This window comes from Opisthocomus hoazin, chromosome 21, assembly GCF_030867145.1.
Source record: "Opisthocomus hoazin isolate bOpiHoa1 chromosome 21, bOpiHoa1.hap1, whole genome shotgun sequence".
NCBI classification, from domain to species: Eukaryota; Metazoa; Chordata; class Aves; order Opisthocomiformes; family Opisthocomidae; genus Opisthocomus; species Opisthocomus hoazin.
In genome coordinates, this window is record NC_134434.1 from 7050174 (window position 1) to 7122262 (window position 72089).

Below are 72089 nucleotides of genomic sequence, written 5' to 3' on the forward strand. Positions count from 1 at the left end.
GCAAAGAAGGGAAAAATACAGCTTGGGGTAGGGACAGGAGTTAGAAATAGTTTAGAGGACCCTTTGGTAATAGATGCTGGGCTTTAATTCATGTCAGAAGAGACCTAGCTATCACACACCACTTGTCACAGATTTATGGATCATCTGTTTTGTTAATGCTTATGGATCTCATGCTGAACATATCTTTTCTTGATTTTTTTTTTCCCAATCAAAGACTGTTGAAGTTATAAATGTTCCTGTGATATCTTTAGGTTTTCCTAAGAAGAAGGTGCATTGATTAGGGTACTCGTGAACTAATATATTTTACGTGTATATCTTAACAAGTTTCTGAAGTGCACTTCCATTTTATATATATGGAACAATCTGTGCTTTAAAATAACCAGCTGATGAGTTTGTCTGCTGAATACAACCACATAGAATGAGGCTGTTTGTTTGTCATCAGCATTACCTGAAATGCATGGAACAGTCACTTTAACATATTTACAACATTTTTTCTTGAATTCACTCACAAGTAAAGTTTTGTAGAGTTATACCTGTATGCCTGCAGATGTAGAAGATTTGGGCTTATATGTAAACAAAGGACAGCAAGTTTTTAATCATCGCATGTATGCTACAATGTGACAACCAGCTCTTCACTACTCCTTCCTGTTAAAATATTTTTTCCAGTCTGAAGTTACTATCTTAATGACAGTAAAGACTGCAAATGCGCATGGATCAGCAGCTGCCAGGCAGATGCGCGTCCTGTGCCACACATCTTGTCTCTGCCCTTCCTGAAACTGCCTCGGCGGGTTCAGGTGTGTTGCCTCCTGCACCCCGATCAAGCAGCAGCCTCTTGCCTGGGTCAGACAGTGGAGGGGATTTGTGTCTCTTGGAGAAAATAGTGAATTTCTGAGTGCTGTGATTAACTGTACTCTCTTTTGTAAATATGGCTTGCAAAATGAAGGATTTTCATTATTACTGTAAAATTCCATGTGTAATATCGTATTTCTGCATTCTTAGGCTGGACAAAGCCCTGAGGTGTCTGGAGCTGAAGGCTTGCCAAAAGCATCTCAATTACAAATTTGGTGTCTCAGTTTTGTCTGAGCCATTGAAGCGTCATCCATGGAAGGAAATGCCAGTAGATCGATTTTTATTTTAGGACACGTCTGAATTGTTTTAACTTAGCCACTGCTGGTAGAGAGATCTAAAATTCTTGATGTTTCATTCAGCTTTTGGATATGAACTTTGCCAAGGGTGGAGCAAGGCAGGAAACTTTGTGTCTCTTTGGTGATTAATTAGGCACCTTCCCATAAGGAACATCGCTTGTTCTGTAGCCTAGGGATATTTGCTACAAGATTGAGAGAGTTCCCTGTTGGAATGGCTGGGGAGGGAGATAAAACAAAGTGAAAAGCTGGCGCTTGGAAGAGCTTTCAGAAGGGTCATCACATTGGTTGGCTCAACAGTACCGCAGGTGGGCCTCCCTGTTGTTTCCCTAGGACTACGCACGACACACAAAGCAATGAGCATCTGAAAACAAGTGCATCCACAGAGAAGATAGATGTGAAGGGAGTATAGATGGTGCCCAAACCACAAAGTGTACCACTTGATCAGGCTCCAGACCTCAAACATCCCTAATTTAAGGGTTATCCAGATACAGGTTTTTAGGTTTGCTCATTATAGAAATTAGAGACTAACTACAGCATTCAGATCCTGGTTTGAATACTAGTAAAGACCACAGCATTCAGAGATATTTGGACCGAGGGTGTTAATTTTAATCCATTTTTAGAAAGGCATGATTATTGCTGGCATAACTTTTATTTTAAATGTTTTAATTACTTGAGAACAAACTGTTTTATACAATTCCCATAGCAGCTGAACTGCACTTTGGAAGCCAAATATTCTGGCAAGAGACAAGATTACTTTTTTTGTGAAAGCAGGAAAATGTATACGTACAGAACAGTTCATGAAATGCTAAAATCATGGTCTATTGTCCATTCTGTCAGTCACTAGGAATTCATGTAGAATTTCATTTGAAGATCTATATTTTAGGTACAAATTTGGAGGTTTTATTGTCACTTTAAAGTGCTTGCAGGTTATTTTACTGTAATTCCAAGACACATTATACCCAGCCAAGTTTAGTGTCATTTTACAGACATGAAAACATAGAAACTCTTTTCCCTAGTTCCTTATTATAGGACTGAGTCTGTTGTTTATTGATGGTGGTTTTCCTTTATTTTACTGAAAGTAGCAATGGAGATGAATGCATTGCATGAGCAATTTTTACAGTTTATGTTACTCCTTCAGTGTTTTTCTACTGTGAAGTTAGATAAAGAACTCTGTACCATATGATTTGAGTGAATTGATAGATGAGAAAAGAGAAAATAGCTGTAGCATCTAAGCTAATAATTCATAATTAATAGGCTTTTCATATTTCTGAGTCTGGCAATATTCTCGGGGCAGTTGAAAATTTTCATCCTCATTTTCTTTTTTCAAAATAATAGGATTTTTTTTTTTATTTTATATTGAATTTGATTAGACCTTAAGAAAATTTCACACAGTTATGTTAAGATGAGCCTACAAATTTAATGGTGTCAGAATGACAAAGTGAATCAATTAAAATATGTGTAAGGATGAATGATATTTGGATTCCTTTTTATCTTCTGAATTTTTCATAATGTTATCTGTAAAGCTTGGAGCACAGCATTTTAATCATTTGTAGTAAATCAAGAAGCACAAGGAACATCACTTGCTCAGAGCACAGGTGGACTTTTCAACCAACAGCAAGAAAGTTTTCAATGCTAAATGATAGCATACTGTATGCAGAAATCAGTGACTGTAAAAACACTCAGTCCAATAATATTGTCAGAGATAGCCAACATTTCCAATATTTATCTGAAAAAATGAAAAAAGAATGAATGCTAAGGTGTGAATTTAAGGTGGGCTATTGCTTTCCTTTTCAAAGAGAAACATGAGGAAAAAGGAAACCGAAGAAATGTGGAAATTTATAAGTAACATAAGAAACAAAGACAGCAAACTTGTAAGTTTGTTACTCTTACAGTGAAAAACAGCACGCTTTTATGTCTGTTTCAGACTACCTGACAATCAAATTTTCAGGATTTTTCATGGAAATTTTCCAGCCTGGAACTACAGAGGGAGTACGTACATATAGAAAAGGATGGAAAAGGAGTGATAAACTCCCTAATAAATCTATCAGTAGGAAAGACCCTTGAAAATAACATGGTTCTTAGCTTTCTCCAACTACCGCGTCTCATCTGTTAACAGTATAAATAGCTGGGTTTAAAACTAGATTTTTCAACTGAAAATGTTAAATTTTCTGGCATAAGATGCCAGCTTTTGGCATTAGAATATAGGACCATTCCATTAGATTTATAGTCTTGGAGTCCATATTCCCTTGAAGATTAGACCTTCTTTAAGTTCCCCCTTTTTTTCCCTTTATTTCCTGCCTTTTGCTCACATCACACTAGAACTTTCATAAGCGCTCTTGGTTTTAGTGCTTTAATAAAAACAGCTTTGGTGGAGGTTTAAAGGCACTTCAGATTCTCTCAGAACCTTTTGGAAATTCACCCCTAAATCGGTAATTCAACCTTCCTTCCCCATCCCCTTGTCTCCCACCATACGTCTTCATTAAGGTGCATCTAAAAGAAGGTAGTCTGTAATTTAAACAATTGCATCAAGGGTTTGATTTTCTTTTTCTCTCCTTCTTTTTTTTTTCCACCATTGTTATGACTAGACAGAGGATCATACTGAGTACATTAGCCAGGCAGTGACTCAGGACACCTACTGCTTGGAATGCCATTGCACTCTGAAAGGAAAGGGATAAAACCGTCTATCCTCCAGCCCTGAACCCCACTACATAGTAATATTTCTGCCACAAAAATACTTTGCTGTCAGCTCCAGCAAGGCAGCATTGGATAGCTGCGGTAGTTTGTTGTCAAAATGAAAAATGGTTCAGTGCAAAAGGTCTCATTGCTGGGATGCTAACAATCAAGGAACACTAAGTCAAGCATTTGACAAGGAACTTTGGTCTTGCTGTTAAATACCACTTAATATTGTCCTGCCCGATAATCCCTGCTGTTTAACAACTGTGCAATCATGGCTCAGTGATGGCATTATGCCTTTTCTGGAGGGAAAAACTAGGCCATATGTCATGCATTTGCCTGCAAAAGAAACTACATGTCTTTTAATATCCAAGGAAAATACAGATGTTTCAAAAAGACAGTTGCAAACACATTATAGACTTGATTTTTCTTTGGAGTTTGTGTCTGGAATAGGGAGGAGTGTTGCAGTCCCAGCTGAGGCTAGCTGTAGGTGAAAAGCAGAGTAGCTTCCAGTCCTATGCTGTTGGAAGCTTGTGCGTACTGCATGCACCTAGGAGCAAATAAATGCATCCCAGCCTTCATTGAACAAAGCAGAGCTGGAAAGCTGTGCTGTTGTCACCTGGGTCTCTACAGCCTCTACCTTAAAAAGGGCTCCCTCACAGTATGGGTTATTTTTTCCAGTTAAGATTTATTGCCTTCAGGCCATGACCTTTCATGTATCCATTCTTTAACTGGTTCTCCTCAGATAAACCTCTGAGCTCTTTCTGTCATTTTTGTCATTGCTTTTCAATGCCTGATCTCTCCAGTCATCCAGCCACGTAAGAGTCCTTTCTCTATTTTGATGTACCTTTTTGATGGTGGAGTTCTTTGTGCCAATAATACCCTTTGCTTTTGTGGTTTTAGTCGTGTTTAATTCTGAACATATAATTCTGTATTATGAACTGGGGAATGTATGATATGAAGAGATGCTTCACAAAGGTGATAGAAGGTGTTGCAGCAGAAGATGAATACACTAGTGGCCTGAAAGTCAGTAGGACATTTCTTCATTTTAGTTTGGCTACAAATCCAAGCTGGAGCCAGGAATAATGATATTCACACAGGAGGGGGGCTCGGGGGGAGGCTCAGGGGGAAAGGCGCAAACCATGGAAAAGTTAAATGGGCAAAACTAAGCAATGTTATCGGTCATTTATTTCCAACAGGTAATTGTGTAGGCTAAGAAACTGTTTAAACAATTTGCAGTAACAACATAGAAAGTAGTGATAATTATTTTCAGGGAGTGAATCACTAGAAGGGCAAGAGGCATAAGCAATTAAGGAAGAGTCTGAAGGCAGCCTTTGGGGAAAAGAGTAGAGACCTGAAACAACTCGGCCTCTCCTTAGTGATGCTTCTGGGACAGTTCCCTCCTGCTGAAGGGAGAGAACCAAAAGCTGAGCCTGGCAGTTTTTCTAATTGCTTGCTGTTTCCCCATCAATGTGCTGTCAGGGTAGGCCTACATTATGTAGCATTTTGTTTACATATAGACCCAAATGAACTAAATAACCGTGTAAAAAGGCAAAGAAATTCTGGAAGAGATGGCTGATGGCAAATATTTTTCTATGCTTGATGTGTCAGCAGGGTTCTGGCAGGTGCCCTTAGAAAAATACAGCACACATTTCTGTGCATTCAACACCCCCTTTGGGAGACACCGTTTCCTCAGACTGCCCTTTGGGTTATGTTCAACGCCTGAGGTGTTCAAAGGAAAATACAACAACTGTTTGATGGTACAGAAGGTACAAAGGTTTGTGTAGATGACATTTTGATCTGGGAAAACCAGTCAAGGAACTAGTCAGTGGTTCCTAGCAGCCTTGGAATAACCAGGAGTTAGGCTAAAAGCTAAACCAACAGTAGAAGTAAATTCTGTGAAATGGAAATAACATACCTGGGACAGAAGTGTGCATAGCAAGGGTAAGTGTAGATCACAACAAGCTTGACGCTTGTGTTGGCCCCAGTAGGTGAAGAAGAAGTTTTCTGAAGTGTAGAAATATCTGTGCCTTACCTGACTGTGTAGGAGTGGGAGACTTCTGCCTGACCCTCCAGCTCGGTGTGAAAACTGCCCACCATCCTGGGGCGAGAAGGAGTGCATAGGTATAGACTCTGGCTTGTTATCACCAGATCGATATTTCAGAGTGCTGCCAATTGATAAATATTTTAAAGAGACAGAGTGAAATTACACTTACATCACAGAATGTGCATTTTATATGTGCAGTTCCTGCATTAGGAATTAGCAAATCCCTTGCCCAGATCAGCCGAGTATATATATCAATATTTGACTGCTGTGACCTGTTGTAGAAGATACTTGCTTTGAATCTGGGAACTGATACAGAGATGACAGGAGAGATTGTTCAGTTTTGTTTGTTTCTCAGCATTTATTTTGGTAAAGGCTTTATTGGGGGAGAAAAAAATTCAGAGCGCTCTTCAAATCTGTAAAGTCTCAGTCTAGAGAAGCAGCTATTTTAAAAATTACTGAAATACTGGGCAAGATTAAGGTCTCATATAGTCCCCTCTGGCTTTGTGAGGTCACTGCCATGTTTAAAAAAGAAATGGGAGACCTCTATCATCATCGTCATCATTATTATTAGTAGTAGTATTATTTGAAATTATTGCACCTCTAAAGGCACTACCTGTTGTCATGATTTCAGATACATGCCCTAAACCTATGTTAAAGAAAAGCACGTGAAAACTCCCTATAAATGGAAAACTAGGCTTTTTGGACCCAGTTCTGCCACAGTAAAACTCCATTTGTTCTTTTAATCTAAACTTTTACCAAAGCAGTCCTTGTGTCTGCAATAGATGAGAACAGGACTTACATATAAATAAAGCAAGTTAAAATAGATTTCTTTTTGGAATTTGTCATGCTAGAGTATTAGATATCTCAGTTCTGGGAACAAAGCAAGCAGTGAATCACTGATGATTTTGCCATAAAAATAAGTAAATCATTGAATGAATTTACAAGACTGAAGGAACTGACAAAACTTGTGGTTTCGCTGTAATCTCTCTTGAAAATTGTTAGGTCTCTAGGTGCACGAGTATCGTATTTAGAGTGAAGAAAAGGCTAGTCTTTATCAAACAGCTATTCCTCTGCAATGTATACACAATTTTCTGTAGAGCAAGGGATTTTGTTTGTTTGTTTTTGTCTTTACAGTGATGCAGTTCAAATCCTTTGGCTCCACAGGAGCTCAGTTCTGTTTCAAGTATCCTTAACTTTATGAGAAAGGCACCGCTTTCCTTGTTCAATAGCCCCTGAGGGACAGCTTTAAATGGCCTTGTAAATTTATTACTGAAACTCTGCAAGGAAATGATAGTCTGCCAGACTGAACAAAAGAGCAGATATTGTGTCAGATATGTCATATCTTGTCAAATGGCAAGTACATGGCTACTGGGATTGTGTTTCTGTTTGCTGTGGATATAAGCTGGTCTCAATTCTTAGGAAGGATTATTCACCCTCTTTACATTCAAGAGATGAAATGGAAAAGAAAATTGTTTTGAGATTTCCAGTGCTAGAAGCTGGCTTTATGTGTTGGAAGCATCTAGGTCAAGTGACAAAAATGGAGGAATTGCCCCCAGGGTCTCACCTGAAAAAGGGTTGTGTCCAGTTTTGGCTTTTTGGCATGTGTGTAAGTGGGAAGAAGAGAATGAGAAAAGATGGAAACAGCGTTTCACTTGAAACTGGGGCTAGAGCTGGAAATACTCTGTATCAGCTGAATTTGGAACTGGGCAGTACTTCGTGCATGAGTAGAAGGGTTTTTCACACAGCCTGACTCTTCAGGTGAAACTCCTTCATGCCTGGGAACTGAGTGAGTGATGGGATGAGGTGTCACAGCTTTAGCCGCTACAAGTATTTCTGGTAAATCAGACAGGGCTGCCTGTCCTTTGCAGATCTGGATTCACCAGCTTTCCAATTACAGAGGAGCTGAAAGGCAGTAGTACAAGCAATACCAGTGGCATTTATAGTACTTTTTAGGTAGTAATTCCATAAATAGTCACTTTCAAAACACAGGGAAGAAAAAAAAGCTCCATAAACTGCAGAATTTAAGGCTGCAAAATTACCTGTGTGCCTACAGCTTACCTTGAAGCACTAATCGTTGAAGAGCCCTGCTTTTAGAAGTAAGTCTGTTATTAAAAAGGCACAATGATGTTCTAGGAATACATAACCATTAACATTTTTACCATTTCTTCTCTAGAATGGATGTTACATTAGCTGATCTAGATTTATTAATGGGGCATAGTTATAAGCCAGTTGAAATGTCTCACTCTGGATTAAAAAATGAAGTTTCCAGGATCACTCTGGACCTAAGCCAAAAGCTTTGCCTTTTGGGTTGTCGAGCCGAAGGCAGTTATGAGCTGGTCTGTTGTTTCCCTCTCGTTTATGTCATTAGCTGTGGTAACTGATGTTCCTTTAGGATGTCAGACCGGTGGCCAGCCAGGATGCAACAGAAATTTTTCCTCAATTCTCCTTCATCAGTCTCTAATCTTATATAGCTTGCACTTGAGGAATGCTTTGCAAAATTCTTGTGGTATAAGAATAAGACTAAAAAATAGTTAGTAAATCAGAGATCTGGGCTCCTGCACTTAATTCTTTTATCTCCAACTATTACATCTTCTAAATTTTCTACAAAGAAACAGAAACATACCTTATCATTTACTCCCTCGATAAAAAAAAAAAAAAAACACAAACTGATTTCTAGACCCTTGCGAATTCTTTTTCTTTGTCTGGGAAGTTCACTCTACTTCTTTACCATCTGGCCAAATGACTTAAGAAAAAACATTCAGCTCATTTTTAGTAGTCAGTTTTTCAACTGAAAGTAAAGTGATTGGATCTTTCTCAAAAATGATAGGAAAACCCAGACGTTAGCCGGAATCAAATTCATAGTAATGTGGTTGGAAGGGAATAACTTTGTCCCATCTTCTTTTCAAAGTTATGGCACTCTAATGGTTGCTCCAGATTCTATACCCTGAATATCTATTTTTGACCAGATATTCAGGACTACATATGGATGGAAACACAATGGCTTGGGCCCATTGCAGTTATGGCAGATTGTAAGCAGGTTGAGTCACCCAAATCACTCTGCACCTTGGGGTTTTCCTTTACTTCACCAACAAATATAAACCTTATTATCCCAAGCTGCTTCCTAAACTGGCTCCTTTCCAGGGTTTTTCCTTGCTAAAATATTTGGCTGACTGTGGAGACGTTCTCCATATTTTAACTTCCTGAATTGAAATTAATGGGACCCACCTGGTCTGGTTTGAAGATGAGTCAGCAGAAGAGTCCAGCATATTTAGAAAGAGTCCTTGAAAGTCATATATAATAGAGACTTAAACCCAATGAAGCCAGGAAGCCAGGATTTACATCACTGAGGCCTGAAATGGCATTTGCTGCAGTGCTGTGGTAGTAACTGCTTTTCAGTATTTTTTCCTGGCTTTTTATTAAAGTATTTGTCCAGAAATGTAATATTTCAAATATCAGTTGCATTTGTGGTTGCAACAATTTGAGTGAGCAGTTTTGTGTAATCTTTCATGCTTCACCTCCCAAGCAAAACTTACCTCTATGAGTAAAGACCCTGAGATCAAGGCATGTCTTTGCTGGTCATCTCACATGCTGGTCTGAGCTGCAATGGAAATACACGTTATAATTTCTTTCTGTTCTCATCAAATGAATCTTCATCAAATGAAATTGCTGCTGCTGGCAGCGGTTCTTCAAGATTAGTTTTAACACCTCTTTGTTGGATTTCAGAGCTTATTCTAGGCTGAGGAGAAGCCAAGCTAGTATTACCTAAACCTTGCAGATGCTTTTTTCTGCAGTCAGGGCATTCATCCCTCTCCATCTTTCTGTTCCACTGATAACAAGGTTATTCCCATGCAGAGCTGTAGGAAAGGCATGTAGCTGGAATTTTTTTTTGATTGATCGGATTGGCTTCGCATACAGAGGCAAATTTCTGATGGGGAGCCTGAAAATATTTCTGAGTGTAACTTAATTGTGTATGTGCACCAGAGTAGTCAAAGAGAATACAGGCAATGTCTTCTCAGAAATCTTCCCATGAATATCACAGTCATGTTTCAAGAGAAGGCATTTTAGCTAAAGAACTGACTGCAAACAGAGCTGAAAGAGGAAAGCAAGCTTGTTGGTCTTACAAAAACTCCTGCCTTGCAAAAGTGCCTCTGCTCCAACCTTCAGCAGAATTCAAAACTCTCAGCATCGCAGAGTCACTTTCCCAGGCAGAACACTCGAGCACACACTGAGGAACAGAAGAGGGAGAGACAGGGTCTGATAATTTACAATACTTGTAGCTTATTGTGCTTGTGCCTATTATGGAATAAATGCAAAACAAAAACAACTTGCATTTCTTAGCTGACGTTGTTATCACTTCTTTGTCTCTTCACGCAGAAACTGATCTAACTCTTTTCAGTACAGATCAGTCATTCTACTAAGTAGCAAGATCCTAAGTGGCAATCTTTCATTCATGCTCCTTCTTTTCTTCTCGCTGGTAATTGAAATGCTAAGACTGAGCCAAGACTAGATGAAACTCTGCAAATGTATATTTGTGGTTTTCAGAGAATTCCCTACATCAACGTTCAATGTTTTTAAGGAAGGAAAAAAAAAGTTAGTAGTAAGATGTTCCCTTGGAGGTAGTGGTAGTTTCACCCCCAGATGAACTTCCCTAAGACTATGAATTAAAAGCCCTATAAAGTGATTGATAACGGTATGAAGGAATTGTGTATTCTACTCTAAAGCCAGTTCCAAAAACTAGACAGCTCATCAGGTAAATGCAAACATCTAGCAAGAGGCCAGTATGGTACGGGGCTTCCCCGTCTGACAAGCAGGTTAATCTCTGAGCACGCTTGCTAGGGGCTGCCTCTGCCGTGAAGCTCAAGTCCTGAATTCTCTCATCTGTCTCAAACTTTTAAACAGCTCTGAAGCTGTGCCTTTAGAATTGGTTGCGCAGGGTTGTGGGCATCTCTCTTGGGCCTTACAAGCAGGGTAAAGAAATCCTAAAGCACAAAGGGGGACAGAGAGAAGCAGTGAGTAAGAGGTGGCACACCTAACCCAGGCATCTGAGGAAGAGTGGTCTTCTGCGGATTTTCTAAGTCTTTAGAGCAGCTAAGCAATCCGTCTCATTATAGAACAACTGCGGTAACTAAGACCAGAGAGTAGCAATAGCTTTTGTCTCATGGCTAGTAATGCATGCATCAATATCCTAAACCTCAGAAGCACGAGCATGTACAAACACTTGACTGTGAACTCAGAGTAGAGTACTACTTTTATTTTTTTCTTGATTATGTCTGTCAAATTAGCAGAGGAATCCTGTTAAATTTATAGCAATGGCTGTACGCTTATATCCTGGAGGTAACTGGCCATGAATGAATTTGAGTTATTAAACGTATGTGTAATGAGGCTGATCTTCAGTTTTATCTTAACTGGAGATTTTCTGGTCTTTTTTCAGATCTGTGCTGAAATGAAAGGTACTTTTGTGACCTTAATTTCAAGCTAGCAACATTTTCATTTTCACCTGGGAATATTGCAGAAATCCAGTCACAGCATGGTTATTGAAGCTAGCGTTGCATACGTATTTCCAGACAAATCCTTGTTTGTAATTAAAATAAACAATGGATTCCTCAGAGCTATGAGATCTTCAACAAACCGAAGTAAAAAAAAAAAAAAAAAAAAAAAGAGTGAGAGAAGATAATAGTTTAATTAATAGAAGCTGGCAGCCTTCCAAAGTACACTATGTCAGTTGAAGTATGTGAGGTGGGGAAACTCAGGGTGGCTGGCATGTGAAAAACATCTCTCATGATGAGTCTTGCAAGTAAATGCCAGTCACGCTTCAGCGAACAACGTCAGGTGTCTGGTCTCTGCCGCCGAGCAGGCTTTACCTTCTGTTTACGTGCAACGTACTGTATGTCATTCTCTTCGAAGTGTAGCTGCATGTGCACTAGATGCTAAGCTGAAGAGTCAAATCAATCGCTCTGTGCTGTCTGGCTGACAGGGATGGGGACAGAACTCCTGGGACCAGGTCAGGGGAGCTGGAGGGATTGTGGTGGGCCATCACCGCTGCCACTGGTTGGGGCATGTTGGGCTGAGCACAAAAACAGGAAGGAAATGCGATTGCCAAGAGGCTCAAAGCAAAAGGTGTCAGATCTACTTCCACCTTGCTTAGGTATCAACTGATGACTTCCAATGAAAATATTTTCCCTTTAGACCACTTTCCAGATTTCCAGAGGCAAGAGAGGTGTGCATTGTGCCAACAGTGCCAGTATTACAGGTAGCCAAGATTTTTCCTTGGGAGAAGCAGACATGGGTCAAGTGTGAAAATGTCCAAAATGCTCCCCTCTCCCTGCTCCCCCCTCCTTCCTTTGCTCCATATAGATCATTAGATTTATGAGAGAGAATTATTTCTCTGTCTTTTTTCACCACCCACCCTGGTGTAACTGTTGTTGCTTCAAGACTGCTGCTTATGGTCTGCAGACCTTGTTTGCTAGAAAACCCTTGTTATTCCTTTCTTCGCTGTCCGTACCAGGAAGTCAAGTCAGTCCAGTTTTATTTCAGCCAAAGTCATGGCTCAGCTGGGAACTATAATTGCATTGGTCTGGTTTTCATTTTTGGCCAATAATAGCATTCACATTACAGAACCCTAAATTTAAACGTGGAAGGATCACAATGCAAAATTTCAGCCAGGGAGAGGCTGTCACTCCCATCTCCTGCTTCAGGGCAACACTTGTATTTCGAGCATAGGTTGCAAACTGCAGACATCTGACACACTGGTGGGTCCACCCAAAACGGTAGAAGTTTGAATCATATTGGAAAGCAGAAGATCGTGTCTGCTTCTTATTACTCTAAACTCTGGTTTAAATAAGCTGCTCGTGAAGAAGCATTTTGTTGGTCAAGCAAATGTGAATGAGCTTGTGACTTCCCATGCAACTCCCCAAATACCGTTTTTTATGGATGACTATCACTTGTGCAGTGAAGGGCAATATGACAGGGAATCAGAGGACAGTTCGCTTTTGCACGAGAGTCTGGGGGTGGAAGAGGTGCGTGGCTTCTGGAGTTAATAATTCTTCAAGGGCACAACAAGGCACAGCAGAGCCAGGTGCGTCGGATTTCCCCAGGGCCTGATTATCTCATGATAACCACATCCTCTGAAGTTGATTTTCTGCTGTGTTTTCCAGGGAGTTTGTACAGAGGAATGATTTAGTTAAACTGAATTGACCAGAAAATTTACCAGGTGAATTCCCCCCCACCCCCTTTTTTGAGAACATAAAGTAGTCAGTCTGCTCAGGGAGAGAGGTTTGCAAAATGAAATAAACCCATTTATATTTTTTAATTTCAAACATGGGTGTCATCTCCACTGACGCTTTATGAATGTGCAACTCTGGGATCAGCCTTGGGCTTGTTGAGATCGAGCAGAGGTTAAGGAGTTGGGGAGGGTCATAAAGAAAATGTCAGAATAAAAATTACAGTCTGTACATTCTTAGACCGCTGACACCTGTGCCACTGACGTGTTTTAAGGTAGCTCAGCATTCCCATCCCAGCACGCTGCTCTGCTCTGCAAGCATCCGCATCCCTGCTCCTTCTGCAGACAGAGCTCTCCAGCGCTGTGTGCCCAGTCGTGCTGGGTGGAAGTACCAACTTGTGCTTTATCCAGCCAGCCAGGTGTGCTCAGTTACCTAAAAGCTATCCCTTCATACAGAAAGAACACTGCAGCATCTGTAAGATTAGACTTTTCTCAGGTTAAAAATGCGTCATGTTGGAGGAAGTGATAGTGGAAACTAAATATTGGATTAAGAGGAAATCAGAATGAATCAGATACACCATGGGGCTGAGGCATTTATATTCCACCTGCATCCCAGACTGGCATCGTAAAAAGCATTGCTTCTCTGCCCGTGAGTGCACAGGGTGCCTGAACGCCGTGGGTACTAGAGCTACCCAGGCACTAAATTTTTGCCTCTGCTCAGACACTGTCTTGGCTGTGCTTAGCAGCTTGGCACTGTGTTCATCCATGTGCCTTGTTGCTATTTGGGATGCAAGCATTCCCCTGCCCCTGTCACCTTGTTCTGGAAGGGTTCCCAGGGCACAGGGTGGCAATGCTCCATGTCAAATACTGCAAGAGCCACAGCTTTCCTTCATGACCCAAGCACCAGCTGGCTGGGTTGGATCCTGTCCTAAGCAGCTGTTCTGCCTTCAGACATTAAGGAGTCAATGCAGCTTCTAGATCCCATGCCAGTAGCCAGGCAAATATGAGAGTTAGTTAAGCATCACAGGCTTCAGCATTGTAGCATGGGAAGTCCTTCTGACTGTAGCCTCAAAAACTCCTGAGTCGCATTTCCAGCTTTGCTACTAGCTCGTACAATGAGGCTGGACAAGGCACTTCTTTGTGTGTTGTTTTTCAACAACAAGAAGAGCAATGACTTAATCTCTAATGGATATGAGAAGAATTCAGTCTTCTTTAGATCACTGATTTAATTCGAACAAAAATCCTGTAGACAATTTAGATATACTATTATTAGTAGTAACACAGTAACACAGTAGTAACACACTAATAGTCAAGATATGGATTCCTTAGCTTATGTAGCCAGCCCTCCCTCTTAATTATTAGTTTTACTTCAAAGCAGGTAGAAAAAAAAAACCCTGTTGACAGCCTCAATGCTAACAGGAGAGCCCAGACTCCTGTGTCTTGTAGTAAATGTGACATTTCAGCTAATGTGTCTAAAAATAAAAGGGAAGCGGTGGAGAAAGTGCCTGTTACCTGCAAATTCAGCCACACCCTGGTGCATTCTTTGCCTGATGTGATCTTTTTGTGACAGAGCCAAACTTCAGATTTCAAAAAGCCAAAGTGTCAGTCAGAAATGGTAATTTCACCTCCAGTTCTTGCTCACCGCCATTAATGTTTCAACCTCTGACAATGGAGCAGTGATAGGAGTTGGACCATTTGCCTTGGAAGGAGATTGACTCAAAGAGGCATACTAATATTTATGAGGTTCTAATTCTACCTGTAGAGATTAATTTAGGGACAGGTTATCACTGCTGTTACCTTGAACCACTTTGGCCACCCTGAGTGCCCATTGGCAGGATCTGCCCCTAGCTGAAAAATTGAGAAGAACCTGTATTTAAGTGAGCTCTCAATTCCTATAAAGTGGTATCAGTTCCCGCCTACGTCAGCCATCTCACCTGCTAAGACCTTTGCTAGGAAAAAATGTGTTTTCTCAACTGGAATACACCTAACAGAGGACTGCAGTCAGCTGATGCTGTCTCTGCCAGGGCTACAAAACCTCTACAAATGGACCAGAGCTCTTAACATCCCACTCTGTAAATCTCTGTTGATGGTAGACACCAAAGATCCTCATCATTTTAGATGGCACAGTCATACTGGCAGCTTGTGTTCCTTATAATATATGAGGCTTTTTATTTAAAGTAGCTAGTTCTATGATGAGTTGAGAATTTCTGGAGGAAACTTTTTCATCATGATTCATCAAACCACAACTTTTTGCAGGAATGTATCCATTTTGACCGAAGCTTCCCAGATCCAGGATAGCTCCTGGCTTTGGACAGTAGGAGACATCTCTAACAGGCAGTGAGAATATTTGAACTGGAATACCCACGGTCCCAAGTGAGAGCTTTCACCACTGGGCTATTATAAGTTCTTGGGTGGGTCTTTTCTCTTTCTCTAAAAAATTTGTTCCTAATGCAAAGCAAAGATGTTTTTGAAATCTCAAGCTTTTGTGGGATGGGAAAACTGTCAGGCAGCTTTGGATTTTATCCAGAACTCTTTTTATTTTTTCTTTTTTTTTCAGGAATATTTCTCTGAAGCATCACTCTTCTTGTTTTAGACGTATTTTTAGCTAAAACTAAAAGCAGATGGAGGAGATTAGGTTTTGTATTTTTCTGAGGGAAATAGTGAAATCATCAAATTTTGCTTAGAATGAAATTTATGGAAATGGCTGCAAGAATTGATAAGAATAAACATTTTTTTTGAAAAACTGTGAAAGGATAACTTTGCATGTTTTCAGTTTTCTAGAACAAAAGCAATGTCTGCACCATCAATCTTTTGTTTCAAATTTTACTTAGATACCTCAACTTTTTCTTGAATAAAACTTTTTTGACTGAAAAATAATTGCAAGACATTTTTCTTCTATCACTCTCCATGCAAAAACCTGATTGTCTGATGCAGGTTGTTGTAACTCAAAGTATTTGAAAAAATAGCAGAAAAAATATTCAGTTAAAATTTTGGAACAGTTGTTTGAAAATCTTAAATGTTTTCCAAAATACTCATATGAATCTTGGACATTTTCACCATTCTGACTTTTATTTTTTCTTTTGCCTGCCCATTATTGGCGTAGCTTCCAGCCAGGAACAAGATGCCATCAATCTCTTGTGTGACTTTGCTCAAACTAAGATGTCCGTTCCTAACAGTGCCAGATTCTGAGGTTGAAGAGTTTGGCTTTCTTTCTCATTAAAACATAATTTCACTTTGTATAGCCAGAAAGATAGTGATATTTTGCTTGCCCAACATTTGTCTTTCCTATTTGAACAAGAACCTTTTAGTTGAAAGTTGATTTTCTCTTGTCAGGTGATGCTGTAAAAGTCAGGCAGACAGTGTTTATACTGATACTGGAGAAGTGAATGCAAGTGACAGCTAACATTTTGGAGCCCTTAGCTACAGATGTCAAGTGGAAGAGGCTGAGGACAGACATGTGCTTGGGATAAACACGGAAGCAGGCTTCAGAACCAGAGTTACCCATTCAGCCCAAGGTTTCTGCAACAGCACAAAGGCATTCAGGTGTTTTTGTTGTGGGGTAACGTGCAAAGCTTTATATGGTATTTTGCAGGTTGCTTCTCCTATCTTTAACTTACAAGCTGCATATCTTCCAGAGTAGATTCAGTATTTTAACAGAATAAAGTGTTGTTTGGGTTGGTATCCAAGCCCTGAAGTTTGTGGATCTGATACAGGGCTTGTGCTGTTGATATTTTGAGAATTATTACGTGGGTGTCAAGGCCTTAGGATACCATGTATCTCATGGTATCCCTCTGCAAGCTCCAGCAAGAGGCCCCTTAGCAACACTGGAAATCCCCACGGTCGCATGAAATGCGCTTTCCTGGCACGCCAGGCACTGAGGTCATGTGGAATGTCTGACTAAAAGGGGTTTCTCTATCTCAAACTGGAAGAAACAGCAGGCAGTTTTATTGTTTTTCCTAAAACCTTTCTCATTGCATGGATGAGTGTGCTGGCACTCAAAATTTCCCCCCTTTCAATAAAACCAATAACCTTATGCTCTGCCTTCAAGGGGCCTACACAGTAGCAGGGGAAGAAGGTCCTTTGCGCTGCCTTCCATTTTGCTTGAGGTGATCATATTCTGCCTTCCCAAAACTCCCCTCAGTGTTTCAGCTGGTTACAGCAATCTGATTTTGTATTTAATAATGATATTAGAGTGACATATATAGATATAGTTTTTTATATATATATTAGATATAGATATCCTTCTCTCTGAGGGGCTGTTTTCTGGATAGACAGCTTCCAAAGTGCAGACCCTGAACCCTGAACCCTGGAAATCCAGATTCTGGACTTGGCCAAACCTGTGTGGCAGCATACCATGGTTGGGAAGGAGTGAAGGGAGATGAAAACCCTGAATCCCCAGAGCAAAAAAAAAGAAAGCTGCAAAAAAAGAGAGATGTCTTTTAAAATTACTCTTTTTTTTGGCATTATGGTATGCCATTTCTCCTCTTACTGTACACAAGCAAAATAAACATGGAGTGTCTATGGATCTCCTTGCACAGGATGCCAACAGATGGCAATATTTTATCATCGTTACATAATGCAGTTCTTTACTCCTGTGCATTGCGGAAAGTTTGCATTTACTTCTTTATTGTGACATAAGGCATTGATGAACCTTGTTCTTGTCTAGTCCTAGAAATGCCTCTCAACTGTGATTTTTTATTTTTATGGATATTGCAACTGTATCTGCTAGTATATGTCACATGTGGGAATTTTACAGAAGTCTATTACAAAAGCACTTACAGAATGTTAAGGGTTACATGTGATGTGGATCTGACAACAGTGCCTAAATAGCACTAATATCTCCCCTAGGAGAGTACAGGCTCCCTGCCTGATGCGGATGTGCTCCCAGGCAGCTCTGGGTATTCCATCCACAGGCACTACCTTTTCACAGTTATCCCCTCTCCTTTCAGGTTGTACGTGTACCCCCAGGCAGCATTTAGTGTTGCTCCCCCAGAGTGCCAGATGAAGTACCGCACAGCGCTGCAGCAGCACAAACTGCAGTCATTGTGCAAATGAAACAACCATTCTTTTCTGTTTAGCAAAGGTTTTATTTCTCCTTTTCAGCCTTCCTTTTTTGGGCTTCATACATTTTACAGTTGGGATACTGCTGATGGGATAGTTTGCTGACTGAGCTGTCTCTAAAGGTTCACATGGTTTGGGAAGGCTGTTTTCACCTCTGTACCCTCTGTTAGGGTTTTTTTTAAGAAAACATACCTTTTTGTGGCACACCTGGGAGATCTTTAAATTTGATTGGCAAGGAAGAAAAAGGGTTTGTCTCCTGTCTCCATATCTTCCTGTCTCATGTCAGACAAACTGTGGAGTGAGATGCTGGCAGTGAATGAAGAGAGAAAGTTAGCAAAGTCTGCATGCTCCAGATTCCCTGAGCTGTTGGGACACTAGTGTGCGGTGAGTACTTCATGCAGTAAGGAACTGGCCAGAAAAGCCACTTCAGGAATCACAAGAAAATTTTTGCAGTGAAACAGTTCTCCAGGTCAGGTGCATAACAGCATATTTGACTTTCTGCCTGACAACCTTTCTCCGTTGAAGAAGATGAGCTCATGGAGATGGCGATATCACTTCTGCACCCACCTCCGCTTGTGTTTGTGTATTTTAACAGCCAGGTCTTTTGGTCATCTTTTGTATCATTTAAACCAGTTTTCTATTTGTATTTTCAGGTTTCTTTTTTTTTTTTCTTCCCCTGGCATATTATTCAGGGAGTAAGAAGCAAAATGTCTTCGTGCAGTGTCGAGTAGTGTAGAATGCAGCAGTGCCCCTTCAGCCCCCATGGCTCAGAAATGTGTTGGTGACAGCAAACAGTCCTATGAGACACAGGACAGGGGGGCTGCTGTTTCAGATAGGCTTTCAGTTGAACATGCCAGTTTTGTCTGAAATGAACCTCCTCAGTTCCTGTTGGTCACTTTTTCCTAGTTGTTGTGAGCAAACATTTGGCAGGGAAAAGAAAACAGATGGTCCTTAGCATATTGTCCTGTTTACTTTTTCTCAGTTCACTTTCTGAAGTAAATTGGTCTTTTCTTCTTTCTCTTTGGGCCAGGAATTCACATGTCTTTACAAAACTATGAAAAGCTTTTCATGAATATGCCTTTTCCCCTCCAATTACTATCACAATAGTTGAAGCAGGTATAAGCCATGTCTTGCATCCTATAAGAATACACATCAGCTTTGACCTCTGCAATGAAGGCGGGACTCCAACAGCAAATCCACAGGCAATAAAAACGAGACCACCAGAAAACCAACTACCATTTATTTCTTTTTAAAAGTGTTTCTTTCTTTCTTTCCCTCAGCAGACTTTCCCTGTGTTGAAAGGGATCCCCTGGTCACAAGTCAGCAGGCGAGGCTGTCGAAAGCTTTGACAGTCAGTGAAGTGGAACATTACAACACATGGTAGCAGCACGCACCAATGGAGAGTCCCTTCACTACATGGACCTCCCTCCAAGACCAACCTCAGATCGTTCTTCATCCAGGCCCCCCTCTAGTCATTCAGCTCCCCTACTTCCACTAGTCCCGACATTGCCTGGGTCCCCAGGTTGCCCTTTTCCACAGGTATTGCTAAAGCAAATAGCACACAGTATTTACTAGGTGCAACACTTTAAATCATATTAATCTAGCCAATAAAGTATTTATGGCCAATAAAAATTACACATTGGCGTAGCTGATTCGTAAGGAGGATGAATGACGGACTGATGCCCTGCCCAGCCAGACTGTCAGAAGCCCTCAGAGGAGCAAGGGAGCAGCCGGAGGAAATGCAGAGTCCAAATGGCCCGCGTGCGAGGGATGGCGGGAGAAGGGGACACGCTAGGGTACTCTGACGTTTCCATTTGCAATTTTTGACTTCTGAGCAGCAAACAATAATAATATATGATAATATATAATGATATAATATGATAATATATAATGATAATTCAGCTATGGTGGCATAATAAGTGCCATCAAACAAACAAAACGTCATCCTAAATTTACTGTTAGCTGAACGCTTGGTTACTTTGATTCAGGGAATGCAAATATCCCTAAATGGGCTGGGTGTTTCTATAGAAAACATCAAGCTATAAATTCCTATAAACTTCATTGGAGAAGAAGTGAAGCTTCTCTCCTGAAAAGAATCACAAAGATTTAGTGATCAGTGTGAAACCTAATAGCAAATCAGACTATGTCTCTGCTGTTAGCAGGGTAAAGTGCGTGGAAGGTTTTTGCACCTTGCTTTTGAAGCATTTAGTCCTTGCCATCGTTGGAGAGCTTGTACTGAGCAAGCCTTGGGAGTTCTGCTTTACCTCCAAAGTCTCTGTTACCACTAAGCCACAGTCTCATTTGCTGCCAAAATCATTAAAACCTTTTACCACTTTATATGGCTGATCTAAGGAATGAAAGCTATTGACCATAATAACAAGGGAATTTCTTCAAATACCAGGTGAGCTTCCAGGTTCTTACTTGAACAGTGAGCAAGCCAAGTACTGCTCTGGTCTAACAATTTAATTCTGAAGCAGAGCTGTATTAGTCGTGCATTATATAACTTTTAATTAAAAGTTATTCATTCACCTATAAATCTCATAAACATTATTAAGATCTGTAGAAACTGCTAAGTCCTCAGCACGTTGCCAAGAGACTACCAGATAAAATGTACACTGGCTGTGTTTCCACGCTGGGGTCTGTTATCACTGTATTTTGTGAAGAATGCATCAGCTACCCAATGATCACTCCTTCTGGTTGCAGATGAGTTGTAAATAACTTTACTCTGATGAGGAAAGGAGATGCCTAAGCTGACATTGTAAAACTAGAACACATCAAAGTGCATCACATAAGCTTCTCAGACTTTGACCTTGGCCACAAGGCTGACAAAATCTCACCATCTCCCTTCCAAAATTTTTTTTAACAGCCCTTCTCCTTGGGTCAGATAGGTGACTCCAGGGAGGATTTATCTCTTTTTGTTGATACTGCAGACCTCATATGGCATCTAATACGATTCATCTTCTATGCATCTGCTAGTGAATATATCAGACTAGGTACCACAGCTAAGACTTGGAGAACTGGAGAATAAGGAAAGCCAGGTTAAAGACTAATTTGGGTGAGACTTTTACCTTCTCAGGCCTAGCATGTTTATACTTTCGATTTTTGATTGATGTCACTATTAAAGTTCTTGTGGCTGTTATATGTAAGTGATTGTCTTACGCTCAAGGAGTGTCTGAGTAGCTTATCGGTTCAGAGATCTCACAGACTTTTCAGCAAATTATGGATGGGTCTGATCTGGGTTTTTTGTTGAAGTCAAAGATAAAGAATGGGACAGTTCCAGTGGAAATCACCTCCTTTTTTACATTAGCTCACTAGAGTAGATAGGAGGAAAATTAGGATACCCAATTGCCTAGGTTGATTGGCATCTGGGAGCCCTGTGAGTCAATGGGTGTTTCTTAGACTCTTTGGAGAGAGCTAGACTTCTGGTATTACTGACAGGTATCTGTTTTGCCACTTCCCAGGGATGTGGATAGGCACTTGCTATTTTTAGATGGAACATAGAGGAAGAGGAGAAGGCAAGAGACATGAGCTCATGGAACAGTTTATGAATTGTCTCTGACATTATGTTGCCTAGTCAAATCTATTTCTTAACCTGTACTAGTTTTGCCAGCATCTTTCCATGTTGCCACCCAAATTAACATTCTCCCTCTTTAGAGGTTAATGAGTTAGTGTTGTTGAATGCCGTTCTACTACAATGACAGCAGAAATGGGAGGAGAGAGGCACTCTTACTGCAAATACAAATATATGAGGTTTTTTGTTTGCTTACTTCTGTTTTTTTCCGTGCTGACTCTTAGGTGACTTTCCATTTGACATCTTATGCAGCCCTGAAAGGAGATTGCTCCAGCAGAAGTTGTGCCTGTAACACCACCACCCTTTAGAACAACAAAACCATCAGTACGTGTAATTCTAAAAACCCTGACATGGCATGACATAAAGATGAACAAGGGCAACACCCAAAGTTAGCAAAGGCAGGCTGTGATAGTGGGGTTCCTGATGATCCATAGGTCCGGTCTCTTAGCTGAATAAGCAACATCACTTTATACCAGCAGATAGATTTGGCCGTTGGGAAGCCTTGAATTCTCACGCTCTTCTGTCATGCAAACCATTTCAAACTGCAGAAAAAACAGCTAGATTGATTGGTCAAATTTCCCTTGAAATGAAATTGTTTCACAGCATGCTGAGAATACATACCACCAGCCCTCAAAAGGAGTGCTATGTCCAGCTTTTGTTCCCATGCTCTTTGGAAGAAAGGAAGCCAGTGGCAAAGGATGATTTTTTGCTTTCTGATAGAATTAGGATTTGTTGTGGTCATTCTTAATTGCCTTGAGGATTTGTGGTTATCTGACACCTCGTCGGACCTGGTCTACAATATGATAGAGACCTCTTTTCTGTCAGCTTATGCAACTGGCTTCCAGCCTGATTTGCAGATCTTTTTTTTATCTTTCCTATACTTCTGTGTAGAAGTGCTAGCAGCTTGTGGCTGAAAGGAAAGAATGAAAACTTTTCATGAACATGAATTATTGCATCAGTTGCTGTATATATATGTAAGTGCGTGCATGCGTATATCAACAGCTGCATATATACTTCATTTTTTTTAGTCATCTCCTATGCAGGCAAAGGATCCTGTAGTCCAAGTCATATGTTCTTGCATTGTATGATGTGATGGAAATTAACACCTTAATATATATATGAAAAACAGCTCCAATTAGATTTTTTTTTTCTTTTACTGTGTTTCCTGCTCCTTATGACTAAGTGTGGGTAATTATCTTGGCTCACTTTTTCCACTCCACCCATGCTTAGAAAAAACCTGTTGCAAGTTTTCTTGATATTTTGCTTTTTTCTCCCTCACTTTTTTTTGCAGTTTTGTTAATTAAAATGTTTGCAAATTGTTTTGTGTGATAATTATTTTTATTCTGGTTTAGCAACATAAAAGCAGAGATTTGAAATGCTTTAAAGGAGAAATCTAGGTGTCTGACATGATTTTTTTTTTTATTTCCTTTATAAATTACAAAAAAATTACTTTTCTGAAAACTTATAAAGAACATCCTCATATAAAAAGGATCAGACCAAATAATAACAGAAAACTCTGTTGTTCACTTCTGAAAGAGCTCCTTTCTTGTAACTTATTTTCTTTCAGTTTGGTCCGATTTCTGTAGCATTCTGGACCTTGTAAGGTTTGTTATGATTGAAACATAAGGCCACATCTACAAATCTACATCATTTTCCCAGAACAGCTATGCCAGAAGGAAAAAAATCTCTCACCAGAGATTTTCCATGTCCCCATTGTATAATGCACCCTAACTGCCGTCTCTGTGACGCCTTCGTGCTTGGGCAGAACTATCCTCAGAAGAGAACTGGTGAGGTATATAATATATATATATTAGGCTTTTTTCTGTTCTTTTCAGGTCAGTGTTTTCCAAAATCTCCCCCCACTCTCCTTGAGGATATGCTAGGAGTGGAAAACATGTTCTGAAGTACTTCAGAGAGACGTTGTTTCCGTGGGCACCCTATGGCATCCTAAGGGGAGACTTCCCAAAGCACCCAGTCTTGGTCCTCCCATCTAGCTAAGATGATTAAAGTGACTGACATTGCAGTTGAAAGCTGATAAAGTTCATGGAGAAGAGTGATTGTTGACTGGCATTTGGAGATAGGCTGCAACTTTTTAAAGGTTATTTTACCTTGTTCCGCAATCAAGATTAATACAGAACGGGGGTTGCCTTTCTAAAAAATAAAAGCCAAGCTTCATTTCTATTTAATTTCTTTTGCTGTTCTTCCTTCCACAAATGTCGTGATCTTTCAAAGCATTGTTGCGATCTTTGCCATTCCTGCTTACCAAACAGTTGCATCAGTAAGGTAAGCAAGGAGGGCAGTCAGTAGATTACAGCTGATTAAACACAGAGCTGGTATCGAATACATTGCTTGGTCCAGCTAGTGGCAAGGTTTGGCCATCACAGAAAGTGTTTTGAAACTGGGAAAGTGTCATCGCCACATACCTCCTCCTCAGTCAGAAAAACATGTTTCTGACATGCTTTCTTTCTTGCTAGCTCCCTTCTTTGTCTTCTTTGTTTTCACCCAGGAAGATGATCAGTAACTCTCAGGAGGAAACCTGGCCACAGAGCAAAAGCTCTTTCAATTGAATTCAATGCCATTTTCTTGTCTGTAGATCCAGACCTTTGGAATATATATTTTCCCACCTTTTGGAGAAAATCAGGCAAAATGCAGCAGTAAATTATCAGATAATACCCTTCATTCATCGAACATTTCACACATAAATAGCAAAAAATATAAACATTGACCTCCATGGATCAAATGAAATGGGTCTCCCAGGCATTTTTGCCTGACCTCCGAAACATCCATAACTTTTTTTTCTCTAATAAATGTATTCTAACTTCTTAAAGGATTTACTGTTTTGGTCTGAAGAGAGTCTTATTCTCTTCTGCTCAATGGCTAAACAGCTCTAATTTTGGCTTCTAGAAGTTTTTGAGATTTTAAATATTTTTCAAAGGGTGACAGTGATGTTAAATGGAAATAGTTTGTTCCATGAATGCTACATACAAGTGATAGGAGACCTTTAATATTTCTATTTTATGACACAATATATTGTGTGTTACACAGTTCCAGACAAACCCAAGTTATTTTAGTTGTTCCTTTATTCTTAATGAAATGATAGTTGCCAGAAGCACCTTTGAAATGCTTCAAGCCTCTTTGAAGGGGAAGCCTCTTTGAAATGCTGCAGAGGGGTCTGTACTGAGGATTAGAAAGAGCATAGCTGGAAGAGATGATGCACCATCTTTGCAGGGCAACCTGACAACAACAGGGGTAGGAAAAGCAGGGAAGCACCTGTCATGCTGCAAATTTGGGTAAGTTGGAAATGGAAAGCAAGGATAAGGTGAACAAAGAGGTGCCTGATGCCTAATAAAGGTTCTGAATGAAGAATGAATCCTAATGGAAACCTGGGGATTAGGACAGAAGTCGGATGTGCTCTGCTCCCCAGACAGGATGATTGCAGGAGCTCTCTGTTCCCATGGCAGACAAGAATGAATAGAGGCTTTTGCAGTGTATATATATGCGCATCTAGACTCATTAAGCGTGCAGAGGATTCAAAATTTGTAAACTGAATTATCACTCTCCTAATAAGAACCATGCAGAGCTGGCAAGACAACTGTCTTCTGCCTGTAAGATAGAACTGGGAGAGTGGAAATACTGTGCTTAAAATGAAATAAGCTAATGAAGAGTGACAGAATATTCAACAAGGTTTTGTTTCATGATTCATTTTAGTTCTGGACATCACGAGAGAAGAAGCGTCTTTATACAATGATTTCTCACTTTTACTGTTTCCAAATGTTTCTTTGAGTTTTCTGTCACAGGCATCGCTAGTGCCTACATATGCGTGCCTTCCTTTCCCTGTACACTTGCCTGTGACCCTGGGGCACAAGTAGGCAACTTATCCAGGGCCGGAATGAAGCACAGCATCCAAACAAAATTATGCAGATCCTCACCATGAGTCATTAACAGATGACATTTTTGACAAGTGCAAATGCATAATTTCCAGGAGGTATAGTCTTATGGTTTTCTGCAATTAATTATCAAGAGCAAGTTATAACAAAACAAAGGGGAAAAATACCACGTCCCAACCACAACTTGGACCTTCATAGAAAGATTTTAAAATTTTTAATGTGTAAATAATGGATGACTGAAGAGGAAATCTGGCATTTACCTTCCTTCTTGTTTATAACTGTGTATGCTCCTCCAAAGCATTTCCCTCTCAATGTCTTTATTTTGCGACCTTGAAATGCTGGGACCTTTCTTAAGTAAAAATTAAAACATGCAAATCTGTTACAGGATTAGCCAGAAAGGAGGAGGCAGTCAGCAGAGTATTGAGCTGCGACTCAGAGGGGTTTCTGTTCTTCTCCACAGCTTTGCTACCTGGGTGGAGAGAACCAGTAGGAAGTCCTCAGCACTTCACAGGATCCGACCCTAATATCCGCAGGCTACGATGCCTGAGTAAGCTTGTGGGTTTTCCTGAATTACGTTTGGCTGTCAGCTTTTCTGCTGCAGTCAGCAGGGACTTGTTTTGTCTTGCCTTCCGCCAAAATAATTCCCACAGACTGAGCAACCAGAAAGGTTCAGGTACAGGTTACAGACTTCCAGTCATCCAGAAAATTGACAATCGCAACAGGAGATGGATTTGACTGTGTCTTTTGTAGAATATTTTTCCTTTTGCATGAGACGTTAGGCAGACATGTTTAAGAAAAATACTAGATCCTTCTGTTCTGCCACTTCCTTTGCTTTGTCAGAGGAATCTGACAGATCCAAGGGAGATTTCATAGCCAGTGTGCTTGGTGCTGCACATGCCACATACACACCGGAGTGTCTGCTCAATAGCAAGTGAGCTTGATGAATCATGTGAGAAGCAAGAAGAAATTGATAGGAAAAATAGAGGCTTAGGGATGAGACGAAAGTGGAAAAAAAAGATAGATGCTAGTTCTGGTGATCACAGACAAAAACCCCTGATATTTTTATCCCCTGATTTCATTTTAATACTTGCTACCACTTCCTGACAATAAAAGGTTCCTAGTGGCCATTCACTGGAGGAAAAAAAAAAAGTGGGGCTAACTGACTGGAATTTAATTGCATAAAAGAACAGTGATGGCATTTGCTGTGCAAAATTGAAGTGCTGTTCTGTTTTAGATTCCTCTTCATCCAAAGCCTGAAGGAAGAAATCACCACCATCGTTTGTTATCATTCATGTCAATTAAAAGTAGTTCTTCTGAAATAGAAATAATCACCTTTGGAGTTCAACCCTTGCTGTTGCTGCCTGTTGCGTACAATGCCCCAGGCCTGTAAAAAATGTGTAACATACTCTAGGCTCTGCCACTCTATGGCTTGACACGGCTTCCGTGTTTTCCTTCCCCTTTGCCCCAAGTTTCTCTGCAATGCAAGGAAAAATACTGGTCATCATGAAGTACAAAAGTGAAACCCAAGTCTATATCTCATTTGACTGTGTTACTGAGAATTTTCTTGGCGCCATAAGGCTACGTCTTTCCCTGAATAAATTCTGGGAATGAGGCTCAGCAAAGAACAGCTTAAAGCATGAGTTGCACCATAAATAATTGTTCAAGCTTTAGTCCTTTGTTGAATCAGGATGTGAAAAGTCAGCTGACAGAGAATAAAAACCGGCTTTGAAACAAAGGTTTGTTGAGTGAGGTTCATTCATGAAGAGCAAACACGATTCTTCTTGAGCATGGAGTATAGTTATTCTAATTCCAATTTTTTTCTAAAATGTCAAAATGCTGAGGAACAATATAACAAACAATGCCTAATCCATGATGGTGGGGTTTTCTAGACTGCAGATACGGAACTGACATTACAGATTCCAGTTTTGGGCATCTTATTTATATGTTAATCTGTGTCATTTGCCCACTGTAAAGTTTCTCCTCTTTTGAACAGCTGTGTTTCCTAAAGAATCTTCACATTTGCCATTCAGCAGCAAGAAGATCAAATGATCCAAGAAAACTGCATGAATACTACCTGTAATTTACATACATATTATGAGAGTGCAGTCAAAAAATAGTCGTAAAAGAAAATAATTCAGGTCAGAGCCTTTTGTAGTTCCATTAAGTTATCGTCAGCTGATGTGAGCAGACTCCATGAAGGAAATGTTATAGTAGCCAGTTCTTGTTCTTTGGTTGTTCTCAGTAGTATTTCAAATCAAATATGGAATATTTAATAATTTAATTTCTTAAATGCTTAATAATTTTCTATCACTACACATCTGATAAAAATTACACTGCTCGGTCAGAGAGGAACAGCATCCTCTTCTGGCAGGAATGTCACTGTCACAGCTGAGCTTGCCGATGGTCACCACCCATATCGTCATTATCAGATCTTTCTTTCTAGCACTTTGTTATCTATTTTACCCTAAAGTATCTCAGTCCTAGGACATATACTTGTAATTTCTGAGTCCCTACTGGTATTCACCTCTCAATCCCTGTAAATTTTTTTTCTTTACTTTGAGTTGTGGTACATTTTATAATATTGGGTATTATTTACTCTATTTCCACCTTGGCTAGAGGCCTTCTGGGTTAGGCCTGAGCAAAATGCTTCTCTTCCCTTGCTTCAGAGGAAGGCTTTATCTCCAAAGTGTGGATATAGTTACTGATGACCTTAGTCAAGTGCCTTGAAAGATGCTTATGACGCCATATCTGCAAAGTGATGCTAGTAGGATTGCCATGTAAGGAGATTTGAAAATAACAAGCCTTAAAACAATATTACAGCAGTATTATCTACCACCATTGCCCAGATTTTCCAGTCCTTCTACTCTGATGCTGGAAAGCCTTTGTCTCAATGCAACACTAAGGTGAATGGGAGTTTTAACCCTTTTCCTCCTACTTGGAAAGAGTAAGCTGTTTCTGCCTCTGTTCTCAGTCACTTACCACCAGCTGAAGTCCAAGATGAAAAATCATCCCCCTGCTCTTTCACTTAGGAGCCAAAGAACATTCTTGCCAAGGGCAGAAAATGCCAATTAGCACTTTTTATAACTGAAGCATTTTATAAGCAGACGGCCTCACCACACCACTGTGAAGTCCTGATCTGCACTTAAAAATATCACTGGTGTGGGTTACAGTTTTCTCAGCCCTCCCACAGCTGCCCAGAGATCCTGTCTGAGTGACCCTGCAGCTGCATAGAATCATAGAATCATACAATCATAGAATGGTTTGGGTGGGAAGGGACCTTTAAAGGCTATCTAGTCCAACCCCCCTGCAGTAAGCAGGGATGTCTTCAACTGGATCAGGGTGCTCAGAGCCCCATCCAACCTGACCACCTTGAATGTTTCCAGTTATAGGGCATCTCCCACCTCTCTGGTGGTGGTGTCTCTGGTGACACCAATGCTGAAATGCTTATAAGTGATTTTTCCTGTGGGGAGGGAACTGGCTGGGGACTGCACTGGGGTGTATTCATTCCTCAGGTCAATGAAAGGGGTTTAGATCAAGAAATCAGCTTAGCTTAGAGGCTGGGAAATAAAGGAATGGCGGCAGCAGAGCATGCCAGCAGCACTGCATGATTGGTGTAGGCCTACAGTCTTTGTCCCAGGGCTTTCTCCCGTCTTTCCAGCATCTTACTTGGGCCTAAAATTTGCCAGCTCTTGCTCAGTGTCTGATGCCCTTTGGCCCAAGGCCGTCAGAGGAAAGCTGTCTCACAACTTCAACAAGGCTGCAGAATTTTCAGACACAAATTTCACCCAATTAACCACTCTGCTATAAAATGGCTAGTATAATTTTCCTTTTTGTTCTATGTGTTTTCTGTCTTTCCTTTTCAGAATATGCATGGGTTATAAGCGCATTTCTAGGCAGCAGCACTTGCTATGCAATGTTCAGAGATCTATTTTTACTGTTCTTCTCAGTTCAGGACACATTCTTTTCTCACTACCTCTTGCTCCATTTGTTTCTATTTATTCTGTATTTACGCTCCAGCTAACAACAGGAAAAATGAGCATCTTTAGTGATAAGTCATCCACAAAGAGCAACACTGAACATGTGGTCTTCACTTCTACTTCCAAGCTGATTGTATAACTCAGAGGAGAGGCCTTATCTACCTGTCTGATCAGTATATAATGCTGCAAGGTAGCAAATGGGGCTCTTTTTCACTCACTCTCCTGTTCAGACCTGCTACTTTTTGCTCTGTGACATCTAATGAATGTCAAGAGAAAATATTTTTCAGGGAAGAGAGTACTTAACCCCAACAATTGATGTTGATGCTGTGAACGACTCAGAATGGGATTCGCCTTCAAACGTTGCCGCTCAGTAGGTGGCCAAGTAAAAGTGCAGTTTGCTGTCAGGCAGAGGAGCAACGCTGAGCTCTTGACTAGAAGGAGAGCCAAGTGCTGTTTCTTCTTTGGAAGCCCTGACATGCCGTTTCTCCATGATACACATGGCATAATTAAGACAGCTCATGCAAGAACTAGAAGACTTGTTCTAAAAGGTCAGGATGCTGCCAGATGGCAAGCACCAAAGCCAGTGTCACCCCAGAGGGCCTTCCTGTAACGTGTAATGTTTTATCTCATATAATGTTTTCACCTCTAAATGCAACCCCAGGTGAAGGCCAGTCCTAGAAGCGTCCATGTGATTTCCCCTTAGCAATTTCAACTGGCTGGAGCATTTGGCAGTTGCTCAGATCCCTGTTGAGTGACTGGGATCACATCATACAGAATACGTTGGGGTTATATTGTCAAGTGGCATGATGAAAAATCAGGATCAAGATTGTTATTAGGACAAATCACTAGAAAATCAGGTTTGCCCTAGTCTGACCAAGATGCCTAGTAGTTCGAAGGACAGCATCGAAATGTCATCCCTGAGCTGACAAAAGTACTAAAATTAGATGGGGGGAAATCTAGTAATTTGTGGCAGTGTAATATCTAAAGTCAATCATAGTAAAGAAGTCCTCTTTCTCTGTTAGTGGTTGTACTCCTTATCAGGGACTGTATGAGATGCTCTCCTCTGGCCTGTGAACCTTAACGTTAGTCAACAGGAGAGATGTCCAATTTTGTGAGGGCACCAGAAGCTGGTAAACAATGAGGGATAAATAAATAATGCTTCCCTAGCCCTCCACCTAATCTGGACCTGTAACTGACAGCACAGTCTATTTTTAATATGGAAATCCCAGAGCAGCTGGGTTTGTTTATCCTTGAAAGGATTCTGCAAGATTGCTTTCATTTTGCAGACTTCCATTTCTCTGTACGATATGGTTTTTGCAGTCAAAATTCAAAGGAGCAGCAAGGGAAAATCCACTATCCAAATAAAGCCGAAGATGAGCAAAAAGAAATACATGCAAAGTCTGTAGCTGGTTTGTTTGTTCAGAATCCTCACTTTGGGTTCTGCTTCTGCTGAAAAAGCAGAGGGAGAAAGGAAATCTATTATAGTCGTGTTGGAAAACTCAGGAATTATTTTCAATGCATCACAATAGTTATAATGTTGGGTCAATTTTTGATTTGTAGGATGGCAACATGAAGTATCACAAATCTGTGGAACAGATCTGGGTGCTAGCATGAAAACCATGGTAGCTGTCTCAAAGACTTGTTTGTTATGACAGGCTACCTTGATTGCAGCAAATCCTTCATACCTATTTGCAGTCATTAAGCTAATCTGTGGCAGGAGAGAGAAGGGAATAGAGAGAGAATGCAACTGCAGAGAGCTAAGGAAATTACGCAGACGCTGTCCACCCCCAGATCTAACTTTTCCCTTCCATGTGGTTTTGGGATACATGTGGGATTTGAGTTGTACTTGGAAAGCATAATGCATGTACCAACATCTGGAAGTATCATAATGGTTGCTGTAAGAATTATTACAGTAGTTGTGGATGAAATTTAGCGCTTTGCAGCACATGCAGCCTAACGGCAGCTTGCTTTAGTTATTGAAAATATTTTAATGTCCTGAACGATGTTTAAACAAAAAGGAAAAAAAAAAAAAAGAAAATATAATCAAGAGAATAGACAAGCAAGATGGACACTCAACTCTTCTGTCCAGGCAGCAGGGTTTTGAGGACTGGAGCTAGGTCATGAAAAAAGTTAAGACCCAGAAATTTTAGCTTGTGAATCAGTTTTTGTAATTGGTTTCCCTCTTAAGGTTGGGTCAAGCCACAGAGGCTAAGCTTTTCAACTATTTCCACTAATTGGGAATGCTTTATATTTTGGGTGCCACCACAGGAACCCACTGGTTCTCTTATTCCAATGGAAATTAGGAGGAAAAAATAGAAAAACTTCAGCACTGAAAACTGGTGGGTGCTTTGAAATACTTCGCCATTTTTGTGTTTTGATTGTCTCATCTGTGAAACGGATACCTGACAATACAACTCTCACAGAGATGTCAGACTTGTTTGCTCTTCATACGTTGATTTTAAATGCTTGGAAAAGAACTACTGAAATTGTGAAGTGAAGCCATTACTTGTTACTTGGTCTGTTTCTCGGAATCAGGGAGGACTGAAGAGTTTCTCACTGACTGTATTCTGACTTACGTGTTCTCTCGAGTGGCTCCTCTGCTGATTGTGGCTGTTTTTACTACAGAATAGAGCTTAATTGCTCATGCACTGAGCGTGATGGAGTGCTTGGCATGGCCGTTGATCTGGTCCTTGGATCAAAGACTCACCTTGATGACATCCATTAACACTTTTTCACATTGAATTACTCGGACTTATTGTATATTAGGCATGGATTGCTTGGTCTGCCCTGAAAGCACCAACATCTGGACTTAAGCTTTCAGAAGGTGGATAGGTTTTGTAAAGATGTGATTTGTAAATAAGGAATAACAATATACTTTGATGTGACATTTAAGGACCCAGTTGGATGTGAGCCCAGCTTTGGTTTTCTCTTCACATCTATGCACTGTCCTGTGGTGCTCTGAACCTTGTGGGCATCTTATCTACACTGAAAAATTGAGAAAGTCTGTTGGATTCCTGGGGAGAGGGGGAGGACGGACTGCAGACTGTCTCTGAAGCGAACCAAGCCCTGCATTAAAAGAACCCAAATTAAACCTGTTGACAAAGCTCATTTCTGGCCACATGCCACTTCAAACAGGCTGCAGGCTGGGGAAGGTGGGTGTTGTTTATCAGAGACACATCTCTTCAAGTTTCATAATAACTGCCTTTCAGGAAGAGGTCTGGTTAAAATAATTCCTTGCTGTATCCCATAGTGCCTTCTTGCACCCTGGGCTCTTAAAACCTGATTCGGGGAGTCAAAAAATAACAAAAAACTCCAAACCTATTCACTCAGGTCAGACTGAGCCAAGAATGGAAAATTGTCCTAGAGGTGCTTTTGGTTCCAGCAATAATAAGACCTGTCATTCGTTACATGTTAATTGCACGTTATTATCTTTTGTAGGTTAAGTCAACCAAAGGTTTCTTGTATAGTTGGAAACAAAATTGTAATCTTTACTATGGTTTGCAATGTCAGGTTAGTTTGGCTTTTTTTTTCTGGTTGTCTTTTGGAAGCTTGCACTTAGACTGGTTCTTTGCAAATATATTAGATACTTGTATCCCCATGGAAATGTACTGCCATTTAAGCTGTCTTCCATACGATAATCTCAAAGCACAGCATTGCAAACTTGGAGTAAGTAAGCCTTATGGTTTCCCATGGGAAATGTATATCATAATCCTCATTTTCGAAAGACTACCAGAGTAAGCCAGTGATGAATCTAGAAAAGGAAACAAGATTTCCAAGCATTGAAGTTGTTCTACCGCCGCAGATAAAACCATATGCTCTTACCAAGTACTCTGTAATAGATTTCTGATAGTTTTATAAAACTTTGCTTTATGAAAGAGACATTAGCTTTCCCGATCTTTCCCCCCACCTCTGTCTCCCTGTCAGTTTGTTCCTTACACGTCTCAAGCAATTCTCCTCCCCCAGTCTGAGGACGGTGTGTAACTTGCTGCTGGCACGGTGGACGTATCAGGATCGGAAATCCCCAGAGCTGATTGACTGTTCCTTGACACTGTTGATCAATCAAATTCTGAGACAAGCAAAGGCAGATACACAGAGACAGAGGGTTTGGCCGGACTGTAACCCAATTCATTCTTGATGGGCTTCTAAATGTTTATGCCTGAATATTATTTGGCTGAACATCTGTGTTGATAGATGGAAGAGGATACTCAGGATTTCTTGCATTCAAAGCTAAGGAAAATTGAGCACAGGGAAATACATAAAACACATTGTCCATTTTTTCTTTCATTTAGGAAGATCCTGGCAAGCTACATCAGGTTGTCTAAATACACCAGCATTTCTACAGGTTACTATATCATGTTGTACAAAAGCAACACCACAGCAATCATCCTCCAGCCACTGCAGTCTCATCCCATATTTTGTCCGTTTCCATCTTTTACTGACTTTTGCTGCACAAATAATGGAGAGTCTGAGATTGCTGCCTGCAGACAGAGAGGGCCGTTTTAAAAACTGAGCTGTACTTTTTCCCCATTGCCCCATGAACGTAATATAATCCTGAAACTGCAGGATTTGCCTTGTTATCACCATATTTTTTTCTCTACAGACCAGTCTGGACATGCTTTTCCAGTCAGAGCTTCCACATTCATCTGTTGGTTTACTTTCTCTCAGGGGAAGAAGAAAAAAAATGAAAAAAAAGAAATCCTGATCCTTTTAAAGTCTTCCCCAAGCAGCATACTGCTACCAACAAGAAAAACAAGACACGGAATTTGAGTGTTCCAGGGAGAGATTTTCTCCGAAGAAGGGAAATGTATGAAGAGAGTAACTGAAGTAATCTTCAGAATTGTTTCTGATTTATTTGCATTTTTTTCTAGAGAAATGAAGGACAGGACTTGCTGCTGATTTTAGCCACGTAGGTGCCTGACCTGAGCTTGTCTCCTGGGCTCCTTCTACAGCCAAAGGGATGGGAGGCAGACAGCTACCAAGAGGGTGTGATTCCTCTTGGCTTCCCTAGTTACCAGTTTGAGGTGAACTCTTTGCAAACGCTGCTTTCTCCACATTGACTTGAGAGGAAGCTGGATGTGAAATCCCAATTAGATGATGAAGTTTCAGAGAGCTAATGCTAGGAGAGATGAATTCTGGCTCTGATTTCTGGTCTATACAAGTCAGTTCTAGGTGCTCTCTGCTCTTCTCTTTGAGCACCTTCTTTTCAAAGGTAATAGAACTGACAGTGACGGTGTGCATGGTGGTTTTGTGAACATACGGAGATAAAATAAAAACCAGTCACTCTGTTACTATTCCTTCTTACCTCACACAAATCTTCTGTATTTTAAAAAACAATTTAATTAACCCACCTGTCCCCTTATCTCCTATCCTTGTACTCACCTGTTTCCCTATCTGTAGCCAGTCTGTTTTCATGTGTGTCTACTTATGTAATCATTAATCCAATTCCTTTAATTTCAGCTCAAAAAGGAACACAGTTTAGCATGTTTCTCATCATGTGTTATGTTCTACACCTGGAGCGGTTTGAGGGTATTTGGGGGCTTAGTTCTGAGGGGGGGTGTTGCTTTGTCTGCATTGCAGTTTGCCTCCAGGCATTTACAGTGTCTGATTAAAGCCTTCCCCCTCCTGAAGGACAGCAAAAAGCTTTGCAAGAAGGAACAAGTGAGATGCATTTTCTGGTCGTGGCAGGCTGAGAACAGACCACCGCACTAGAACAAAAGAAAGTAAACCAGAACCAGCAGCTATAATTACACAGTACGCAGCTGGGGGTAGCACATCCATGCCTGTACAGTATATGTACTATTTATTTTTTAACTCTTCCAGACTCTTTTGAAAAATGAAGCAATAGGTTAAATTTAGCGCAGTCATTGGGAAGTTCACTTCACATCCTCTGAACTGGGTGCCGAGCCCCACCGCCAGCGTGGATGTACAGCTCCAGCTGCCTAGGCTGTCTTCTTCGAGAGAGGCCAGTCGTAGCAGGTGAAATTCATGCTCCCTGTCATTTGGACGGTGTCCAAGCGTGCAGGAGGTAGTCAGAGGTCTGTAATTCAGGAGACTGATTTGGGATAGTGACTATGTCAGAACCCTTTTTGTTTAGACAATGAGCAGTAGTGGATAGTAATAACGCAATTCTATGTCTCTCTTATTTTCCTTTCACGTAAAAGCAAAATCCTCCCCTTATACACAGTTTACCACAGGCAGAATAATTTTCAACCCTATCATTAATGTTTCTTGTGCTTCTCATCTGGAAGAACCAACTGGTCCTAACGTGAGCTGCTGTTGCTCCTGCTGGAATGCTCCACTATAGTAAGATTTCCCATAAAAGGAGGAGGTAGAAGTGTGATAAATACTTACGATTATTTGGTTGTTTTTCTGTGTCATTCATCAACAGGAAATGTGTGCAGCATCCTCATATTGCCTATACTTCTATAATAGCACATCTTCTGTTTTTTTAATAAACTAGATCCATTCTCCCTCTTTTTTTCAAAGCCTATGGCTTAAAATACCACTATAACCAAGAGTCCAATCTAGATGAGCCCAGAAAGGTGGCCAGAGAGAACACATGTTTTATGTTGTGTCGTGGTACATGTGGAATCAGAGCTGCTTCAGCTCAAGTCTGCTTGGGAAACTTCTTCAGTCCCCAAAGGCCCTTGCTTTTCTATGGTTTTTGCTCCATGACTAGTGACAAATAAGGGACAGTTGCACAGCTCCCCTTGCATTTCCCTCCTGGGAAGGAAGAGGTATGGAAATGCATGTTGTGCTGCCCACTGTTTTCAAGATGTATGTATGCTAAATGCTTTATCTATATGTTCGTGGGCCATTGTGTCTTTGGAGAGTCTTGAGCGCCTCTCGGAGAACCTGAAAGAGCTGCTGGAATGAAAGCTGGCAGGTCTGGCCACAGCCTGGCCAGGGAGGTCAGCATGGCAGCAGAGGAGCCACTGCCTTCTCTTTGGGACGCTAGAAGCAGGCATTGGCAATGTCACACAACATTATCTTATCCACAGCATTCCTCTCACCAGGGGGGGAAAACTGCATTCCAGGGAAGTCCTTCAACCCTGATCAATGGAAATAATATTTTACTTGGGGACATCTAGTGGAACAATAATATACTGCAAATGCTGCATAGCCCTTATCTGTGCAGGAGCGGGCTGGGAGACAGCGAGTACACACAGTCTGTAATGGAAAAATCTGCACTGTCAAAATAATCCCACGAGGAGGAAAAGACAGAAATGCAGTGTAAATCTCCTTATTTTAATTTTTAAAGTAATTCTACAAAATGTCTATTTTCTGCTGGTTTCAAACTGGTAAAGACTGAAAAGACAAAGTGAAAGCTTTGAGAAACCTGCCATTTGGGGAAAAAGAATTCTTTTTAAAAAATTGGAAGAACCTAATTTAAAAAAATGAGGTGGAGAATCTTTTTTCTTTTTTTTTCAGCCTCAGTGTCAGTGAGATCTCATTTGCAGACTGAAGTGATAATAAAGTAAATAAAGGAAATGATGGAATTGTTTTGGAAACAAGAGCCTACTTTTTGGCTCACATTTGTGCAGTATTACTAATAGGGGATGCCTGGCATGACTAGGTCTCCTTGGAATTGCCAGTAACGATGGGAAAGTATAATTTTTTAAGTTGTGTCTTGTGTTGCTGTGCCCAAGTGCTCACAATGGCTGCAAGTCCCAGGGAAACCTGAGAAACCTGAAGTACATGCTGTTCTTTAGCAGCAAATTTGTTCGATTTCCAAATGAGCAAATACATTTCTTGCTCTTTGCCATGAAAGAAAAGTAAGGAGGAATATGTGTATCTGACTAGAGACACCTAAAAGGCAAGAGAAAAAGTGGTGGAAGGCAAAGGAATGGTAGAAGCACGGGCTCTGTCACACGCTGCCTGACCTTGCTTTGCCAGCCCACTCAGCCCTAACACAGACAAGGCTATATAGCAAAATTCTTTGCTTGTTTTTAAAAAAAAAATCTTCAAACGTCAAATGTTTCATTTTGCTGTTACCAACTCTGGGATGTCCATTCTTGGATAACTCTCTTGTGCAGCTTACCCATCTCTGTTTAGGTTACAGAAGCCTTCAAGGAAAAGCAATGCAACAATAGCTGAGAAGTTTTTGTTCTTTTTGTGTTCCGCTGCTTTGCTGTAAGCATTTGCTGGGTGCGTGTGTGAGGTTATCTAACACCTCCTCAGTCAGTGGTTTTATATCTGAGGTTCTCTGAAGCCTGCCAGAGAAGTTGTTTCCTTTAATAGATAGATCTGTTTATGGAACAGGTGAAATGGGAGCAATTCCTGTCCACGTTCTTTAATGGGACATTAACAAGTGCCCTTAACTTGGGTAAATGGATTACAAAAGCCCTCCTAGCTCCTTGTAGGTGCTTTCAGAGACAAAACGAAGCTAGAGCTGGAACTGCTGAGGGAGCTGCAGCGAGGCAGAGCTGTTCTGTAACCACAGGGAGATCTGAGGACTGGTTAACCAGAGTGTAGCAAAGGTGGGAGATCTCAGCTTGTGGATTGTGGATCGGCAGTTCTTGTATTGGCTCTAGGGCAGGAGTAGTTGATCTAATAATAATTATTTTCCATCTTGAGCTTGTAGGAGGCTGACTCCTTCCAACTTTTATTTTTCTCCTTTTGGGATAATGAGGTGGATAAAAACCATGAGTGTTCTGTATCAGAATCCTTTCTTGACACTGTCACATGCTCCTAAGTATGTCATCAGTTGCACTCAGAGTATGAAGTCCCTGCTGCCAATACACAAGCAAAGGTTTCGGAAAGAGTTGAATTGGAAAAGAGGTGGGATCAGGCTCGCCCACATAATTTTCTTTTGTGCCAGTGCTAACAGACGTTTCGAGTTAAAGTAAGAAACAGCCAGGAAAAATGTGCAGATGCTTAATTCTCTACAGGATTTATAATATTATACGGTAAGCGTTTGCACCCTATACAATAAAACCAAGTTGGCTTTACTACATATAAAAGAAAACAAAACAAAAAATCACAAGTTTGACAGCAATTAGAGTGAATAGACATTTATTTTATCCTTTTACTAGCAGGACCAATTGTGATTTTATGCTCTGAAAAAGCTCATTTTAAAGTTTTATGTCTGAAGTGGCCTTGCCAAATCTAGCTTAATATTGTTACATTAAATGGATGGTAAAATGTGTTCTTAAAACCCTCCATCCTGTAAAGGACCTGGAACCAGGGAACTACTGCTAATGAGAGGCAGGTCCTGAAATGCAGCCCTTATGCATGTTTGCTAGCAACCCAGCTGAAGGTGTCTGCCAGTCCCTCCCAGTACGCATCGTCCTCACTTCTCAGACTACTTATACCATCCAAGCTCCTGTTGATTTCCAGCCACCCAGAGCACTGGCCGATCCACAGCCACAGCAGGAAACCCAAACTGCCTGGAACCGTGCTGGCACCATGAACAACTTTAAAGGGATTTTTCACATCTTCAAAAGTGAATCTCTGCCCTCCTACACACCCAGCCCTTCTCTTCCTCAGCTCTTCTGGCTTTAAGAAGAAAGCCTGAAATCATTGGTTAGAACCAGTTCCACAAGGGTTAGAGAAATTCTGGTAACATTTTCTTATTTTCTTTTCTTCACACACCCAAAATCTTTATCATTTTGTAAGATGTCTCCAAGTATGGGGGAGCTTCAGGTATGTGGTCCTTAGATCACTCCCATCAATTCCGGTCGCATCACCCTCACAGAAGCCAATATAATCAGGTGATTCAACCCTCACAGCACCACTGATTTACTCATTCCTCCAAGTATTTTCTTTCTCCTCTGCTTGAGTGGTGAGTTGGACAAAACACATGAATATTGTGCACCAGCAACTGTTGTTGGTATGCATATGCTGTTCACTGTGCCACCAGTACAAAGATGGTACAAGAAACTTAAGAAAGAGCTGAACTGGAAAGGAAGTGTCATAATTAGTCACGTTCTAAGCATGAGGAGCTGAGAGACAGGACTGATTAATTAACGTGGCTTCCTCCAGACAAAATGCCCTCCTCGTGCACAGGGCCCTCAAACTAGTTAAGCTGTTCTCCAGGTTTGTGTGGAGGCCAATTACCAGTGCTGCCCTAATACCCTGCAAAGTTCTGCAGCCTCGTGAAGGGTGTGGAGAGCTTCCCATGCACACACAGCGCGTTTGCTTCCCTCCCCAGATGAGACCAGGAAATAACGATGCATGAAGCTAAGAGGAGATAATTACAAGGTAAAATCTGTCCAAACTAAAGGTTAGGTATTGCCTGAAGGTAACACGTGAATGCTGTGAGTACTGAAAGCTGCCACAGAAAAACTTCCCAACTGCCACCGCACTGTTTCCAGTAGAGCAGGTCTCCAGGCAAAGTTCACCGTGTTGTTCCTGTACATGAAGCTGGCTCCCTGGAGATCTGGGTTCGGTTCTGGCTGTTATTTGTACAAGGCCACATAACTCCTCCAAGTCTCTAGTCTTGCTCAATAAAAGGCTGCAATGTAAGTGTTATGCAAGGAGGACAAAGCCAAACAAAAGCTATGTAAAGCAGGCTGGAGATGTACTGCTTACTGTTTGAAGTTCTCCAAGAGCCTGCTGTTGAGTGATACTTTATCGGGAGTGAGAGTTGGATTTGGAAAGATGGCTCACAAATTGATGTTGTGCAGATGACTAGGCCAGGAACTGATATCAAATGATATAGTCTGTAATCTGGTTTTGCTAATCTTAAAGATAGGGCTCCATGCTACAAAAAAACCCCAATATAATCCATATTCTTTGGATTTACCCACCAATCACAGAGTTTTTTACCAATATCCCAACCTACATCCTTCCTTTTCATGAAGAAGTTAATTATCAGATTGAAAAGAAGCAAGAGGAGACGTGTATCTCCCTACAATGGTAGGATTGATGTGGCATTTTCCTGTAGCCTTCCATCTTCCTTCTGCCACTTGTTTCTGGAGCTGCGTTAGCCCACAGTTTGATCAACCTGCCTCCAAGAGATGCTGATCCTGCAGACTGAACACAGCTTGCAAGAGGTGCCTGAGTGACTGACAAAGTAACACACCAATATATCACTGTTTTCTAAAACAACTCCACCATTTTTCTTAGGAGACATTATTCAGCAGCACAGAGAGCTTAGTGTCATAGCATTGCTTTAATTAGAATACAAACAGTTATTTCTGACTGGTATTGGCTAGCCTTTCTTTCTTCAAGTTCTCACTGAAAGCTTTTTTAGCTTTCCTAGGGTGGTGATTTCCATTCTTTTTGTCAATAGCACTTATTAAACAATTCCTTTTGACAGACTTAAATGCAAACAGAAATTCTTCAGTAACCGCAAAATTTAAAATATATTGCTAATACAATAACAAAGGCTGTCTTTTTCCCATGAATGGTTTGACAGCATTTGCTTTTTTAAATGTAACTGTGCTTTAAACAAAGCATTTTTAATACTGACTTGTATCGTAAACCTCAAGTCAATTGTATAGTGACAGGTCTTAAATGTGCATTGAAATTCAATATTTATAACATTATATGTTAACAAATATTTTTAATATTCCTATTGTGTTTATTAGAAGTTAAAGGCAGTCAGTAATGTGGACAGTACCCACGTGTTTCGTAGATGGAATTAAAATATCCCATTAGAGAACAGGACTTCTTTTTCGCTTGCTGTTGGTTACTCCAGGAGATAAATATTTAGCTGATGCAGTGCACTGGGGCCCATTCACTGGGTAGATCATTTCTTCTGTGACTGTTTTCTAGTGTATAGGGGTGATCTGCATTTCTAGAGTATAGGGTGAGCTACATTCTCACTGCAGAATTTAAGTAGAGCTTGTGCCCAACAAGCAAACAGAATAGCTGGTGACAAATCTGCCCTCAAGGCTGCTTCTGATAGCTGCCAAGGCACGGACCTTGGCTTCAAGTGGCATTCACTTGGTGATGCTGCAAGTCACTCCACAGGAGACAAAGTCACACGCTGACCTTGAGGCTTTGAAAACTGAAACGAACTCCATGAAAATTAAGTGGGAATGAAGTGCAGTGCGTGGTCTGTTTTTACCACTCCACCATGGTCGAATCGTAGATTTCCTTGCAATTAATCATCTTTTTTAGTCCGTAAGCATGTTCAGCTGTCTCTTTTACCACTGACACGTGTCTTTGTTTTTAAACATACTTTTCTATTTAAAAAACTTAGCCGTCAACTTTCCCAGGGGAACGCAGGATGGTTGGGCAAGAGGCAACCGCCTGGGATGGCAATGCCTTTCTGCCAGCGTAGGTGGCAACGCGGGAAGCAGCGCCTGGGGAGAGTTGTGCAACAGTTGTGTTCCAGGCAGTTCGGCGGGCGCAGTGTGGGCATTGGAGCGAGGCCAGTTTTCCAGCCTGCCAACTTCAGGGATAAAATTTCTGACGTGTGGGAAGGAGAAAGAAGCCTGGATGATTCAGTGGTATTTCTAAGGCTAATGAGGGAATCCACTTTCTGCAGGTACAATTAACAGGAAAGAAAATAAGTATTAGCCAGTCTGCTCTGGAATGGCTTTCTTTTTCTCACACCTTTGTGACAATCCTTGAACTAAACACCTGCGTGGTGGTTAGGAGCCAATATTTAAAGATCTCCACCTAGAACACTTTTTCTGGAGGGATCTAAGGGCACATTTGGGGATTACAGTTATAGGTGAGCATTGAGTTTAGATCTGATGGCTATTTGCAGATGTTATCAAATTGTAATTTATAAATTGACCTTCTCTCTGAGTATAAAAGTAGAATAAATGTTGAATCGAGGAAATCAGCAGTAAGACTGCAACTACAATTTTCAGCCCATCTGTTAAAATCAAATGTGAAACCTACAGTTTGATTGAGGTGAGAGTGATGATTTCAATGGAGCCATCTTTGTTGCCCAGTCCTTTTAACCACAGTTTCAGAAAGTTAAGAAGTCATTTTAGCAATATATGGGGATATCTTCTCAGCTCATGAAAGCATAAACACATGGAAGTAAACTTGCTAGAGTGTTTCCAAGTGCAGAGATACCAACATGTGCCAACAGAGAAAGATCTAGCCCTAAATAAATCTGAAAGTCTAGAATTTGGATGTTCGTCCTCTCAGCACTGAATACAGAGCTGAGGGTGAATGTGCTTCTAATTTAGGCCATCTCCAGTAGGCGCCTGAAGTTGACTGGGATGAACATGTGCCAGGTATTATTTTGTGCAGACTTGGTGTCACTGGGAGGAGAAGGTACTTCAAGGAGAGTATTAATTTGGGAGGGGCCTAAAATAATTAAATAACTCACTTAATGTCACAGCATTTTAGCTTACACAGGAGGAGAAATTCTGGCAACATGAGTCAGGCTTTCTTCTAAGAATGACTAATATTGCAAACAAATGTTAAGATAGTGGCATTAAATTCACTTTTCTAACTGCAGTTCTTAAAGGTCATAAAACCAATTCACTTTTCCAGTTTCAGCTTTTCCCATCTACTTTGCTGAACAGTAATCAGGTCATTGGGCCATTTCCCTTGGAGACTGACCAATACGTCCTCAGCGTTATTCTAAATATAGCAGTCCTTTTTTTAGCATTTTTAGTTTTCCCACTTTTTTTCACTTTACTCCTTTAAAGTGAATTTCTTGCAGCAGAAAGGTGCCAGATTGACATCACTGGAAAATGACGTTCCAGGGCTGCTGTTTATCCACAGAGAGCAGCCTGTGTTTATCCACAGCGCATTGGCAGTGCAAGCTAACTTTTGCACCACTCCACCAAAGTGCCTTAACCTTGACCTGTGGAAACTGGGCTAGTCTTAGTCTTTATGCCTTGCTATCCAAAACCACCCTGTGTAGGCAGCCAGCAAGATTACCAAATCCTCTTGCCCTGGTTGCTTTGGAACTCAGACAGCAGTCGACAAAGACTGGACTTGCAGATTTAATGGCATCAGTAACATCCTTCTGCACAGTGTTTTTACACAAAAAAACTGGGATTCAGCTTGTCTGTCTACAGCTGTCTAAAGATGAGGCATCTAGTCCAAGGTGGTGTCTCTAGACACCTTCTATAATTACCTGAAGAGGGGCAAGGACCTAAGCTAAGAACCCCTATGTGAGGGAGGTGGCACAACTCCATTTCTAGCACAGCTTTTCTCTCTTCTTTTCTGTTGGCTCTGAAGCAGCCTGGAGAAGCAGCTTAAACCAGACAGGTGACTTAGAGTTGGGTAGAGTTCAGTGAGTTGAATCCCACCCAAAGTGATTGGAGGAAAAATGACATATTGAATAGCCTCGTTCTTCTGCTATGTCAGTTGCTATATATTTTCTTAGGCCCTGGTCCTACAATGAGATTCCTGGAGAGTCAAGCTTCTGCTGTGGCTGATACCATTCACAGAGCAGAGCTTTATATTGCAGACCCTCCAGGGTGCTGTCTGCAGGCAGCTTCGTAGAAGTGAAGGTCTTTTGATACCTTGACATATACAGGTTTGCACGACACCCAAAACAATGGGGGAAATGTGGTCCTGTTGGGAGCCTCTGGTTATGATTGAAACAGCAGTTTCTAAGTAAACAGTACTTGAATTAAATTTTAATAACTTTGCACTGCTGTTTATTGTGTCACTGAGAAGTATTATATATGGTATAATCACTACAATTTGCTCCTGTAATTTCAGCTTCATGTTTTGCAAAATAGACAATGCTTTTCACTTTCAATCCATGAAAAAAATTGCAGATCAACCCTGACAGCTCCCAACTTTTCTTTTTTCCCCTGTGTGCTTTCATTTCTCTTGATGATTCTTGGCTTTCCACTTTGGAAGCTGCAGAGCTGTTTGCAGGCTGCAAGGTGTACATATTAAAAGCCAGCGTAGCAAGATGTCCCCAGAAGTATTTCTATTCATGATGTTTAGCAAATTATATTTCAGTGTAGGAGCCATGCAGTCCAAGGAAATAAAACTGTCTTCATGCTCTAATGCTCTTTATGTTCCAAATTCTAGAAATGGTACAACGTGCTTTCAATGATACAGATGCTCCACAGTACAGTGGACTTTAAGTGCAGCATTATATGTTACACTTTCTCTTACAGTTTAGTCTTTGTTGTTCAATCTAATGTATTTTCTGGCAGAGGGGAGGCTTAAAGAACTGTGGTGAGTTACCTGTTTGGCACAGTTTGGCCTGTTGGCTTACTGGGAAATTCAGTGCTTCAGGAAATACTTTCTCCTCATTTTTGAAGTCAATAGGAGATGAAGGTGGTCAGCAGTAAGCAAACCTGCGAGTCTACCAACGTCAGTGGAACAGCTGCAAGAAGAGTCCCTGTACAAATAGACTTGCAAAAATTTTACAGTTATGACTGGAGACACTTAATTCATATTTGGCTTGAAAACAGAGACAGCAGACTAGCAGAATTCTGGTTGCTGGAGGACACTTATGGGCAATGATTAGTTCAGTATGACAGATAATTGCAATGATCAAACAAAATCAGGGTCCAAAGTATGACTTGCCTGCACCTCTTTTTCTTTTATCCACTGGCTACAGCTGTGCTCACCTGAGCACAAGCAATTTGCCTAAGGCAGCAGGAACTGAAGCTCCCTAGAAAGCCCATCTGGAAAGGACTTGCGAGGTCATCAATCACATGCTGTGTCCATGCGGCAGAGGGTGTACACAGAGATGTGTGTCTAACATAAAGATCTGGATCATGTCCATGTGCTAACGCTAGAAATACAGCCACATTTGCCCAAAAAACACTGGCCTGGGGAACTGGCCTTAAGGACCCTCCTGTTACATGAATTAATGCTGCCATGAGCCCACCCTCCAGTTCACTGTGTAGCTTCTTGACACCCACAGAAACTGTGGGTATCAGTGACTTTCCATTCCCTTGTTGTGGGAGCAGCTTTGGGTTTTGCCAGCAAAGAAGAAATTCTGTTTGATTTTCGTTTGGTTATTTTTGTCAGAGACTGTCTTAGAAGGTGGCTGACCCTGGATTAGGGCAGTAGTTTTAAGAAGTCTTTGAATGTCTAAATGCGGTGGTGTATCACAATCTCCATTCAGTTCTTTCTTCTGCCAAAGGTTTTCTGTAAAGCCTGGATGAATCAAATAGGCAAGTCTCATCATAGCTAACTTCTGTCATCCAGGTGGACACCCAGGTGAGTCCCCATGGACTCCTGACATGCCACTGGGGAGAACTACATATTTACAGGAAGGGATTTATTCCACCTAATTCATCTTCACCACTGAGGCATGGAGTGTTGCCCTTTTAGTTCTGATAGAGAAATAACAGTGATTTCTTCCTTCAGCCCTTGGGCGCTTGTCCATTCAGAAACCACATCAGGCTCTACATCTCTGTGGAGTGCTCAGCGTGAAGAACATGCTGGTATTCAACCATCCTGAGATCCCAACAAACAGTAAAAACAAACCACCACACAGAAAATGTTCTGACTCACTGGCGTAACCTATGAGAAGAAGGAGAAAAGATGTTTTAAAAGTATGGTTTACAATTTATTGTCTTAAAACAAACCCATCTAGTGGGTCTGCCTTCAGATCGACAGATATTTGTCACTCTATTATTGTTTTACAGTGTCAGTTCCAGACACTTAAGTATTGTTGGAATGCAGTAGGGGGAAAAAAAGTCATGTTTTAAATCTCCGATGGGGTAATAAACTGCAGCCAGGAGCTAATTGTCCTGAAACTTGATCCTTTACAATATGTTATGGCTGTAATGGGACTACCCAACTCTACTGCACTGGGGTTTGTTTCACCATTAGTTAGGTAGTACATACACATTGAAAAAAAACCCCAGATCACAGGTTTGTTCCCAGCTGTAGACTTAAGCACAATTCTCAAAGCGATCGATGCATTTTGTACATTAAGCTAGTATGGGAGGGTATTAATCCTCATCAAGTTTAATGGCTCACTGTGGATTTGCTTCCTACCAACTTTCTTCCACCCAAGAAGTCCTGAGAATGTTCTACCCCTCCTGTCAGGAGAAAATGAATCATTACCCAGAGTCTGTAAGGCCAGAGGTGAATTGGAAGCCGCACTATGGAACACTCACACTACAGTATTATTATTTTCTTTTTACACTAACATTAAATAATATTTGAGCTCAGGGTGGCCAGCCCAATGGGTGGTTTAACATGCTGAATGCAACCAAAGAAAGACTACATCCATCATGTACTCATTTTAGTTTTTGTTCAACAAGCTGTTTGTTTTATTTTGTTTTGTCCCAAACTCAGTATTAGCCAACCAGGTCTTAAAAAGCAAAGTCCAACTTCTAAATGTTAACCCCCAGTTTTGATGGAATTTTGACTGGAAAATCTTTTGAAGATCCAAAAAAATGTGATGTTCTTTCTTGATGTTTTTCTCATCTGTGTTCTGGGTAAGGCCAATTAATAGGTGTGCCTAGCTACCAGTGGAAAAGCTGTTCTAAGGATATTTTAGCCAAGTAGAATGAGATTTATTGAAGCTGGTACAATTTTGGGTCACATTTTAATGGAAATTCACTGAATTTTTATTTTCAGAATTCTCCAGCTGTAGAGTTCAGTGAGAGAATCTGTTCTCATAAGATTTTCACCCAGTCCTGGGCTTGGAGAATCATAGAATATCCTGAGTAGGAAGGGACCCATGAGGATCCTGGAGGGTCACTAAGATCATTGTACTTCCTTAGCTGCAAACAGTTAAGTGACACACCAGCTAGCTGTGTGCAGAGTTCACTGGAGATGCGTGCTTCAAAGGGGCAGAGATAAATGTAGGTGCCTCAGAAAGAAAAATGGCTTGAAGTCTAAACACAGAATAAACTGTTGATTTTTCTCAGCTGCCTTCCACTTTTCCTTTCTGATAGTGTCTTTAGGTATATGAGATTTTTATAGTCACTCTTCCATTTTGGAGTGGTGCAATGATTCTTGATATACTTTTGAACCTCTGAATCGTTATGCACTGTTCCTCATTTACAAGGATCAGTGGTATGCCTCTGTAATTCCCCAGCAAATCTACTCAGATTCGTAACAATAGATATGCTTGTGCTATTTTATCATACCTGTGCTTGAAATGCAATAATCTCATTCAGAAAATGGATACTAGATATAACTTAGGCTTGGCAGAGTGTCTCTCTATGTCTGCATCTGAAATGAAGCGAAAAGAGCACTGTTTGTCAATGTTGGTACTGACAGGGGAAAAAGTGTTTTTCTCCCTAAAGCTGAGAAATTTATTATTGTTATATAAGATTCAGGTAACTGAGTAGCCCATTAACACCATGTTGCCATACAGGTAGAGAACAAAGGGAGCTGCTATTTTGCACAAGTGAGGATCTGACAAATAGACAAAATGATTGAAGAGGGTGTGATATGTAACACGCGAGTTAAGAGCTTGGCACTCTCAGGACCCAGGCAAGCAGGGAGCACATGTGAAGTGAGGAAGTGTTTTACACAATCATTTGTCAGACCATAATTGCTCACTAAACAATGGTCAGTCTCTTTCAAAGTAAATTCACTCCCTCCTGCCTAAGGAGAGCTGAGATGTACATGTATATACACCCATAAACTCCTATGGTTTAGACACAGCAATTAGAAACTAATTACACTAAAACACTTAATCCCAATACAGAGGGAGGAAAAAAAAAAGAAAAGTGTTGAAATTTGGAGTTGTTAATCCATCATTCTAAGTGAGCAAGTGCCAAAGTGAAGGAACAGAGCTGAAGCCAAACCGGCTCAAGGAGGTTTTTCTGTTTACTCTTTCTTTAACCATGAGAGTGCATTTTTTTGTCACAGGGTGACTTACTGTGATTATGTTTATATTGAGCTTTCCAGGGCCATTTCAAATGCAACAGTTAAGTTTTACTCTCAACCCTGTCTGTGCATCATAATTTAGTTCAGCCAAAGCAAGTATTAAAGTTAGACTCAGCTTTGGTGTAACTAATAAGAAAAACTTGTCCTAATAAAAAAGGGAGACTTTCACTCACGGATACTTCCAAAAGAGCTGCTGTAGTTTATTGCAGTTGATTTAATTAGTGTGCCTTATATTTTAAGAGGCTCTGTGACAAACAGTACATCTCTACTTGGTTAGGCAGTGCCTTGTGTTGTGCAGTGCTGATAACCGTGAATTCATATAAAGCATGAAGCACGGCTGACAATTTGAGTGATAGCTCAACAGCAATGGTATACAGCTATTCGCAAGGCCAGAAAGCAAACATCCTTGTTTCTTAACAGTCCTGCAGTATGGACAGCAGCAGAACACTCTCTAAAATGTGTGGCGTTTTATACTATTACACACAGAGCTGACATCTGAGTTATCATACGTATATCTCTGCTATCTGCCATGTACATGGCAACTTCTGGACCAAGTGCTCCCAATGCTTTACCATTCAGTTTTACATGTGCGTGGTTGAGGAGGATGTCAAGTTGCTTCTTCATGTGGTGATACAACAGGAATTTTCTAACTAAATAAGGATTTTTTTTCAGTTCTGTGTAGAGCTAACCAAAATCAGGAATTTCCATTCTATGAGGAATTCCCCTTGACAAAATCTAACTTGATTTTTCCTTCTGAGATATGTCATTGTACCATACAGTAAAAGCCAGTGAAGAGAAAGCAAAGTGTTCGTGCTTCCAGAAACCAGAAATTGTGATAATTTTTGACAAAAGTCAGAAAAAATGATACGTATCTTCAAAACATTTGGATTTCACAGTAGAAAGCTATTGCGCTGGAAAAATATCGATCAGCTCTGCATGAAAGATCATGTTGCATTTGTGGAGGAAAAGTTAGGGAAAGGCCTTTGGGTGATTCACGTTCCTCTTGTTTCTCCCCTGACTTTGAGATGGGCCAAAATAAGCTTCAAGGTCACAGTCACATTTTGGGCTGAGTAGTTTGGCAGGTAAAGCATATTCCACAGACATGAGGGGTACACACAGCTGAGTCGAAGTGGAGCCCATGTTCAGCTCTGCACAAGAGAGGTTGATTGTTTTGGCCTCTTTCCTTTGCTCTAGGGTAAAATAGAGGCACCCTTCTTGGGATATTATTGGTGCGAAATCGTAAGTTACAGTTTTATTACCAGTTGCTGTGTGCATGTGTGAGGGAGAGAGAGGAGGAGGTGGTGGGTATAGGAGAATATAACCACTCTTTTGTAACTATGAATCCATTCTTTTTTTTTTTTTTTCCTTTGCAAAACACAGGTTTAATTTTAGGGAGAGAAAAATAGGATTTGCTTTTCCAAACAGTGTCAAACAGACGTAACGTGACAATCATTTTTTTAAGCCTATTTTTCTTGAAACTTGTTGAATTCTTCATTTTGTGTTGATTAAAAAATAATAAAAAAGAAATAGGTGGGCTATATCACAGAATCACAAAATCACAGAATTATGGGGGTTGGAAGGGACCTCTGTGGGTCACCCAGCCCAAATCCCTGCCCAAGCAGGGTCACCCAGAGCAGGCTGCACAGCACCGCGTCCAGGCGGGTCTGGAATATCTCCAGAGAAGGAGACTCCACAGCCTCCCTGGGCAGCCTGTGCCAGTGCTCCATCACCCTCAGAGTGAAAAAGTTCTTCCTCAGTATGGAATTATTCTGTATATATGGATTTGTTCTATCTTCTTGTAATGTCCACATTACATCCTACAAGAAGTTTCAATCACATGTTGCAGTTTTAACATGCAGTGTTTTCAAACACTGCGTAAAACTTCACTGTCAATGGATCAGCTGAGCAACATGAAGTCCTTGCTACCACAGAGAAAATTTTACTTACTAGCGCTTGCTGTGGAGCCCAATGCTACTTGAGATTTCTGTCCAGCTAAGTGAAGAAGGCCACAAGCAAAAGTGCTACCCAAAATGAAAGGGGAGCAGGAGACAGAATTAGAGATGATTTTCCCAAGCACAAAAAAGACTGTTACTAGTCACATGAACAAGCTGTGAATAACTGACTCAACAGTAAAATTTTTGGAGAGGAGAATGACAGAATTTATAATATCCTTCATACACATTTGATATCATATTCAGTGTAGTTTAATGGTGCAATGTTCAGTCACAGTATTTTTGTGACTGAAGGATCTGTGGTGGATCATCTTTCCTGGTGACCTATCTGCACAGTTTTGTAGATGATAAAGATAGTCAGAAATGTAATAAGAACACTTCTAATTTTCGGGCAATGTTAGACCCAGAGCAGGACGGAATGAGGAGCTTTGCCATATAGTCTCTCAAAACACTGGCAAATTATTTTAGCCTGCATCACACATTGCTCTAGAACAACCATGTTTTCCATGTAAAACATCTCCCTGCATTTCGTTACTTCGCAGATTTCAAGGACCCACAGTCTGTGTTGAGTTGTAAAGTTCTGTTCAATGACTTGGTTTGCTTCCAAAAAGCAGGGTGAGAAATTTGGATCTGGAATCAGGGTTGTTGGGGGAAATATTTTATCCCCTGTTAGCTCCAGGATGTTTTCATTAATTGTTTTGCATAAGGTACAGATTTATTGACTTTTCCCAACGTCAGAAGCCTCAGCTGAGATATTTACCAGAGTCCAAAACTGATAGGTTTTCAGCAACTGAAACATTTTTGTGTTCAGCTCAGCAGAATTGGGATGATGTATTCTTTGGGGCAATATCATGAATAGTTTGTCATCATGCCCCTCTCCTTAGCTGTACTGCAGCAACGTTTAGCTGTGTCCCGATATGTGCTCTTTCTGCAGTTCATACCTCAGCCATCTCCGTTCTTTTAACAAACTACGGCTGATTGTCTGCATTTATGGTTGGTGGGAGTCAAGTCCATCAAGATGTGTCCTCTCCCGCTGTGTTTCAAGGAGTGATTATTGATTCGTATTTTAGTTCACTTACAAAAGAGGTTTAACCGCCACGTATGCATTCTTCAAGCACGTTTGGCAAGATACGAGCTCACCTTATGCACCATGGGGTGGTGGGGATGGTTCTTTTTTCACTCATGCATGTTCATGGTCTTCCAGTTGTCTCAATTCTACCAGGGATGGCGTTTGGAAGCAAGAGGCAGGGATGGCAGATGACCTGTGGCAGAGCATATCTTGTGATGATTTCTATCACAGGCAGAGCCTGGGATGACTTCGTTGCTCTTCGAGGAGATACTCTATAATAAAGTTCTAAATTTAGCAAACATTAAAGTTACTTTGGTATTTTTTTTAAATGATTGTTACAGGATTTTGTAACTTCTGTTCCCCTCTGGCTGGGATTCGAGAAACCTCTCCCTCCCACCCCCTCCCCAACTCCGTGACAGCAATCGCTAGTTGTAAAATAATAGACCATCAGCCAGCAATAATTTGCAATCCAAACAGACTTGACGCTCTCTGACATTTATTGAAACCTCAGACCCTGTTCGCTGGTTTCAGTTTTCCTCCCTTTGCTCTGTTTTTACAGACAGACAAGTGCTTAGATTTGGGTTTAATAATGAGGAGAAATTTCGTCTTGGCCCAGCTTTGCTTGTGTTGGCTGCAGCGGGGGCTTGCAGCAGACGGGCGGTTGGAGTTAATTACGCTAAATGGTGAGAACATTATTTGACCCCACTGGTTCGGCACCAGATGTTGTACGTTGCCTCTGAGAAACCAGCACAGACGTAACGCTTTCAAGGCTGGACAGGGAAGGATAACATGCTTACAGCTTAGTCACTTTTTTTTGCAGCATTAACTATCCCAGGACAAGCCCATGACAAACAAAGCATTGCACCTTATTAGGTACAGATGACAACATTCAGCTTTAGCCACTTGGGGCAAATTAGAGTATCATTGTATTTTTGGAAGTGAATGCATCAAAAAACCCCCAAAAAATCATTTTGCTAAACATACAGTTAACATTATGCCAACACAAGGTATCAACTTTGGTAAATCCTTCCTGGAAAGTGAACTTTACATTTATGGGCCAGACATGATGGAATTTAATGTTTGAAAATGATTAAAGGATTTTGTTCTTTCCTAGTAACAACTGCATTTATCAAGGTGGCAGACATGGTGGCCTTAGAAAGAGCTGAAATGTAGCTGAACTGCTGAGCTTACACTGGTTTAGGTCTGCGAATCCCTCTGGTCTTTAAGCATTAGGGTTGGGGAATTACATTCGTAGATAGGGGAGGCAGGGAGTGTAAAGTGTTTATTGACCCCAGTCTGTGTTAGTAATGCATTAGAAGTATTACCTGCTTGGGGATTGTCAGGGCAAAACAAAGTTGTACTGACCTTCGTGGAAAACTGAAACTCCTTTTAGTCTTTGAATAAACTGTTTGGGCTGTGGAAACGACAACACTTCTGCAGACTTATCCATTACAGGAAAGCAAGCTAAAAAGCATTCTTACCACAAAAAATGTATTCCCATTGCCTTTATTTGTTTGCCTGGTAGTGATAAGATTTCTGACATTTCACAATTCGTAGACAAATTTGAGTTATGTTTCCTTTTCCAGTGGATGACATCACTCACATTTTCCTGAACAGTAGCCCTCCTTCACCCCGCTTCCATCTGGATGGAGGGACAGTCGATTCACACGCCTTCCAGGTTCAGTTCTGAACAGTATTTAGTTACCTGTTCTGGGGGTGATATTCTCTACTGGAGCAAAGCCATTGACCAAAGTCAGCAAAATTCAGAATAATTTTAGTAGTGCAAGGTCTCTAGCATTTTTTTTTAAAACATCATCATTTACCTGTAGCATTATTTCAGGAGCTTAACGGTAACAAAATTTTTGGTTCTGCCTTGCTGTTCCTTCCTCATTCTCCCACAGAGGGACTGCAAGAGATGCGCTCCCAAAGACCAGACTATGTGATAAAGTGAGTCAAGTACTGTATTTCTACATCTAGATGAAACACTGTAAATTGGATCACTCAGAAGATTCTGTTAGAACTTTCTTTTTCCTGTTTCACTTTGAGTTTGGCTGCTTTTCAGTGCTTTTCTCCCAACACACAGGCAGCACACAGCTGATGTAATGCAAAACCCAACACAGAATGCTGCAATTTGACTGTTTATTTCCACTGTTTCCTGATTCAGTGAGATATTCTTGGCCATCTTGATCTATCAAAGTCCTACAACTATGCCTTTTCATGAAAAAATTAAGAACAAGTCCTCTGGAATAAGTGGAGCTATTCTGTAATTACTGCAGTACAAGACAGAACAAAACATCCTATCTGTTTTTTGCAGTGAAAAAGCAATATCACCTCCATACAACAGAAAGCTGCCTCCTGAGCCGGTGAACTTCATACAGTGCACCACTTTGGGATTCTTCTACCGGTGCTGTACTTTAGGGCTATAAATTATGTTGAGGACACAGTAAATAGCAAGGAAGTGGCAGTGATGCAAGGCTCAGTTCTGCAGCTCCAAGCTGCAGCGAGCACCCTCCCTCCTGGTTTCACTTAATCCTCTAAGGTAGGTGCAGATGCACACAAGCATGATGCCATGGCCAGACCTCCTCTTCTGAGACTGACAGTAACTATCATCAGATGTAGTATTTTGTACCCATCTACGTGGACCAGCACTGGTAGGACAAGAGAGATGTTACTTGGAGCTTTCTCAGATGTATCTGAACGGCAGAGGAGGAGACACATTTAAATATGCCAGGGTCTAAGTGCTGTCAGGAAGGCACAGATTATTCCAGCATTTTTCCCCTCTTTGGGCACTAAATAGGTAAATTTAGACGAACTATACAATTTGCTGTATATATTTTGTGCAAAATTGTATGCCCAACATGTCCACCTTAAGAGTTCTTTATTAAGCTTAACAGTCACAGCAATCTTTTCTTGGATGGGGAAAGACTGGTTTTGGTGCACTGGTATTTTCTAAGAGATTTGGATTCACTGGCAGACGGCAACATTGTCTATAATTTACTGTGAACCATGAGAGACATTAGCTGAAATTTGCAGGAGCAGATTAGGTTGAAAAAATTTATGACAGCATTTAGAAACATTACACTTAAGACTGCATGCCAGAGCATGACAAAATAGCAGGTAATAACAGATCTCATTAGAACTGTTTATTTAAATTGAACATTATCCTGTCAGGGATGTTTTCACTGCTGTATAGGTCTTATTTTCATCCAGATTAACTTCTACCAAATACAAGCACCCGGAGATGACTTCCTAGGAACAGCTCAGTGTATGTATTCATTCCAATGTTCTCACAAAATTTCATGTTTTCTTATGTTACTTCTGTATTTTAAGGACAGTGCTACTTTCTATTCATCTTTACTCACCATCTCCATATTTAACTATCTTTATGTATCAAAAATTTTCAATGGGGTCTAAGTGTTTCAGACTCCAACATCCTGTTTCAAAATCACAGATAAATCCAGAAACACTTTAAGCACCTCAATCCCATATAAAGGTGCTTAAATGACTTTGTGGCTGTTGGCCATTACTACCTGGAAGCCTTAGTCTTACGTATCAATGGATGTTGCACTGCTAAGCATCTGACCTCTGACAACGTAGGATTCAGGAAGTACAGCTCTTCAGAGATTCAGAAAACATTGTGCCATGGGAGAAGTCTTGGCTCATAGGGTTCAACTGTACATGCAGAAGGGTTCTCCAAAATATAGGTAGCACCCTAAACCCAGACCAGAAGGCTTAGCTCACCCTCCCTGAACAAAAAATGCTGTCTTTCTAACATTTAAGCAATTTCTTTTCTTTTTCTTGGACCATAGTCCTTCTGTCTCTCAGCCTTCACCTTCTTTCTACTACTTACTTGTTGTACTTTAAATACAAAATATATGTACAGAAATTATCCAGACCTGATCTCCTCTCCAGATCATCTAGTCTATGCTTCCTAACCTTAAATAATCTTTCAATATACGGATGTATTCTTGTACATATAATAATAATATGTATATAATAATACAGGTATATATACATGTATATATAATGTAATAATTACATATAATTACATGTATATAATAATACAGATATATCAGCTGTCATCCTTTCCACTGAACTTGAAGATCTTTTGTGAGTCAAACATTTAGACAAGCAACGTATTACCGGGTTGTTTTTACTATGCAGATACATTCTGGATGTGTCTGGACCTGGTGCATTGTTTATCCACAATATCCACAGTAACCAAGCCAGCTGTCTTTGGACAACATCTTTCTGCTGTATTTTCTTAAACAACAAACAGAGGTGGCAGCAGCATACTTATATGTAAATAAATTAGACAAGACTGAGAAATGCAAAATAAAAACCCTCAAATGATCAAACCTTAGAATGATACAGCTGAACTTAGGCGACTTAGCTATGTATGACAGAAATTCTGTGCTGGCCACATCTCCAGCAGACAATGACTGTACTGGTCTTAAAAAAATCAGTGGAGTGATGTCACCACTGCTCAGCTTACGTCTGGGCAATTGTTTGGATTTTGCAAGTGTGGATGTGAGAAGTACTTTTCAATGAGTCTGGTCAAAATAATGTTAAAATCACTTTCTATCTTTTATTTCAACAAATCAAACTGTTTCCTCATATGTTAGTTATAAGAATTTGCAAAGACTCAGTCCTAGAATAACTTCTCAAGACTTTTTAAAAGGATGCTCAGGGCCATAGAAAATGGCTGTTTGGGAAGGCAACACTGGAGGAACCAACATATTTTCCTGGAGGCTGTTCAGCCCTAGGTATCTCCAGCTGAGAAAAGAAAAGATGCTGTCTAAAACACATTGAGAGAGAAGGGGCTATTCCACCACCTTTAGAGAGGCTCCGTGATGTCTCACTACTTTTGATTTCCATTTGCACACCTCTGTGATTTTGATGAAAAGCAGCAAAAACGCTATTAAATTCAGTGGAGCCATTTTAATAGGGCCTTTAATATTCACTTCACATGCTTCACATCCTTACCCTCAAAGCTCCAGTGCCTGTCAGGGTTAAAAAGCATCCTTCTGCCAGAAACCCATCAAATCCATTTACTAATGACGTATATTCAAGACAATATAGTGTTTTTCATTCATGTTTTTTGGAAAGCATTTTGAGTTGACTTCCCTGTAAATCTTGCCACTTTATTAATCCCTGTTGAGTAGCTGGCAGGCAGCTCGCTGCTTTATTTGGCTGATGGCACCGGTTTTGAGATAATGCCCAGCCCTGCCATTCTCATTAGGGCAATAAGCAATTTGAAAAATGCCTTTCAACAGCAGGTGAAATGCCTGCACAGACTCACCTGTTATGGTCCCCAGGATCAGTCAACAGCAGTGGCCATCGTGCCATTAATTACTGAAGTTGTGGGGATGAAGCATACCTTTTGCTTCTCCCTGAAGGTACCATACCTTTTCCAGGGAAGGTCTTTTAGAACAGAACTACAAGTGTGCTTCTGCAAAAATTCTCATGCTGACAGACCTTTGTTTTCCCTGGGGCCAACTTCATGGTCGTCAACACAAAAAGCAGAGTTTGTGTATGGGGCAGAACTTCTGAGTTAAGAGAACTGTGCACTGTTACACAGAAAACCCCTTCACCGAAAATGCTATTAAACCCCATTCTTCTCTCTCTGAGCTAGCTAACTTCTGGACTCTCCTATTACCAGCCATGTTCTGGGCCCTTTGTGATTGTGCTGGGTGAATAATGTGTATGCTTGTCATTTTTCATTACTTTTGTAGTTTGCCCTGGTTTATGACCTTTTCACATTTGTTAATATTTGGTTCACAGTGTTTTAATAACCTTGAGATTCACATACATAGAAAAGAATCTGGATGACTAGATCTAAGTGAGCATAAAGATAACAAGATGGACTTGAAATTAAAGAAATTGAGAGGAATTTTTAAACTTTTTAACAGTAGGCAAACAGCCACTAGCACAATTTATTAACAGAAGCACTGCACTTCACCTCTAAGATCTTTAAATCATTCCTGCTTATGTTTCTAAATGATATTAACTTCAAGCCACTGAGCTCAGTTGTGTCATTTTTGGGTTACAGAGAAGAGAATTTTCCTTGCTTCAGGAAACACAGGGTATAATTCTGTGGCTGACGTTGTGGTAGTGTTCAGGCTGGTTTTTCCTTTCTGGCTAAACTCTATTAAATTATAGTGTATTTTAAACGTGAATTCTCAAGCACCTGAAGGAAACAAACCCATTAGGTACATATGTAGATACAGTAAGGGTAGCTCTTTAGCTGCTTGGACAGCAGCAGGAAAGATTTCTCCATACCTTCCCGGCAGAGTTCCTTCACCCTGCTGTATGGGATGAAGTTTACTGGATTCCCCTCGTTCTTGACGTCTTTGCTGAGCCAGCTAGCCAGATGCCGTTAGTGCTAGTTGTTGTGGTGGGTGATCTACATTTTAAACTAAACAGAATTAATTCTGTGGTCTTGGTGGAAAGTTCACCACCAGCATTTTTGCTAAGTACTCATATTGGAAACAGCAAAAAAATGCAATGGATTTCATCCCAGAACGGTAACGGGCATCAGTCTTCTCTGCCTGCCCTGCCCCCATTGAAGGCAGGGGTATTGTTTTCACTGAGGACAGTGTGGTACCTCCTGACATAAAGCAAATACTTAGACATACTCTCACCTCATAAATTTGCAGTCTTCGGACAATATGTGCTGATTTATAATAAATGGCTTTTCCTCCCCTTCCCCCAGTTAACTTCAAGTCATTGCTAATTCCTCAAATGATGCTGAGTTGTCTTCTCTGATGTGGCAGGCTCAAAGTGCTGGTGGAACAGACCACGACAATCCTCAGCTCTGGTTAGAGCAACACAACGCCACTGCACATGCTCGCCAAGGTTTGAAATGGGGTATGGGAAGTGCACATGAAAAGGAAACGCTGGCTTTATGGTGCCGCTTGAATTCAGAGCTGTGCAGTGGAAAATACCACACCAGCAAAGTCAAATTGTGGTTTTTCTTTCTGGCTAAAACAGATTTTTCTTTTTGGTTTCTGCCATATCTTGCCTGGGGAGAGGGGGGAAGCATCTGTGTTATTGCTTGCTGAACAACTCAGGTGTGCCCAGCCAAGCCACAGGAGCAAATTTTAAACAGGGGAGAAAATTCACAAAGGTGTTTAGGCTCCAAGCCTGGGTTCCACTTCATGCAGCAGCATGTCTTCCCACCTCCTTTCCCCCACCCCAGCTGTCCTTCACCTACAGACAAAACCACTTACTGTTTTTCTGATTCTACTGCAAATTTCAAGGTGTTATTCACCTTACTGACATTTATTCACAAGATCTCTTCGTACCTGGCTTCAGACCAGTCTGTGCCAATGTGTTGCCTTACCGGTCTGGATAAAAGAGAATACCTGTGTCAGTCCTGTCAGGTGAATGCAGGACTGATTGACTGTCCTTCATAGGATTGCAGGGGGCTGTAAACTAAAAGAGGGCAGATTTAGATTAGAGATGAGGAAGAAATTCTTCCCCATGAGGGTGGTGAGGCACTGGAACAGGTTGCCCAGAGAAGCTGTGGCTGCCCCCTCCCTGGCAGGGTTCAAGGCCAGGTTGGATGGAGCTCTGAGCAGCCTGGGCTGGTGGAAGATGTCCCTGCTCATGGCAGGGGGGTTGGAACCAGATGAGCTTTAAGGTCTCTTCCAAGTCTTACCATTCTATGATTCTATGATTCTAAGTAGGGGCATTTATCTGTTTATTGGGTTTTATTTATTAAGTTAGCCAGCTTCAAAGCCAGAGGGTGGAAAAACTGGCATGGGAATGAATTGTGTAAAGCGTGGTAGAAAGGATTATATTCCATTTAAAAAACAAAAGTCAGCTGTAAATGTTTTGATAACTGGTATAACTGAAATTGAATAAATTTGCAAAATAACAAAAAACTGCTAAAAACCAGCTTTTGCTTGCTGTCTTTCATTTTATGCTGTGTACTCTTCAGGAATCATAGTACTTAAAGAAGAGTTTTCAAGCTGCCTGTTATGAATTTAAGTGAAACTTTTACAGGAATAACTTTAATATAAACCAGTAAATAATTGTCCTCTCATAGCCTTAGCTAAAGCAATAAAGCAACTCAGTGCAGAATGTGGAAGATTCAGATCTGCTGTTGACAGAAATATCTGTTACATCGGCTGGCAGAAGATGTTCTCTAAAGTGAAGGTCTATGGAATTCTTCTATTGCACAGTGATTTCTGTGCATCAAAGTGAGAAGAGGGCTCTTTGAGCATTTTCATCAAGTAATGAGAAACTTCAGCTCAGTTCTTTCTCTCTAACAGTACAGTCTGATGGTCAACACAATCCTCCAAAGCAGATTTTGGTTTCATCTGGTCGTAGCTACAGCTGGGACTGGCCCTTCCCAAGTGACGAAGTTGCCAGTTGGCTAAAATTTTGTGTAAGAAACTCTCAGATGTTAGCTCCTCTTTTAATTAATCAATATTGCAGCAGGCAGAAAAAGTACCTGGAATCAAATTGCCCAGTTTTCATCTGGTTTGTTTCCTTCTCTTTGCCCAAAAGGATGTCCTCTAGCCAAAACACACCACTTGGTCTTATTAATTAGTTAGAACTTCTGTGTATTTATCCAGATTTCTCAAGACTGAACACCTCCTTCTACATATTATTTTATGCTGCTGAAATTCAAGCAGAAGAAAGGGGTTAGAATTAATTATAGTCTTTGGCTGGAAGGATTAGCCACACATGTTGGATTATTATTATTGTACTGCATTTGGGAATGACAGAAGGAATCCATGGAGACTGATGGGATCTGTGAAAAGAAACAGGAACAATTAAATCCTAAATTAACTTTAATTCTTCTTTCTTTTTTTTACTTTTCATTAATAACAATATGATAGCTATGCAACCTCCTACTACCTGTGTTCATTACAAGTCGTCTTGGCCATTTAGTTGTGTGGGCCTTTGCTTGAGTGACTCGCAGACTAACACCCCAACAGCACTTCACTTTCATCTACCAGCCAAGTATCTTAGATGGCTCTTAGATCTCTCAGGTGTATCCTGGAGTCTCTCGTTTCTCCCCATCTCTTGCATGACATGCTTCTATCCCTGACACAGGTTGTTACTCCTGTGCTAATCATCCTCAGTATCTGTGTTGGGCCAAGATCGATAATTGTCATTGCCAGAGTGAACGGAAAATGCTGTGTGTTTCATTTTGCTGTATCTCACATGGAACATACCTTTTGGGAAAACATTTGGCGTGCAACAAGTGTGAAGGAACTATTTACCAGCTACTGCAGGCAGCATCCACCCTCCAGATTTTCTAGAGGCAGAAGGGCTCTCTTAAGCCCCCAGAACAAATCCACACACAAATGCACCACCCCACCCTAGAATGCTACCTATAGGTGTAAACATAATGTACTTATTTAGAGGGACCAGTATTCAGGCTCGCACCATCAGCTCATTTTTCTTTTTCGTCACCCTGGAGCAAAGAAAAGGTGTGCTTTCCTGTTTGTAAGGATTTCCCTGGAATATGCCCATACCTGGTGTGTCTTCCAGATGAATTTCACGGCTAACAGCACTCCGTATTTTCTGTATAAACACAGTCCCCTTAAAGATTCAGTTGGTTGAACACTTACAAACCAAAACTGTGCTTGGAGAATCTCTACTGAATTAAAAAAAATCTTGTCCTGTATGTACAAATTATCTTTTCTAAAAGCTAACTCCTTTGGTGGTATAAATTGACATAATCAGCAATAAGACTTGTCACAATTAAGGATATGGCCAGTGTGTTATGAAATTGCATTTCTGCCCAGTGTAATTATGACTAGATTTGACCATGTAACCTTGTTCAGCACCTGGGCATAGTCCATAGCACCATGAACTCAAAGATTATTTTTCTGTTGAATGAGTTCAATTAGTTTTGCATTGAGCTCTGGTAGCGGTTTGCCATTGTTACAACTAGTAAGGATTAAAAGAAAAGAAAAAAAATCCAATGTAGACAAGGCCAAAGTGAATAACATCAGAAGCCTGATCATTTGTCACCTATGGTCACTTGAAACCATTATTTATTTTACACACTGTAATTTAAGATAGACTTATGTAAACAGTGTAAAGATTTATTTTCTCAAAATATCAGAACCACTTAGTGTGAGTCACAAGCTAGATTTCAGGCAGATAATTTTCTTCTAATAGATTTTTGGGTTAACAAGATAAAAATTAACATGAAAATGATTATGTGCTGACTGAAGGAAACCTGGTTTTATTTTGTTCCCTATTTGTTTTACAAGGGAAGTCTTCAAATATCTTGCAGGGGCAAAAATATTTAAAGTGTTTGCACATGTTTCCCATTTCCATTTTATAAGATTCATTCACAGTCAGCCAAACGTATCTCTCTCTCTCTTTCTCTCATTTTTTTTTCTTTTGGTACACTTCTTAATTAGTCTTAAAGGCTCCAAAGGTGATTTTTTCTGTCTGTCTTTTTATTCCAGATGTAAAGAGTGGCAAGCAATGCTAGCAGTTAAGTCATAGGGCTGTAAAACCAATGCTGGATGCGCCTCAAAGGATTGTGGGGTGTCCTGTGATTTGCTCTTTCTACTTGGTATAAAGGAGCAAAGTGGAGATCTAAGGCCCGTGCGTCATTGTGAACTGAAGTGACTGCACTTGGATGATGTAGATTTGGCTTTTACTGCCAAATTCTAGCCCCTGTGAAGGTTTTGCCACTGGGATCAGCGTATAGCTCCATCTTCAAAGGGCTGCAGCCTGAGATGAATGCTGTCATCGCAACAGACTCCAAGCGTGTGGGGAAGCCGAGGTGGTTTCAGTTCCTCTCCTCCGTGGTCAGACCATGCGAGGTCTCTGTTACATGATGGGCAAGAGGACTGGCTCTTTCAGAAACCTTTTCTGTCCCCGGAGAAGCTGTGTCCAGTTCGCTGTGCCGCCAGAGGCAGGGGCACCATGGTGTGAGAGATGCTGTGCGAAGCCATATGGAGGGCACATCCCAGAGGGGCTATTTGCACTTAAGGGCCGGTCGTTAAAAAGCTGTAGGCACATGATTTTTTAAAAATCTGATCCAAAATGGGGAACAGACAAGGGTAATTTAGCAGACCAGAGTGATTGGAAAGTCGTGCACGGAGGAAGGACGGACTATCCTCTGAGCCACCCCGAGACTCCAGGTCCCGCTGCTGTGCCTCAAAGCAGCAGCTCATCCTTGGGCTGTCCACACTGACTGTCCTATGCGAACTTAGTAACCACAAGTTCTCCAGATAGTAAATACAATTTAACATGGCTCAAGGTCTCTTTGCTGATGAATGTGTCTGCAGCAGGACTATCAGGGCAGAACTGAACATTTTTAAGGAGAATCTTATCACAGTGATTAAAGTTGCTTTCTATTTGCAAAGTGATCTTTTTTTCCCATCACCCGATTTTCAGCACCACAGTGAATTCTCTCCTCCCGTTTTAGCAGTAGAAAGAAAAGAAGGATTTAAAGAAGTTAGGGACTGATCAGACTATTCCACCATCTCCCCTTTGCTCATCATTATGATAGCCTCAGAAATCCCTCAGACTGTGAAGAGTCATTTTTTAATCTATTTAATCCCAGGTTAAATCAGCGTCATTTAAGGCTGGTGAATAATTCTTGACTGATGTTGATGCAAATGAGATGGGAATTGCTAGTACATCACCAGGACAGAGCAAATATATATTCTCACCACAAAAAAAAAGGGAAAGATACTGAGTTAGTCCCAAACAGTGAAAGAAGAAAAAAACAAAACAAAACAAAACAAAACAAAACCAAAATAAAATAAAATAAAATACAGTAAAATAAAGTAAAATAAAGTAAAATATAATAATATAAAATACAGCTGTTTGCAGGAGATCTCTGATGTATTAAAACGAATTGGAAAGTTGCCCTTCTCCTGCTGGTATAAATCAGCAGATCTCTTTTGAAAGTGGTCAGGGTTTCAGCAATTTCTGTCCAGAACAAGGGCAGAAGCCCTTATCTTCCTGAAATCTTATCTGGCTTGAGTCTAGCTCATGATTTGCACAAAGTAATTCTGCTGAAGTCCTGTTTGAGTCAATTCAGAAGGGAATCGCACTGTGTGACTGTCAGCAGTGGAATGAATTCAAGCTTAGGGCCATAATTGTTTGCATTAAAGAATACTGAAGAGCACATGGGCATCCTTGTGGTGCCCCATAGCCAAACGTTTCAGTGAAAGACCAGCAAACCCAGCAGTAATCCCCGAGATCGGCAGCAGTCAAACCACAGCAGCCTCACCAGCCCAGCACCAGCTGAGAACCCCGCTCCTTGGTTTGAACCAGTTTCTCCTTGTCGAGTTTGGAGCCTGTCCTACCAACTCCCCAGCAACATTCAGAGGCAACACCTGAATCTTGCGTCTCCTTCTTTCTTCTTCTGGAACATTCTCAGCAGTCGCTGCAGAGGTTTTACTAAACATGTCAGATTAAAGGTATAACCAGACGAATAAATGCAGTCCATCTGAGGGCATGTTTCCTCTCACACGTTCAGTGGCTGTCAGCATTTTGAATAGGATTCAGAAACATGTCCTTGAAGCTGGCTGGAATGTAGCTTAATGTATCAGGGGCAGCATTAGAGAAAGAAGAAAAAAGAATGGGGGAAGCTTTCATGGAAATGTACACACACCCACCTCTGGACTTTCCTCTCTAATACTGCATTTACTGCAAACCAGAAATCAACAAGCTGTATTAGCCAGGAGAATGGTCACATCCAGCCATCTCACTCCGCTTGTGAGATCAGTGGAGCAGTTTGTGAAGCAGTCTCTGTATCTTGGGGTTTTTTCACACTCTCTTCAGTGCTTGTTCTCTTTTTTATCAACAATTTCTTTATAGTGAGAGATAGTTCCCTTCTAGCAGTTCTGTCAGATTTCAGCACTGTACAAAGCTAGTCTTCTCTTAATATTCCTGTTTTAAAGGGAAACTGAGGCGTGGGGTTACAAAGTGACTTCTCCATCAGTTCTTCTCACTGCTTGCCTTTCTTTGCACAACTCATCTCTCTAGGAATAACTTATCTTTCCCTGGTCAAGTTTTCGCCTTGATCTCAATGCAGGGAACAGTACCAGACCAGCAGTATAAACTGGCCCTTTTTCTTGTTATATTTGCATTGAGCTTGCAAGAAACAAGGCTTTCTGCAAAGGAGTGAGGAGAGTTAGTCCCTTCTTGAGCAAACAGATGTGCTTGGCACACAGGAGAGTCGCAGACGGAAGGTGAACTGAGCACAGCGCATCAGCAGCGAAGTAGCAGCGAGTGCAGGTGTCTGCGTGCTCTGCCAGAAAGCATGCCCCAGGACGAGCAGCATTTAACCTACCCCTAAACTGCACATTATCATCACTGTCGACAATCAGTGATTTCACAAGAGGACGAGCTTTCAAACATTGGTTTAAACGTGCAAATATTTGTCTGTGCTTTTGATTGCTGCTTCTTTTCTTTTTTTCACTTAAAATGTCTACTTATTTGTTTGTTTACCCTCAAGTCTTTAATTTAAGGAAAACAGTTAATCTCAAAATCTTTTCAAGGCTGTTGTTAATCCAGAGCTGAACACTTTATAGTTACATTGCACTATCCTTCTCCAAAACCCACCTGGGGTTCACGTGGGTAATACTAGAAGTTGCCCCAGAGAAGCTGAAGTAAATGAGCTATATGGGATACCTAATGAGATACCTAATGACTTCTGCATTTATCTGTTTTCATCCATGTGTGTTTGTAGGAAGACAAAGTGCTGTGTTACAGTGAAAGAAAAAGCATACGGGCTCCTGTGCATTGTAGGGTACTTAAAATATCTCCTTAAAATGTAGATTTTGACTTTCTGCCCAGCACTGCCTTGAAAGTTTTGCCATTAAAACCTAATTGCTAAGTAAATGTTCACTCTATATTTCTCAGTGGAAGACAGAGAGAAAGTGACTCGGTGCTTAGTTTTAGTATCGTTTTTGCTTCTGCTAATCTGTTCCTCTTATTTTTTATGTGACAAGCTACTAATCTCCCATCCTGGAATGGATTGCACCTCTCTGAAACCAAGGGGGGAGTGTCAAATGTGTTAGGTTTCCAAGAGTTATTTACCACTTCCCAACCAAAAGATGGATTTCCCTTCTCTAGAGTCGCTGGCACCATCATTTTTCCCTAAATATTCCTGACATGTCACAAATCATGGCTTGGTTACTGACTTGGAAACGGTCTCCTTTGTGCCTCTTCTGAACAGACTGGGAAGCTGGTGGCTCAGATCCAGAAATGAATCCAACACTCGGGTATAAGAAACACTCAGGGCTCATGGATTTTTTTTTTTTTTAGTAAGATACATGGAATTAATTAAGTTAAGCTTTAATATGATAGTCCTGTTCTGTGACCTTGTGGGCTCCGTACCTAGGGAGGACTGGGGAGAAGGATAGTGCTGCTGGGCAGAGTGCCCCGAAAAATGATGCCAGGCACTAGCTCCAGGCAGGCAGAGGCACGTACTGCTGAGAGACAGCAGCAGCTCCCTCCTCACCTTCGGGCTGCAGAGCTTTCCTCTGTAGCTGAGGCAGAAAAGCAACGGTTTTCACTTTTCCCTGAGTTACCTGTTGAGGGGAGTCTTGGGGCCTTGGGAAAATCTCCATTTACGGAGGGGAAGATGTGCACCAGTGGCACGTGCCAGCATGGGCACTTCGCTGCCTTTCTGCCACTGCCCTGCTAACAGGTATTTGTCCGTATGCCAGCATGAGGAGCTTTGGAACGGGCTCCTGTTTCTGCAGAGCTTGCTCAGGTGAACAAATGGAACTGCTTTAGCCCTGCTTGCAATTCATAGTTAGACTGCAAGGGCTGAAAGGTACAGCGTGCCTTTTTACCTGCTCCTCCGTCATACAGCATTTAATAACTGTAACATTTCAGGGCATATCATTACTTAAAGCTCCTGACGTTTGCTCTTCGAGAGGAGTGCTCATATGAGTTTTGTCTGCTTTCCTCATTCCACAACCAGTGTTAAATCCTTTCCTGGTTACTCCTTGAAAGACATGTGAGTGAGTAGAGGCTACCCTGAGGATGTGAACTACAAAAGGTACCCAACACCACAGAAATCCTTAAAGGGAAAAATAAGGAATGATGCTGTAGTGTCTTTCCTACTGACTAGCTCGCTGGTGCAGCAGAGCCGGGGGAAGCCGCTGCCATCTCCCTCCCAGGGCTGGGGGCCAGACTTTCCCCCACCACATGAAGGGTTCTTCCACCTGGGAGATGAAAAGCAAAGAGAAGGTTTTCTTTGTAAAAACAAGAAATAAAAAGAGGCTTTAGTTTTATTTCTTGCTTCACCTGGGAAAGGAGCGTACATCTCCTGTATCTTGCACGGTTCGGGTAGCCATGATCTGTAAGCACCAACTCATCAGTTAAAACTAATAATAACCACGAAGCTCTATTATATTCCACAGTAGATGCTTATCTAAGTGAAATGCATAGTACTCCAAAGCTGCAAGATTTATTGTTTGCTATTTATTTGATCTTTTGGATAATAGCTTAATTAAAGCAATTAGTAGTTGCTTTCAAAACCCAAACTCATTACTAAGCTAACAGCCAGTGAGCAGTTGCTCCAACCATAATACTTTCCTTTGCTCTTTGACAGTGCCAGCCCAGTTTATAGTAGCTACACCGTAATGTACATCTTCGCTGCGAGACAACCCATAGAAGTGTAGGACTGGATTCTGGGACATAATGCTGATACTACACTATATGTGGCTTCCATATAGATATTGTCACTACAGTTACAGTCTGATCTGAGTCTGGCAGGAGGTGGGAAAGACATTTTTAAGTGGAAGACTTAAATATGTAGAACTCTCTCTGGTGTTTGCTAACAAATTCTAGCTTTAAGTGATATTTTGGATTTTTTTTTTTCCGAGAGGAATTCTACATGGCCACAGTAAGTTCATCTGAGTTATTTCATGCTTCTCTTGAGAAAGTACTAATATATACACACACACGCATATATAGTTAGGCCAGAATCAAGACATAATGCCTTGAAAGGACATTCTGTGATGGAAACCTATGTCGAGGATCCGGTGGGGATTACAAAAAAATGGCTTAGTCAGTTGAAAAACTTGTCAGCCAGAATGTAAATAAGCAGAGGGTCCATATCCACAGTCCTAAAGGGAGAAAAGGTAATTGAATTCATTTATGGCTTCACTCTTGAACCCTCCCACAGCACAGGAAGCAGTAGGCCATGTAAAACCTATAAATAGCTATCCGACTTCAGGTTCTCTCTCAGACAGAGAGTAAAAAAAAAAGCAAAAATGCTCCCTAGGGAAAAACATGATCTTTTCTCCATGTTTGAGTTGTCAGTTTTGACAGAAATGATACAAGCTAATTAAATTTTTGTTAATTTATTTTGTCCGATTCAACAACTGCCTGTCACACAAATCGCTCAGTAAGGCAGACTTTTCTTCGCTCTAGACTTCCCAGTTCTCTTCCCCTCTGAAGCACCAGCAAGTTGATGCAGGCAAAGTGGACCTGTGTAAGTCAAATAAACATGAAGAGCATTTACGTTCACTTCTCCCTCAGTGCTTCAGCTTTGTATGTCTGCCCCAAAGGGAACCCAAAAGTATTCCAGCTTATTCTATATCTTTAATATCGGAGAATGACTGCTCTCTCCTGGTCAGCTGGTCATATTAGAGATGAAATATGAAGATGCAGTGGGTAGAGGACAAAATAAAATTCCAATCTGGAACTGCCCAGGCACTTGTGTTAAGCCTGGAATAACTGAGCAGTCATGACTTTGGGTGGAATTTTCCCTATCTGTGAACCACTCTGAGATGCAAGAACTGTCTCATCTCACCTCAGGAAAAAACTGAGATTTGTGAAGCAGGTTGTCACAAAAGAAGTGCAGGGAAGGTCTGCAAGACCGAATAGCTTGGTAACAGTCAGGACAGCAACCCCTCGATTGCACAATACTTGCTTTGGAGTCTACAATGCAGAAGAGTGCTGTAGTCACTGAACTGTGATACCGGTTTATTTCTATCTTAGTTAAATATTTATTATTTGGGTAAAGCAGAGTCCCATTTCATTTCTGTTTAGATTTTAAGCTGCTCAGTTGCCTTTTACAGTGCCATGCACACTGACTACTATATGCCTCTGAAATATTCAGAGTAAACATCATTTTTTGTTCAAAATACACTTGAAAACTTTTTTGATAAAATATTTAAAGGTTGCGGGTTTTTTTTGCTTCTGACATAAAACTCAGGATCCAGAATGTGTCTTCGGACCCAACAGGTTTAGCACGACTGACCCAGAACATGCCCTGCCCTCCCCCCCCCCAGTATCAGTGTTCATTAAGGAAAGGAAGGTGACTAGCAAAGGGCATTTCACTGATCGGGCAGCTCAGATATCACTTTCCTGTTCTGTCATGAGAGAACACCTATGCTTTCTGGCGGGAGATCCGTTTGGTCAAGTGGTTGGCCATGAATTTATTAATCTGTAGACGCTGCCTCACACAGGGGAAATCATGCTCAAGGCTCCTCAGTCATCCGGAGCAGTCGCTGCCTGCTTCAACACGCTTCCATTTTCATTTTGCGTTCTCTGGTAACTCTGTAGGTGCAAAGCCAGCTCCAAAGAAAGCACTGTGAAGTCTGATTGTTCCGAGATAATCAGTTGAGGAAACAGGTAAAAGACAAACCCTGGGGGTATTTATTCTTTTTTTTTTTAACCTGTCTTCTGTAAGGGGTATGCACTTTGCAGGCAACAAAACACTTTGAATAAGCATACACAAGAGGCAAAACGTGGATGGGTTTGAAGCCGGAGGTAATCAGATTAGAAAATGAGATAAGCAATTAGCAGAACCGTTCAAAGTACCAGCTGAGAGGAAAAAAGCGCATCTCCACCACAGACCCACAGACATCAGCCATAACCTACAGATGTTCCCTTGCTCAGATTCAGTCTGTTTACATAAACTTCCAACACTCCTTCCACCAGGGCTTTGTGTTGTGCTATCTTGTTTAATGGATAATTTCTGCATTAAGGGATCTGCAGTTTTAAATTAAAGCTCTAATTCTTTTTGGCATTAAACTCCCAATGAACATGACTTTACACTCATAAAGCACTGGCAGTTCCAAGCCCGTTTTTATCGAGCAGGAGCATACCCGTAGCACATTCTGTGCTTTGCATCCACTCGCAGTGCTGCAGCTGAGGGCATGAGAAGCAGCCAGAGATGGCAGGAGTGGTGGGTCGCATCAGGGAAGAACGGTTTTCATAATAACTCAGCAAACTGAAGCAGAAGCAATGTTGTTAAAAACTCTCCACTGTGTACACAGCAATTACCCGTTGATGCAAAGCTTTCTCACACATTTCATAGCATTGATATTATAGCAGCAGAAATTAAGGGAGAAATTCGCTGGAGATCCGTAGGCACCTAGAGGTGAAGAGTTATTCTTCGTGATGTTTACAAAACATTCCATGAAGATTAGCTCGTAGGAGTTAAGAACCTGCTTCACTTTGTGGCTAAACATAAAAGTGCATTTATCTGCATTTTTGACGTCTAAACATCTATCAAAACGTAATCTATGTTTTCTTCCAGACTTCTCTATTTTATCTTTTTATTTATTATATTTACTGAAAGCACTTAAGGAAGAGCCAAAAACAGAATTTGATTCTGTCAGGTTCTGTTGCTGTTCTGAAGAGCTTATAACAGAAATAGATGAGCTAAAGTGCCCTCTTTTCAGTGGGAAACAGCAGTGTACTTTGGTGGCCTGTTTTTCACCCCCATGAAGAGACCTCAGCACTCTCTTTGGAGAGGGGAGCACTGACTGTGGAGGAAAGGAGGAGATTTCTAGCTACCTATTTCTTCATACAGTATTTCTATCCCAAACAGGATGATGAAGAACATAGGTGGATCTTTGAAGCATTAAAGTAATGCTAACCCTCTCTTTCAAACATGCTGCAGTGGAAGATTAGACATTACTAAGATGTCTTCAATAAATATTTCATCATATAATCTAATATATTAATATTATATATGACCCAGAGAGCCAGGTATGCATTACAAATATATGTAATAAACATTTATAATCTAACAAGCTTCTGGAGTGTTAAGAAATTACCAAAAACAGTAAGAAGGAGGTTTTTTGTAAAAAAATTCACTTCCAACTTGAAGCAGATGCCTTCAAATTACTGGTTCCCTGTATTTTGAGATGACTGTCGCTATGCCGTGAGCAGTAGGTTTTTGATTCTGGCAGTGGTGAGGCACAGACTCAAATTGGTAGAAATGACATAGAAGTCTTTTTGAAGTCTTTTTCCTCATCTTTTGGACTCAGATTACTACTTCGACCTCTGGTGCTCTCCAGCGATGAAGTACTGTCTTTTCTCACATGCTGCAGAGACTCCCAGTGGTGGTCGCCCTCCTAATGTAATTATTCTGGTAGATGGGTGATAAGTACACTAAGGAACTCACTGGGCTGGGAGGCTATTTACAGTGAAGGGTTACTCAAACCTTCAGTGTTTGCTGCATGAAAATCCTGGGATGGTAGATGTTCCTCCAGGATGAAGTATCTCTAAAAAGCCTGTGACACCCTTTGCCTGTCTTACGTCTCATAATTCCCCAGAGTTCTCTCTGTATTCACACTATATGATCTGCACAAACAGCACAAAAATGATGTGATTGAAAATTGAGTTTGAATGTCAGCCTTCAGAACACTGGACCAGTGAGCTGAATTTCTCCTTGTGTTCACTCAGATATAGTCCTGGTGTGGGACAAATGTGACTTCTGCTGTTTGCAAAGAGTCGGTGAAGCTGTATGAGCAATAAAGCAAGAGTGACCTGAAAATATTGTTGAACCATTGCTTTGCATCTTTCTGCCAACATTTGAGATGTTGACAAAAGATAACATTGAAGTTTCAAAGCTGGGGAAAAGAAATCACACAGCATTTCTGTGATGTCAGAGGAAGAAGGAAGCCAGCTTGAAATGAAGGTCTGCTCTCAGGCTCTAATCTTGTAGACACCTACTTAACTTTAAGCCAATTAAATCAATGGACTACTTAACCTTTGCCTACAGGAGAAAGGATTTGCCAGCACAGTTTATATTAGTGCCCCAAACAAAATAAGCAATCCTCAAAAAAGCACTCTTCTTTCAGCAAAACTGTATCTGCCCTTGGTGTCTCAAGTATAAAAATATGGTCATATACTGCTAAAGAAAATCTTTCCTTGAAGTGACACCAGTGAAACAATTGTTTCTGTCAGAGTCAGTCCGATATACTTCAAAAATAGCAGCAAACAAAGCATTGGCAGGATGAAGGCTTGATTTTACAGAGCAAGGCAGCTTGCGCAAAACCTGCATTTGAGCCCATTTTGCTCATGGTTCGTATAAATCCACCACCGTGTTTAATGAGCCAGGTTCCTGGAAGCATGGAGCAATGGTCAAGTCCAGGGCTCTAGGTCTGACTTGGACAGATTCCCCCAAGCTCCTCGGAGCTTCCAGCTTGGCCTCTACCCTGTGGCTGGTGCTCATTTGTGAAATGTCTCCCTGGGTGCCTCTTCCCCTGCTAACAGAAAGGCTGGTCCCCAGAGAGGGCAGATGAGAAAAGGATGGTATGAAAGACACTTCTGGCTATTTGCTTTTGTCAGTTGGTTAATACCTAAAAGTGCCTTCACATCGGTTTGTCTGTATGGAGGTGTTGTTGTTCTGCAGAACTAGTTAGAAAGAAATGTTGCGTGCTAACTTTAATGAAACCCAGGGCTCCACTGAAACAGCACCAATGGTCTAATAACACGTTACATCATTTGTCACTGGACACGTTGAGAGTATGTCACTGGAAAACCTTTAAAAGCCGAGATGTAAGTGGTGTGGAGACAACCGTGGCCTCAGCAGG